The sequence below is a fragment of the Syzygium oleosum genome, unplaced genomic scaffold (assembly GCF_021117445.2).
Source record: "Syzygium oleosum isolate NSW1041296 unplaced genomic scaffold, Sole_v2.1 Sole_v2.02, whole genome shotgun sequence".
Classification (NCBI taxonomy): domain Eukaryota; kingdom Viridiplantae; phylum Streptophyta; class Magnoliopsida; order Myrtales; family Myrtaceae; genus Syzygium; species Syzygium oleosum.
Window position 1 is genome coordinate 10806355 of NW_026607486.1, and position 71689 is coordinate 10878043.

General features: G+C 39.6%; 4 protein-coding genes and 1 pseudogene across 5 annotated transcripts; 3 read left to right on the plus strand and 2 right to left on the minus strand.

Moving 5' to 3' along the window:
* Window positions 1-9867: 9867 nt before the first annotated feature.
* On the plus strand, window positions 9868-13110 carry LOC115681587 (uncharacterized). The gene is made up of 8 exons (XM_030605569.2): window positions 9868-10117; window positions 10677-10802; window positions 10904-10960; window positions 11122-11214; window positions 11938-12016; window positions 12175-12299; window positions 12436-12579; window positions 12705-13110. Exons 2-8 carry the CDS (start codon window positions 10677-10679, stop codon window positions 12939-12941), a joined length of 861 nt encoding a protein of 286 aa, XP_030461429.1. The 5' UTR covers window positions 9868-10117; the 3' UTR covers window positions 12942-13110.
* A 341-nt stretch (window positions 13111-13451) lies between these two features.
* LOC115681586 (pentatricopeptide repeat-containing protein At4g26680, mitochondrial) lies at window positions 13452-15429 on the minus strand. Its single transcript, XM_030605567.2, has one exon. The coding sequence runs from the start codon at window positions 15286-15288 to the stop codon at window positions 13726-13728; it is 1563 nt and encodes a 520-aa protein (XP_030461427.1). The 5' UTR covers window positions 15289-15429; the 3' UTR covers window positions 13452-13725.
* Window positions 15430-31354: 15925 nt separating this feature from the next.
* Window positions 31355-33849, plus strand: LOC115681544 (thaumatin-like protein 1). The gene is made up of 4 exons (XM_030605512.2): window positions 31355-31804; window positions 31955-32294; window positions 32438-32767; window positions 33307-33849. The coding sequence occupies exons 1-4, from the start codon at window positions 31717-31719 to the stop codon at window positions 33593-33595; spliced, it is 1047 nt and encodes a 348-aa protein (XP_030461372.1). The 5' UTR covers window positions 31355-31716; the 3' UTR covers window positions 33596-33849.
* A 1359-nt stretch (window positions 33850-35208) lies between these two features.
* Window positions 35209-39286, minus strand: LOC115681543 (endo-1,4-beta-xylanase 5-like). Of its 2 annotated transcripts, none has more exons than XM_030605510.2 (8): window positions 39045-39286; window positions 38830-38864; window positions 38450-38582; window positions 37642-37820; window positions 37433-37534; window positions 36990-37136; window positions 36218-36856; window positions 35209-35831 (listed from the first exon to the last, which is right to left on the minus strand). In XM_030605510.2, exons 1-8 carry the CDS (start codon window positions 39121-39123, stop codon window positions 35496-35498), a joined length of 1650 nt encoding a protein of 549 aa, XP_030461370.1. In that variant the 5' UTR covers window positions 39124-39286; the 3' UTR covers window positions 35209-35495. The 2 variants fall into 2 exon arrangements, with proteins under 2 accessions (XP_030461370.1, XP_056164565.1); XM_056308590.1 differs by having other exon boundaries at window positions 35209-35834.
* Window positions 39287-49491: 10205 nt separating this feature from the next.
* Window positions 49492-53880, plus strand: LOC115681525 (proteasome subunit alpha type-7-like; annotated as a pseudogene).
* The last annotated feature ends 17809 nt before the right edge of the window (window positions 53881-71689 follow it).

Sequence of the window (71689 nt, forward strand, 5' to 3'; positions counted from 1 at the left end):
CCTTGCCACCTTGCTTCCGGAAAAAAGAGCGAAAAACATAGTAAGAACGATGACTCAAAATGGAGAAAGATAGTTGAAAACAAATTTCAAGAAGGTAGACATTTCTAGTATTTGTGATAAATGATAGAGCCCAGGAAGGCGGTTGCAGGCTTTCAAGATCATGACTCCCTCGTTCTTCTTCTTTGTGGATCTTGTTCTTCTACTTGCGATGAAAATGTTGCGATTGCTTCTACCGAGTATCGCCCCAAGTCTTTCTCCATTTGAGTCGTCGTTCTCACTCTGTTATTTTTTCATTTCTTTTCTCCAAATGCAGAGATGGCAACGGAGGGGCCATGCCGGCTTTGCTTGAGCCCGGTGAAGGACGCCGGTGTTGACACCTGATTTTTAGCTCATTTTTTCCATATTTTCAAAAATCTCAAAATTAGTACTAGGAATCTTGGCCAAGCCTATGTCGTGCCGTGCTTCTTGTTTTGGATTTTTGGGATTTGCGCGCTAAGGAGGTATTTCCGTGTAAGGGTCTCTCCCAGACCATACCTCACGTGACAGCGGATGGTAATTTCCTATTTGGTCTAAGTTTTTGATTTTGGAGTCGCCACTAGTCATTATTGGTAGGTAGACTAGAAACCTAATCGGGGTATGGGAGAAATACCACGATTCTACGAACTAGAGATTCTGAGTACAGGGACTTGGTTACGTTAATGATCCCAAATCGAGATCCCTAACACCCTTTCGGTACCTAAGAACGATACGGTGTCTAACGTGTCATGCAAGTTTCTGAGGTTTACCCACTAATTCTATCCATTCTAATTGCAGGAAAATCATTCAAGAATTAAATGCACAATCAATATCAATCAAATCAATCAATCCTAAATGGTCTCTAAAAATGAAAATCAATCAAAACATCCAACCTAATGAAGCTCTAGAAGCTTATCCATTTCATGATTTGCATTTTTTAGGATTTTAGGGTTTTTTAGATGTTATAACCCCTAAATTTGAGATTTTCTAAAAATTTCACTTGGGCACTTCTAAAAATTCAAATTTCACTTTCTAAGGTTGGCCACAGTGTTTTTGAATCATTCTGTGAATTTTTGAAATTTTTGATTTTTTTTTCTTTTTTTATTGGAAATTGAATTTATGAGAATTTCATTAACCGAGAATTGATTTTTATGATTTTCTGAAAATTTTCATGAATTTTCCAATTTTCGAATTTTTTTTTGAATTTTTCTAAATTTTTACATTTTTTATTTGTATTTTTTGAATTTTCTAAATTTTTATGAATTTTCTGATAATTTTTGAATTTTTATGAATTTTCTAATTTTTATTTTTCTGTGAATTTTCTGTTTTTCTGAATTTTTTCCAATTTTCCAAAATTTGTATGAATTTTTTTATTTTTATGAATTTTTAGTGATTTTTTCAATTTTTTTATATTTATTTTTTTAGATTTATTTTTTTTTTAAATCTCCCGCCGGGAAAATGAACCGGACCGGCCCGGTTCAACCCAGTTCGGCTTGGCCGAACCGGGCATCGCCGGTGCCGGCGCCGGTCGTCTTCTCTGGTGAGAAACAACGTCAAAACGGCGCCGTTTCTGGCTTGTTTCTCTTTGGCATTTTGCCGAACATCTGGTGGGCGTGATTCTGGGCTGGACATTCTCGAGGCTGTCGGTTTGAACTCACCGTCGATGAGCTTCCGGCGACCTTTTTGATTGATTTTTGGTTCTGTGTCAAGTTCAGATTACCATCTTCCATTATCCACCCATTGATTCGTCACCGGACCTTCACCGGCCGACGAAAAGCCGATCCGAATAACCTAGCCTACAAACTATCCTAAGCAAGATTTTCCAGAACACTAATCCTAACACTAACCGCCCTAACCGTCTAAATCGGTTCTAACGATTATCAAAACATCAAACAAGTGATCAAGGAAGACTGACTTGAGTGGCCTAAGGCCACGGCGACACTCCGGCTGGGACCTCCGAGCTCCGGCGAAGTGGTTTTCATGCATGGTCGACTCGGTTTGTGCAAGTTTTACACCCCAAATGCAATGAAACAACACACATAATGATTAGAAACTCTTAACAAACTCAGATTCGCAAAGAAATTACATGATTAGCAAAGTTTTAGTTCAAAGTCATTTTTTTGAATTCTGGAAAAATAATGTTGAAGACCGAACTTTACCTGTTTTGAAAGTGAACCAAATGATTCTTCCGAGCTGATCTGTGGCTGTGGGGATGTTCTACAACACCTGGACTATCGAACAGTGGTCTCCACTTCGCCGGAGAGTCCCTGGATTGATCGACCGAAGCACCGTTTAAGGCCTTCACAGTAGGCTCAGTTGCAGGTTTGCCGGTGAGGAAACTCATCGGCGAGACCTATTTGATGGCGCTTTCCTAGTCGGAAAGGCGTCGATCGCTAGGCCTCAGGGAGTCTCATCTCACTCTCTCACTAGTTTTCTCTCTTTTGCGTCTGTTTCTCTCTCTTCTCTCTCTCGGTCATTTCGTCGAACACCTTCCTCTTTTTGTTCAATTTTTTCTTCCCTTTTTGTTCATTGATTTTTCCGGCCCAAAGTTTGTTCCCACGATTTCCGATCGGTTGGAACGAATATCTGGTGCCAGCCAGAGATTCTCCAGCTAGCCATCTTAATTTTCACGTGCTCATTTGCTCAAGGTAAGTCGACAAAGTCCCGGGCACGAGCTGGAATTTTTTTGGGTTTTATTGCGTTCTGGGCAGGTCGGGCGAAGAAGACGAGTCGTCAGGTTGACCCGGTCGACCCGGCAGGCCCAGTTTTGATTAAAAACTCAAATTGAGCTCAATTTCAATCGATTTTTTCAAATTAAATCCCAAAATTGAATTCACCAGATTTTCCCCAATTTTTGTTAAAATCATGTCCGAGATTTTTAAATTTTTGTATTCGGGTTATCAAGGTTTTATTCAATTCGATGTCTTAATGACCTGATTAGGCAAAATTGGTGCCAAAATTGAATTACCCACATATAATTAACCCTAGAAATGATGGTCTCATGGTTTGACAATTTCATATTTGGTACGATTCCCAATTTGGGCTCAAAATTCTTAATTTTCAATTGAATTTTGGGGTTTTCTGATTTCTTTGACAAATTATGCAATTGGACCGATCATTATGTAATTCAAGGTCCCAGAATCATTTGTTGTGAAGACACTATGACTTGAAAAGATTTAATTGCATTTTTAGTTCAATTCGGGTTTGATTTTGCCCAATTTTGGGAAAAACACATACCCGGTTGAGATTTTTCAAAATTGATGATGTATTAATGAAATTGGATTTTAAAGAAGACTAATGAATATTTTTATGGAATTTTATGATTCCATTTTCTATTTTTCTTGATTTTCTCACTTATTTTGACTAAAAGATATTAAGAAAAAATACAGGAAATTGCTAAAAATTTATTTTTGGTTTAGAAGTAGGATTCTAGGCTTGGCCAAGATTCCTAGTCCTAATTTTGAGATTTTTGAAAATATGAAAAAAAAAATGCGCTAAAAATCAGGTGTCAATAGCCTAGAAACCTACTTCTAAACCAAAAATAAATTTTTTAGCATTTTCCTGCATTTTTCTTTAATTTATTTTAATCAAAATAAGTGAGAAAATCAAGAAAAATAGCAAATGGAATCAGAAAATTCCATAAAAATAGTCATTAGTCTTCTTTTAAATCCAATGTCATTAATGCATCATCAATTTTGAAAAATTTCAATCGGGTATGTGTTTTTCCCAAAATTGGGCAAAATCAAACCCGAATTGAACCAAAAATGCAATTAAATCTTTTCTAGTCATTTTTAAGTCATAGTGTCTTCACAACAAATAATTTCGGGACCTTGAATTACATGATGGTTGGTCCAATTGCATAATTTGTCAAAGAAATCAGAAAAACCCCAAAATTCAATTAAAAATTAGAAATTTTGAGTCCAAATTGGGAATCGTGCCCAATACGAAATTGTTGAATCATGAGACCATCATTTCTAGGGTTAATCTGATGTGGGTAATTCAATTTTGGCACCAATTTTGCCTAATCAGGTCATTAGGACATCGAATTGAACAAAACCCCAATAACCCGATTACAAAAAGTTAAAAATCTAGAACATTATTTTGTCAAAAACTGGGGAAAATTACATATTTGGGTTCAAAATGTGGTAAGGAATTCAATTTTGGGGTTTAATTTTGAAAATTGGGTCAAAATTGAGCTTAATTTGCGAATTTAGACCAACCCGGGTCTGCCGGGTCGACCCGACCCGACCCGGGTCGGTCTTCTTCCTTACCCGAACTACCTAGAGCATGCCAAACCCAGAAAAAAATCCTCTCAAACCCAGAACTTCATGAATCTTCCCCGGTCAATCTAGCACGTGTAAATTGACTTGGCCAGCCGGAGATTCTCCAGTTGGCTCTCCAGCTGGCACCAGAGAATCAACCTAACTGATTCTAAGTCGGTTCTAACTAATTTGGACGGGAAAATTAATTAAAAAAAAAACAAGAAAAAACTGAAGGTGATGAGGAGAAGGTGTTCGACGAATGGCCAAAGAGAGAGAGAGAAAAATCCAGAGAGAGATTGAGAGAAAAAGAAGAAGAGGAATACGAGTAGAGGTTCATGTAACATCCTGAATTTTGACCCGTTACCGGGATCAATGAAGTGTATGTTAATACTCGTTTGATTTTAGTAAGTCGCGCTCTAAACACAATTTTGGACTTCGGGTATCGACAGGCGATTTTGGGCGAAATCTGTATAAAGTTAGGTGCGGAATTGTATGATTTGGTAGTGGAAATTTTATGGCGGGCCTTGGGATTTAATTCGGGCATTAATTATTGGAAATTAGAAAATAACAGTGGCTGTGATCTATTGTTCATGGGGTCGTGATGGGCCGATCGGGACGCAAGTTGGGTTTTTAGAACCGGTATTTTATGGCGAGAAAGTTCCGTGAAGGATCGGAATTAATCCGACGCCGTTTGGTGGGAGAAAAATGAGAATTTACGGTTTTACCCCTCAAAATTTCCGGATTGATTTTTGAGGGCTTAAAGAATGATTTTTTTAAGGATCCGACACCATATTATGCTGGCCATGCATATATAGGACCGGTATGGGCAAAAATTGGAATTTCGGTTCGGGATCGAAAAATTACAAAAATGCCCCTAGGGCCATTTTGGCTAATTCTGAATTTTAATCAATTTAGGGGGTTAACCAAGGTTAAATGGAATTAAACCAGGTCTGGTCAGCCATGGTTAAAGACAAATGACCAATGGGTCCCTAAATTATTGGATTAGATCAAATATGGGCCATTAGATTAGGGGCAAAGTTGTCCAATTGGCTTAGATGTTAACACTTGGATCCCACTCACACCAATTTGACCCATATTTGACCTCTCTTTCTCTCCCATTTCTGATCAGCCGAGACATTTCCCCCCCATTTCCCCTTCTTTCTCGCCATTTCTTCCTTGGACGTTATCACCGCCGGGAGGCCACCCACGCCGGACCGCCGTGCCGGAGCCGCCACCGCCGAGCCAGCCACCGCCTCAGCCACCGTCAACCTCCCTCTCCTCTGGTCAGCCACCCACAGCAGCCGTTTCAACCCAAACAGAGAAGACCAGCCACTAATCGTCACTACCGTCGCCGCCGTGACCGCCGGCTTGCCCCCGGAACGCTGCCGTCGACTTTTACCGCGTGCCGGTGATCGACCGCTCGTTCCCGTCGTCCCGAGTTAATATTAGGCGAGTATAAATCCCTAAACCCTTAATTAGTCTAATTGTACTTTTAGAGGGTAATTATGAAGTTAATTAAGCTTAATCATGGCCTAATCGTGTCTAATGTTGTGTGGGGTGATTAGGGGACCTAATTAGTGCTTAATGATGTGGTTTAAAGGTGGATTAGGGCCTAAATAGCCTGCTGCCCTGGTACTGTTCACCAGTACCGAAAATGCTTAAATTGCCTAAGTGTTGCACCAATTGGATTCATGGATTAAAGGTTTGAAATTAGGCAATTTAGGGGCTTAATTGGGCTTAGTTAAGGCTTAATTAAATGTATTTGGTGGTTGGATGGTTAGGGTAGGTGATTAGGCCATAATGAGATTGTTTAAGTGTGGTTTAGTGAGATTGTTAGGGCTTAATTGGGCTTAGTTAAGGCTTAATTAAATTTTATTTGCTGATCACTCGTGTGCGGCTATCCTTGGCTCGTGTTTATTTTGTCTGGGTGATATATATTTATTTATATATCGTGCTTTCGCTTGTGGCTTGATCTCTGTGTTGGGTTTTGGGTCGGCGACGTGTCATGGGAGGGTCGCACTATTATTTCGACCTATAAGCGGGATGCTCATGCTTCGTGGAGTACGGGGCGTGATAGTTCAAGGCTGAGCGATCGGCGTCACCTTGATCGGGCAGGCGCCGGCAAATCGGCCGGCAAGAGTGACCTCCTCTTTCCTTCTCCGGTGAGCAAGCTGACCGTGAAGCTTTGAAACCTAGCTCCGGCCGGCGTATTCAGGCGTTCCCCGGCAAAACCAACGCTATTATATTGAAGTCCAAGTGACGAAGAACAGCTCCATAGGTTCCGATTAGCTCGGGAGCATCATTTCAGTTCCCAACGAATCAGGTAAAGTTGGATACTTATTACTGTTTTTCCAGAATTCCCGAAAATATGTTTGATTTTAAAATGGATGTTCATGCAATTTCTTTTGAGATTTCGAGTTTGTGGAAGTTTGGAATATGCTTCTGATCATGATCGTGTTGATTGATTGCATTTTGGGCTATGAAATCAACAAAATCGAGTCGGTCAACCATTGAAACCTCATCGCCGGAACTCGGATACCCTCGCCGGAGCATCCTTGTGGCCATAGGTCATCCAACTTAGCCTTTCTTAACCTTGATTGATGATTTTATGTTCAGTTTGATCGATCTAGACGGCTAGGACGATTAGGATCAAGATTTGTATTCTGGAAAAACTTGTCAAAAACAGTTTGCAAGTTAAGGTTTTTAGACCAATTTCTCACCGGCCGGCGAACGTCCGGCGGCACTATGATTAGGCTAGATCCATATTAGAACATATGAGCTTGGTAATGGATCAAAAGAAATGGCAAAACATTCGTCGGAAGGTCGCCGGAGATGGGTTCAAATCGGCGGCCTCGAAAACGCTTAATACAGAATCATGCACACCACATGTTCAACAAAATGCCTCAATGAAAAGAGCCAAAAACGACATCGTTTTGGCAATTGAGCTCGCCGGAGAGGACAACCGGCGACCGGCGCCGGCGAGGCCCGGTTCAGTCAAGCTGAACCGGGTTGAACTGGGCCGGTCCGGTTCACCACTTCGGCGGGAAATTTAAATAAAAATCCAAATAAAAAAATCTAAAAATTGAAAAAAAAATTGAAAAATAATAAAAATCTAAAAAATTCAGAAAATTTTGGAAAACATAAAAAATTTCAGAAAAATAGGAAATTCATAAAGGATAAAAATTTTCAGAAAATTCATAAAATTTTCAGAAAATTCATAAAAATTTAGAAAATTTAGAAAATACAAATAAAAAATGTGAAAAATTTAGAAAATCAATAAAAAATTAAAAAAATTGGAAAATTCATAAAATTTTCAGAAAATCATAAAAATCAATTCTCGGTTAATGAAATTCTTAGAAATTCAATTTTCGAAAAAAAAATCAAAAATTTCAAAAATTCACAGAATAGTTAAAAAACACTGTGGCCAACCTTAGAAAGTGAAATTTGAATTTTCGGAAGTGCACAAGTGGCATTTTTAGAAAATCTCAAATTCAGGGGTTATAACCCCTAAAAAACCCTAAAAAGACACAAATCATGAAATGAACAAGCCTTTAGGGCTTCATTAAGGTTTGGATGTTTTGGTTGATTTTCATTTTCAGAGACCATTTAGGATTGATTGATTTGATTAATATTGATTGCTCATTTAATTCTTGATTGATTTTCCCCCCGATTAGAATGGATAGAATTAGTAGGTAAGCCTCGGAAACTTGCATAACACGTTAGGCATCGCATCGTTCTTAGGTACCGAAAGGGCGTTAGGGATCTCAATTTGGGATCATTAGCGTAACCAAGTCCCCGTACTCAGAATCTCTGGTTCGTAGAATCGTGGTATTTCTCCCGTACCCCGATTAGGTTTCTAGTCAACTTACCAATAATGACTAGTGGCGACTCCAAAATAAAAAACTTAGATCAAATAGGAAATTACCATCTGCTGTCACGTGAGGTATGGTCTGGGAGAAACCTTTATACGGAAATACCTCTTTAGCGCTCAAATCCCGAAAGTCCCAAAAAAAAAGCGCAGCGCGACAGCCGGCTCCTTGCCGGTGCATGGTAGCTGGGGCGACTGTGGCCATGACGACACCTCAACTACAGATACCCCACTCCTTCTCTCTTTCTTTTTATTTTTTCTAAATTTTCATTTTTTTTAAGAAATTCTGAAAATATTTTTGGATTAATACCACGAAAAATCCCAAAATAGATATGGCAAAATGGGTCTATAACATATATTTTAACTCATATTTAATGGTGTAGGTCATAAAGGGTTGCTTTAAATTTAGAAACAAGCCTAAATAAGAAGTCATTTTTAATTTATTTTTACTTTCTTATTTTTATTTTCTTAAAATTTCTGAATTTTTTTTTATAATTTTATAATTTCTTTTTTTCTTTTCTTTTTTCTCTTCTTTATTTTTCTTTTTCTTCTTCCTCGGTCGGTAGCCGACAACTGGCCGAAGAAGAAGGAAAAATAAAAAAGAAAGAAACAAATATTAAAAAATTGATTTTTTAAAAAAAGAAAAGAAAGAAAAATAAAAATTATTAAAAAGAGTGCACGAAAAAAAAAACCAAATCATATTTTCCATACCAAACGGTGAAAAATATTTTCCAGTTCATTTTCAAATTTTAGCCAAACACCATAAAATATTGTCACATTTTCTGCGAAACAAACAAAGCCTCAATTTTTTTAAAAAAAATTATAAAAATTGTCAACTAGATTTGTATTGCATGAGCGTATTTTAGCAATGCAATTTTTTAAAAAAAAATCATAAGAAATAAGCTTTTGTAGATTTGGTTAAGTATGCAAGTGTTTTAGCAATATAGATCGAGTCGAGTATGAATTGAGAAATTTACATTGCAATAAATGGGTCATAAACAGGTTAAATGGGTCAATTTGAGTCGAACCATTTATATCGCGACCTAAACCCAATCCGCCCATTTGACAAGTCTACTTAAACCGATACACCTATAACAAATTTATCTCAAACTAATTTTAGATCACTAGCCAATAGGCATGCGACAATTCTGATAAACGGATTGGGAGGTGGGGACGCTAGTATTACAAGTATGGGGTTCAACTCCCGCGCCCTGCAAGTGGTAGAGCAAAAGTCATAGAGTAAGAAGAGTTAGAGATAGGACAGACAAAAAAAATGGATCACTTAAAATCCCAAACTAATAAACCTATGATAAATTTAGCCCAAAGTGATATGGATTTTTACGTGGAATTGACAGTGTCAGCTAACAAATGGTAAATATGTCATAAATGTATCATTAGGGGTTTTTGGTGACAAAAAAATTAATTTGAGATAAATTTATCATAATTATATCAGTTTAGAGTTTTTCGTGATATTAACCCAATATTTTTTGGTAAAGTAATTAGCTAAATGCCTCGTAAGATGCAACATAATGTGATACATCAGCATTCAACAATCACCTCTGCATTTCCGTGTATAATTTCAATTGAAGGACCAACTTGAAAAGAAGTATATATCATTTGAGGATCCAATTGCACAAACAAAAAAAAGGGGAGGGACCTAATTGATATTTACAAAAATCCAGGGACTAATTTAAATAAGATAGTCTTATGCTAACGTCCCCAGCCTCCCCCCTCTGGTTTCTCAGTTTCTCTTACTCTCCTCTCGCTCGCACAGCGCCGTCGCACTCTCTCGCCGCCGGAACCCTCGCCGCCGCCGCCGTCGCCGTCGGACCTCTTTCGGTCCGGCTTCCGCTCGCGCCTGCGCAACCCAGCTCCGCCTCTCTCGTTTCTTCTTTACAGCTCGCCGACCCCGAGCCGCCGCCAGCCTTTGCAGTGCCCACGCCTAGCTCGCCGATTCGCCGTCGAGACCAAGGTGTGAATGTGTGATAGCTATTGTATTTGTTAATAATGCCCTCAATTTCAGTGATCATTTTAGTTAGGTTGGTAGTGCAAAAGTTCGAATTTTTTCACAAATTTCGGTAGTTGTAAGAGCGCATAGAACCTATGTGGAACTTGTCATTGCTCAGAAAAGCACGTTGGCATGATCTTGTGGGATATTGCTTCTCTGTCTGACTGCGAGAGGGTGTACGTGGTGAATAGCTTTCGAGGTGGGATCGAGCCGTTGGCTTCGATGTTGGTTTATCATGTGCTCGTATTCAGCTCTTTTCTTGATTTTTGAGTTGGTTGCGGCAATTTCGTCATCTTCATGGAAACTGATGGGCTTGTTTGAATGGATAAGATGATTATGTCCGGCTTGGTGACGGTAAAACTGCTGATGCGCCTGATGGTGAGAGCTGTTGCATGCTGCGCAGATTTGTCTGCATTCTTTATCTAAGAATAAGTGGTTATGGTTAGAGAATTTGCATCACATGTCTTACTCCTTGTGCTCCAGTATTAAGACAATAATCATAGTTCTTTTTTGCATATGCAAGATGACCGGTTTATCTCTTGGAGAAAAGCAATTCATACAAGGGGGCATCGCTCAAGACCTCCGCTCTGATGGTCGTAAACGATTGACTTACCGACCCATATATGTCGAAACTGGCGTCATTCCTCAGGTTTTTTATAGTTGCTGATTTGCAGTACATAGAAATGGCACTTTTGATGTCTTATGTGGTGAGATTTATCCAATGCAATTATCGTTTTGCACATATAACAGGCCAATGGCTCGGCCAGAGTTAGAATGGGCGGAACTGATGTCATTGCCAGTGTGAAGGTAGTTTAAAGCATGATTCTTTCTTTTTTCCTTTTTATAGGACTTAACTGTTTGGTGTTGAGGAGTTTTCTTTCTGTTTCTGCCTAATCTGGGCCCAGATCCTGGTGTTTGTGTTTTGTAGTGTGGTACTCATTATTCCCTCCTGATGTTTTCAAACGCAGGCCGAAATTGGAAGACCAAGTCCGCTACAACCCAACAAAGGGAAGGTTTCCATATATGTTGATTGCAGCCCAACTGCCGCTCCAATGTTTGAGGTCCTATACTTTTAATTCTGCTGCTTCCCGACTTATCTATGCTGGTAATTTTAGTTTGCTTAGATCTGCTAGTTCTAATTTTTCTCCCCTTCATGTTTCTTTTGAATGTCCCTGACTATGAAGTTAGCAGAATAAGTGGACTGATAGTGTTTAAAATTGAAAGGGTGGGTTTGAAGCCAAATACTGACATTTTGAAACTTTATTCGTATAAGCTGCACCATGTCTGGTAGAGTATAATTCCAGTACCCAATTAGAGAATAGATATGTATATTAGTTTTAAATTAACTGATACGTGGCTGATTGCTGCCTTCAAACTGAACGTTGACTTGGTTCGTATGGAGTTGCTTGATGCTTCTAGACGGTATCTGGTCTCTAAATTAGCTTTCAATTTTCTCCCCTTGAGCAAGATCAACAGAAACCAAAAAAAATACTGACTTTTTGAAACTTTGTTCTTATGAGCCGCATTATGTTTGCTACAATATGCTTCCGGTACACAATCAGAGAATAAGTATCCATATCAGTTTTAAATTAACTGATAGCTGGCCGATTGCCTTCAAAATGAACTTTGACTTGGTTATTATGGAGTTGCTCAACAGAAACCTAAATTTTCCTCTGTGGACACTCGGTTGAAAATTGGACATTTCACTGTTACTCTCCTTCACCATATTGTTCTTAACTTCTGATAGTTACATCAATTTAACGCAGCAGTGCAATTTTATGCAGGGTAGAGGGGGTGAGGAGTTGTCAACGGAACTCTCAGTTGCTCTTCAGCGATGTCTTTTGGGTGGGAAAAGTGGAGCAGGTTTGAAGTATTTTGTACAGTGTTTGAAATGCTCTATACATTCTTTCTCTGAATTTTCTTACTGAAAACATGTTCTTTTTTTCTTTTGTCCACATGCAATCAAATGTGTATTAGTGCCTGTCTTTAAATCACAAGCTGTGACTGTTTATATTTCACAGGTGCTGGAATTGATTTGTCATCTCTGATAGTTGTGGAAGGAAAAGTCTGTTGGGATCTGTATATCGATGGTCTTGTCGTCAGTTCAGATGGCAATCTCCTAGATGCTCTTGGTGCTTCCATCAAGGTATACCTTTCTCGAGCATTCTGTTCTGTCAAACTTACTCTTAGACGGGTTGGGCTCGATATGTATTGTTCCTTCAACATTGTAATTAATTTTGTCCTGATCTGACATCCCTTCCATTGCTCCTTCTGGATTGGAGGCTGCCCTGAGCAACACAGGCATCCCCAGAGTGCACGTCACTGCCGAAGCATCCGGTGAAGATCAACCTGAACTTGACATCAGTGACGAAGAATTTTTACAATTCGACACATCTGGGGTTCCTGTCATTGTTACATTAACGAAGGTATAAAAGCTTCAGTATTTCCCTTACCAAAAAAAAAATTTCCTTACCAAAAAAAGCTTCAGTATTTCTCCACTTCCAGAGTTGTTTACCGTCGCTATCGAATTCTCATCTTCTTCCTTGTCCAGGTGGGCAGGCATTACATTGTAGATGCGACTTCGGAGGAAGAATCGCAGATGAGCTCTGCCGTTTCTGTTTCTATCAACTGGAAAGGGTTAATATGTGGTCTTAGCAAGCGGGGAGGTGCGGGTCTGGATCCAAGTGTTATACTGGATATGATATCTGTGGCTAAGCATGTAAGCGAACAACTAATCGATCGGTTAGATTCTGAGATATCCGCCGCTGAAGCCATTGAAGAAGAATGATGCTCTTGTACAAGTCTTAAAGTTCTTTCTGGTAATTTGGGCAATGGCTAATCGATCGGTTAGATTCCGAGATATCCGCGCTATGCTGCACATTCCTTCTTTTACTAATTTAATCCACAGTTACCTGTAGCACAAGTCAGTGTCATATGTGGCTGGGAAATGTCTTCAATTTGTTGTCCTCACTAGCTACTCAGATTGAAAAAAGGGTTATGATTCGATAAATATTTTGGGGAGAATGAGGTATTGTACAAGTAATAGGATTCAAAGGTCCTGTTGGGGTGGTACTTTTTTCTCCCATTGGTTGTCCGTCTAAGTTATTTTTTGGCCATCCGGTTCCACAGTTGATGCTTCTTGGTGCACCCTCTTTCTTTGGTTTAAATTTTAAGGTTGCCAAGCAAACTAAATGCCAGATCAAGAATGCACAATTTCTTCTTAGACTGGGTTATGTTATTCTCCATTCGGATTGCTTAGCTTGCGACTGTCGATGAAACCCGATGAGCTGGGTCGGAATATCTAATAAAATTTCAATACGAGACGAGGGAAGGGATGAGCTCTCAGTGGAAGCATTGAATGCAACAGAAACAGAGTATCATGCCTTTAAGTTTACAAAGCGAAAAGGCTTAATTTTCCTCTGGCCACGGAGAAAGACACTAATCATTTGTTTTTGAACTGTAATGTTGATCTGTCTGCTGTCAACAAGAAAAACGAATCGAAAAAATTTACATATGAAGAACCAATCAAAAGAATCGTCCCAAGTCAACTGCTTCTATCGAGTTTCAATCACTCAAGTTCCGAAGATAAGCCCTCTATCAAAACCTACTGGAATTAGAGTCCTAGCTTGTAACTCACTGCACAGTTTTATCGCCAACTGATCTTTCCCACACTGGCGAAGTTCATGGCACACCTCGGACAACATAACTGAATCGGGAAGCATCGACCTATCGACCATTTCCATGAGGACCTGGACTGCTCCGTCGAGATCATCGCATTTCGCAAAAGCACACATCAACATAGTAAGAGTTTCACTATTGGGATGACGCCCGCTCCTGATCATACTTTTATACAGCTGAAATGCGCCGTCGGGGTTATTCCTGACACACTGCCCTCTAATGAGAGCGGAAAAGGTCGAATTGTTCGGAACTAAGCCCTTGCTATCGAGATCTTTAACCAGATAAGCAGCCTTCTTTGTCTTACCATTCTTGCAGAGTCCCAATATCAATGCATTATATGTCAATATATCGGCCCTCACTTCGTACTTCGACATTTCTTCAAAAAGCCTCCCTCCCATTTCGCTGTCACCGACTTCGCTATATCCGTGTATCAGAGTATTGAAAGTCACGGTATTGGGAGCCACATTCGAAGCTTTCATTTGGCTGAATATCTTGTTCGCTTCGTGCAACTTCCCTTCCTTGCAAAAGCCACTGATAAGGGCATTGAATGTAATCACATTAGGGTGAAAACCATTCTTCTCCATCATCTCTTTAAGCTCCATGGCTGAGCTGAGAAGACCCTTACTGCAATGCCCAGCGATCAACGTGTTGTAAGACGCCACCGTCGGACAACAACCCTTACTCTCGATCTCGCGAAACAAATCGACCGCCTTCTCAAGCTCTCCCGCCTTGCAGAAAGCAGACATGACCATGTTAAGGGTGAAAACATTCGGAGAGATCCTGCAGCGCCGCATCTCCCGATAGAACGAGAAGACTACGTCGACCCTGTTCATGCTAAGCAATGCACTCAGGTAAGCATTGCAGGACTCCACCGTGGGCAAGAACCCGTACTCCTTCATCATACGAAAAGTCTCAGTGGCATTCCGGAACTTCTTCAGATGCGCGAACGTCTTGAACAGGGAGTCGAAAACCCGGGGCGAGGAATCGCACGCCCGATAAGAGCAGAGCACCGCATCAAACAGCTGGCGCGCAAGATCGACCGGGCCGGCCGCCGCGACGAGAGCCCGAACCATCGACTCCGCGGACTTGAATTTCCCGTTTTTCGCGAGAACGTGAAGCGCGATGGAGTGGGTCTCGAGGGTGTGGGCGCTCGGGCACCGGAGCTTCACCCAGTTGAAGAACTCGAGCGACAGGACGTGGTCCTTCCGGATCTTGAGCAAGACGTGCGTCGTCCGGAAAGGGGTCAACCCGGCGCGCAGCCGGTCGAGCTCGTCCCAGTCGGCGTGCACGAGGTGGCTGAGGGCGACGTTGACGAAGTCGAGGTCCCGCCCGGTGGGCTCGGGGATCGTCCGGTGGGGCACCGGAATCGGGTCCCGACGGGGGCCGGGGTTCGTCGGCAGGGGCTTCTCAGGGGCGGAGCAGAGGAGGGTCGGAAGCCGACGAAGTGGGGATTTCATCGTTGTCGGCGTCGAAGGTGGCGGAGGAATTCAACCATGAATGGATCCAAGAATCACAGGAACTTGGAGCTCCTTGCGGACACGCTGAATGACAAGACAACTACAGTATGTTCGGAAGTGGGCTATGCAAAACTCTAGTAAGCTTCGGATATGTTTTCTTTTCTTTATTTTTTTTGGAAATGATGACACAGATGGCCCTGAATTTTGGTATAACTTGCCATATGCCCCTGAACTTTTAATTTTTTCAATGTGATTTTTGGACTTTAATGCAATGTGCAATATAGTCTCATGAACTTTTAATTTGTTCAAAAGTTATCCATAAACTTTTGGTATATATTCAATATAGTCCATCTATTAATTCAATATTAGAAACAACACTAAACATTTTCATATAGTCCAAGAACTAAATTGAGCATATATCAAAAGTCCAACGACCACATTGCATATTGAGCTAAAGTTCATGGACCATATTAAACAAATTAAAAGTTCATGGACCATATTATGCATTGAGCCAAAGTTTAGGGATCATTTGTATCAATTTTCTTTTTTTTTTTTTTGGCAGAGAAGCTTAGTATGTGTCGGAAAAGAGAAAAAGAAAGCATTTTCGTTGAATCCAAATTTGCAGGGCCCATGTAGAATCCACAAGATCGACGCTTATGATAGATCGGATCTAGGGGATTTGTGTCCATATAAGAGTTTCTCCATGTTTTTGGGTCTAAAACCAATCCAAATTTGTAGGAAGCTACAGTTCCTTTTCTGTAAACCATCCATAAATAGCCAGTGATTATCAGAAGGCAGATTGCATCATACAGTGTGGTTAAGTTCAAAGACAAGGACCTCCCTCGTTTACAAGGACATTTTTAACTTGTTTCTACGTATATGATGAGGTGACCTTGTTTGTAGTCTAATCGAATTAGGACTCGCACAGCTTATGCAGGTATGACATTCGAATGTGAAGTTCGACATGCTCAGTACGCATCACGGCAACTTCTTGCAAAACACTCTGGGTTTGTTCATGCGGTCGAATTAACATGGTAAGCTTTTTATAAGACTACTGGTCTACTAGCACTGTCCATATTGATGGCATTGGAGCAAAGAGCGGTTGTGCTGTTACTGTGTATAAAGCATCTACAAATCGTCTGCATCATGCCATATATGCAGTCAAATTCTGTACAAATGCAAATGCATATTGAGGTAATTCGTGCTACAAATCAGCTGATCAGAACCGGACATGAAGTGCAACAATTAGACATACACCCATTGAATCAGAAAACGAGTAACTCCACAAATAGATAGCTTTAAGTTATCTGAAAAAGGGAGGTTCTATCAAAAAGAAAGATGGAATAGAACATTGGCAATATGAGAGGGTCATGAACTGATGATCTAACGACATTACCAAGGAAGTTCACCCATGCACTGTGACTTCGGCCTCGATGATGCAGCAACATCAACTAGGCAGTCTCGAACTGTTTTTAGTGGCAAGGAGGAGGATTCGCCCTCATAAAAGTTTGATTTGCTGAACCAACGTGAAAAGTGAAAATTTTGCTTTTAATTCCAACCCAGGAGATCGAACCAATGAGCAAAGAAGCATGTCACGTGCTTGAGTTCCATTTTCCAGTTACCTTTCTCCACTTTCCTGTGGTAAAAATCTGCTAAAGAAGGAAAGGATTCAACTGATCGGATCAGCGGTTACCTTCTGTCTGCTGATGCACAGCATCATCTTGGCCTTTTAATTGGAAGGTGTAGCTTGCATTAATTTTCCTCTTAGGATCTTGTTCATCCAGATCTGCTAAACGAAGAAACAACGAAAGGTTTTTGTTTCTGTTTCTCGCGGACCAACCCCTTGGACATAGCTCCAGTATTTTCTATATAATAGATGGAGGATACCAGAAAGAAAGCTAACAGACCTTTAACAATAAGGACCAAACTTAAGACAGCGAAGAAATTGGAGCCTACCATTTCACATCGCTGACAACGAATACTTCAGAGCGGCAAGCTTCAACCATAATTGAGAAACCGGATACCTTCCATTTGTGTGTATATGGAACACTCTCACCATCAAGTATCGACCATTTGCCAACACCCGAACTCTTGATAACAATACCTCCGCTCCAAATGCGCTGGAGTCACCAACAAGATATCCGTCTGATGGATCGGTGAAGATCTCTAGCAGCATAAATCTTGGAAGACCACGTACTTTCTTGTTCACGCGAAACCTCCTAGGTCTCCCTCTAACGTTAACAATCGACATCTTGCTCAATGAAAGGTACAAATCGCGTTCTTCTTTCTATTTCTTTAGCGAAATGTCACCTTCTTTTGTCAGGTATACATCTCACGTCTGATCATATACGAAAGAACCTAAAACTCACATCTATCTCTGAGCCGACTTCTAGAGAACTAGTCTCGAAAGCTGACAAATATATCGAAACGTGATCTCCTCCATTTCTGCTGATATCTCCATTAGGATAGAGAACCATGCTCCTGCACGATCCAAGAAAACTCGCAAACCATAAGGAGAAGCCTTTGAAGATACGAACATCAATCAAAAAGGAGAAACCTTTGTATCATATGCGATTTAGTATTATTGACATTCAAGCAACATTGCTATTTCTAGCGGAGTTTCACATAGAGAAAAGAATCGGTAAAAGCTTGGCAAGATAAGACACCCTCTAAACTCATGGTTGCGGCTTAATGTGTAACATACACGGGACCGATCCCCCAATCTGGAGCCCAATGTTGAGAAGAATAAAAGCTAAACTACCTGGTAGCTAGTGAATTTGTGAATCACTAATACGCGATGTTATCAATATTACCTTGTTTCCGAAAATGTCGGTACTGAATAGGAAAACAACTTGATACAAAGTTCTATGCTTTTACCACTTTTGCCCTCCCGCTTCGAACTCACTCGTTCTGTACTTTTCCATATTGATCTTTACAAACGAAGAAAATGAATTGGAACAGATAATGCGCAGGCGGTATAGTTCTGCAATCCGTAGTAATCATCCCTGCCTAATAAGAACAGTAAAAACAAAAGAAACAGCAAAGAGAGTAATCAACTTAAGTCGTTCCATATGCACGTGTATATAAAGTCACAATCTTCTTATGTGATTTTCTAATATATCATGAGCGATATGAAAAGAAAACCGCGAGGAAGAAATGTTTAAGCAAAATACCGTCATCTTTGTAGCCATTTCACTGTTTGAACTCGAAGTTTTCATCAAGGGCCTTCGACTTGCTATGCACCTCAATGCTCGAACATTGATCAATGGTCGTGGAAAAGAATCATACAGTAATTTTCATACTGTAAATGAAGAGTACTTCAGGAGAAGTTTCCAGTTTGAAAGCAATTGACAAGAATGAAGAAACTTCACTATCACTGCCATCTGATTTATATCCTCAACACTAGGAAGAAGACTTTCCAACTTCCACATATTGGACCGTGTGAACTGTTTTTTTTTTTAAATGAATTTGTCTCTGAGATGTTATCTGTATACTTTGACATAATAAGCAAAATTATTGGCTAATGAAAAAATGAATTAGTTAATGTAAAGATAAATTATGAGTTATGAGTTTATTAGTGCATAACATTAATGAGATGCGAATACAAGTCTACTGTAATACGGAGATGGATATATAGGTTTCGAGACATGGAAAAAAATTCAAAAAATTTCTTGGAAAATTCAAAAGGAAAAAAAACATGGGAGAGGATCATAGAATTGCTGTGTCTGACCACCGTGAGCCACCTCTATGGTGGTAAGGCCAGCGACCACCTCGGTGGAGTCGCATCTGCACGGTGACCATCATAACAGTGAATCGCTTGTCAAGGAGGACCACAAGTGACCCACTGCAATGGTGGTCTCATCTGTTGTGGCGGTGGACGACCACCATGACTACCTGCGACGATAGAGATGAAAACAGGTGAGGGAGAGAGAAATCTCCGGCGACAACTACAATGGGGGTCACATGAGAGGTGCAACCACCGTGCGCAATAGTGCTTGTTAAATCCTTAGTGCTTTTGCCCTATTTTTTGTTCTTTTATTTTTTTTTATCCAGGTTGGGATATTATATCCCGCTAATAGCATCCAGCTAAATCATGTGTGATTTTATATAGGCTCATTGCTATATAAGTGTATTTCCAGATACTAGATAAGATCATTTTGATTTTCTCCCACCTAATGTTTAGATAACCAAACCGCCGGATAAGAAGACAAACCATGCAAAAAGACAAGGTTCAATAATTGTATAGACTAAAAGTACATCTCATAGCACATAAAGCAATAAAACTTTTATAAAATGATCTTTTCTTTCAAAGGAAAATTTTGAAAAAGAGAGAATATGTGAGACGAAAGGGAAAATTTCAAATCAATATCCAAAGTTGAATTATTTTCTCAAAAAGGGGTTCAAAATGGATAAGGTGTCGAATAAGGCGCAAGCATGCGATTGATGTCTCGAATAGAAGCGAAGTGTCCAATTAGTTTCAAATAAGGGCTGAGTTCGCCGCCGATCAAATGCTCATCGGCCGGCAAGCACGTCACTGTTTCGGCGATCGGAACAAAAGCAATTTCGTCTTTTACTTTTTAATTTTCTTTTGTTTCTTTTTTCCTTTTTCTGTTTTTTTCTTTTCCTTTTCCTTTTCTTCTTCTTTTTTTATTCCTCTTTTCCCTGCGCCGGCCACAGCCGGGGCCAGCAGAGGTTGCTAGCCTCGAGCGGAGGCTACCCTCGCCAACATCGGGCGAGGGCCGCCCTCGCCTGACCCTGGGTTACCCTCGCCCGACGTCGGCGAGGGCAGCCTTCGCCCGACTTCGGCGAGGGCAGCCTTCGCCCGAGGTCGGCAACCTCTGCCGGCCCAGCTATGGCCAACGAAGGGAAAAGAGGAAAAAAAAAAAAAGAAGAAGAAAAGGAAAAGGAAAGAAAAAAACAAAAAAAGGAAAAAATAAACTAAAAAAAATTAAAAAGTAAAAGAAGAAATTGCCCTTGTTCCGATCGCCGAAATAGTGACGTGCTTGCCAACCGATGAGCATTTGACCGACCGGCGAACTCAGGCCCTTACTTGAGATTAATTGGGCACTTTGGGCCCCTATTTGAAACTGATTGGGCACTTCATGCCCTTATTTGGCATTATGTCCACTTTGAACCCCTTTTTGAGAAAATGACCGCACTTTGGGTACTGATTTGAAATTTTCCCGAGACGGACCTTAGCAAGTCCTAAAAAAGCTTTATCACGATTCTCATTCGAACCTTTAAATATAGGAAGTTTAAACACTTTGGGGGAATTGAGGATGCTATTAAAATAATGAACACATCCGTGAAACGCGTCTCACAAGTTAGGATAGGTTGCGTATGAGCAAAAACTCCCTTTCTTTGATGAGGTTACGACTTAACTAAACACCAAGAATCCAAAAGAAAATGATGGAAAAAGTGGGGGTGTTAGGTAACTTACCAATAACTAGCCACGCATATTCAACTACTAAAGTATCCCAAGCTCCGTTTGTTTCGCGAAAAATGAAACAATCGTTTGTGTTGCTCATAAAAATGAATGAACGAAAAATATTTTCATGGTCTACGAAAATATTCAGGCATAAATTATTGTCATTAATAAAAAAATATTCTATTAACTAATTATTTCAAATAATATAAGTAATTGTTTTTTTAATATTATTTTTTGCAAAATGAACGGAACCGAACATGGACGGTCCCCCATGCAATGCAAGCTCTCCCAGGCCCGAGGTCAAAGTCAAACTTCACGACACTAACAATTGGGTCCTCGTGCAGGAACAAAGGGGAAATCCAAATGGCAGAGATTTTCCTGCTGTTTTATCAGCTCGTGCTCCTCCGCCACACAAAGGTTAATAGTACAAAAAAATCTCAAATTGTATCTATTATAACACAATTACTTCGAATTTTTATTGTATCACTAGAAATCTTAAACTTACTCGTCCTGATACATATATCCTAAATTTTTTTCGTGTCATAAAAAATCATAAACTTACAGCGGTGTAACAAATATACCCATGATGAACTAAAATATAATGTTTAAATATTACACATGTATAAGTTTAGGTTTACTCGTGACACAAAAAAATTAGGGTATTTGCATCACGATAAGCAGGTTTACGATTTTGTGACATAAAAAAAATTTGAGGTATTTATATTACAGTGGGCATAATTTAGAATTTTTTGTGGTATTTGCCCTATTATTAACACCAAGGCTTATTTGGTGTGACTTCATCTTCACTTTTTTACCTCTTAAAAATTCATGATTTGACTTTTGTTTAATACCAAACCTATAAAAACCTTTATACCGATCATCACAACTTTTTCATTATTTTTTTTAAAGGTAATACAAAAAAATTTATTTGCAACAGAAATTCATAATAAATGGTCTTTAAGATAAGAATAAATCAAGCGAATGCAATCGATCTGTCTATCTATACTTACATAAGTTTCTTTTTTTTACTTCTTTCTTGTTCTTCCAAAATTTGAAGATAAAACAAATGTTCTCAACCTTAAAGTTTATGAAAAAAATATAAATAATTCCACCATACGTAGATATTTTTTTTTTCAAAGATTTTAGTCATTTCTCATTAAAAAAAACTCAATTTTCAAAAGTCATAATAGCTAGAATATTTAATGTGGAAAATGTGGATTATGTATTGAACGGGGATCATAGTTATTAGAATCCGTTTGTTTTCGATTTATATGAGATTATTCTAGTCAATTCGAGGTCTCAACCATACGTATCTATTAGGTGAATTGCTCATTTTGAGTAAAAGTTAGTGCATTTTTATGCGATGCTTGAAAGTTGAGGCCGAAATTGTTCCTAAAGTAAAAGTTGGTACCTTTTCATGTGTCGTTTGAAAGTTGAGACCAAAAAATCCTAATTTCTTACTTCGTAGAAAGGGTTGTAGAATTCAGAGAAAGTGTTGAAGAAGTCCTAAACCTTTTCCATTTGTGCCAATTTAGTCTTAAACCTTTTTCGAGTACCAATTTAGTCTTAAACCTTTTGTCTTTGTGTCAATTCAGTCCTTCCGGCTAATTTTGGCCTGATTTTGGTGACGTGGATGCTGGTCAGCCTATGTGGCGCCGCCGGCGCTGATGTTGATAATTTTTAATATTTTGTCGATTTTATAATTATTTTTTCTGATTTTTTTCTTTTGCCCTTCTTTTCTTCTTTTTTCTTATTTCTTCAACCTTTTTCTGGTGACCGGCCATGGCAAGGTTGGCTGGCCTCGCCTTGGAGAGGCCTCCGCTGGCCGCCACAGGCAAGGCCCGGCTGACCCTCACCTGGCCGGGGCTCACCTAGGTTGCGCCAGGCGAGGGCAGCTCGCCCAACCATGGCAAGCCATTGCCAGTAGCCACCAGCCATGGGAGGAAGAAAACCAAAAAAGAAAACAAAAAAAAAGGAAAAATAATCAGAAAAATAATTTTAAAAAATCGAAAAAATATCAAAATATTATTTAAAAATGTTAACATTATCACCGGCAGGCCTACGTAGCACCGCTGGTGTCCACATCATCAAAATTCGGCCAAGATTAGCCGGAAGGACTGAATTGGTACTATATTAAAAGGTTTAGGACTGAATTGGTACCCAAAAAAGGTTTATGACTAAATTGACACCAATGCAATAGGTTTAGAACTTTTTTGACACTTTTTCCTAAAATTGTGTCGACCACCACAAGCCACCTCTATGGTGGTAAGCTTGATGACCGCCTTTATGGTGTCGCGTCAGTTGAGACCATTGCTATAGTCGAGGATTCAACAGATCTCGACTTGCAATTGCACAAGTGACCACCCTATGAGCATAGACGACCACCGTCACGGTGAATCGCCTATCAAGGAGGACCACAAGTGACCCACTGCAACGGTGGTCTCTTCTGTTGTGGCAGCGGACGACCACTATGACTACCCACAACGATAGAGATAGAAACGAGGGCAAAGAGAAATCTCGGGCAAGAACCACAATAGGATCGCACCAGAGGTGCAGCCACCGTCCGGTAGCTCCTGTTGGCAATGCTAGGGCATTTGCCCTTTTTTCTAGTATTTTATTTTTATTCTATCTAGGTAGGGATAATATCATCATACCCCTACTACCCAGCTAAATCACCCTAATTTTATCTAGACTTATCACCCTCAACAAGTATATCCCCAATCGCCGTATAGGGATAATTTTTATTCTATCCGGCCTTATGTTCGGGCAATCAAACACGCCCTAATAGGAAAGATGCGGAGTGCTTGCTGTGCAACTAATTGTATTGACTAATCTACATTTCGCAAATCATTAAGAGTTTATTAATTTTTTCTTTCGAAGGGAAATTCTGAGAAAGAGAGAATATGTGAGAGGTTTAAAATGATTTAAAAATTGGAGGTGTCATGCAACTTGCCAAACACTAGCAGCCCCTATTCAACTGCTAAAGTATTCAAACAAAAAAACAAACTACTAAAGTATCCTTAAACATGCACATGTAAATAAATTTGCCCACCGACCAAAAAAAAAATAAATTTGCCCCAAAAGATGTTTCGTAGAGAAAAATAAGATTGGTCATTATAGACCTGTCAAACGAGTGAGTCAATTCGGTTAAAAAATGCTCCAACTTAAATTGATTCATTTTCATGCAATTCAAATCTAGTAATCAATATTCAACCCAATTAATATTGCTAAAATACTTTTATATTTGACTTAATTTAGGAAAATTTATACATAAACTAAAGCGAAAGCATGAAACGAGAGAGCGTGAGATTGAATAAAGAAGAGAGAGAGTAACGAGGCTGCCCTCCGAGGAGAAGGGTGTGGATGGTATCCTCAAACATACATGCGCGATGGCTGGTTGGTCCCCAATGCAATGCAATATACAAGCTCCCCCAAGCCCGGGGTCAAACTCAAACTTCACAGCACTGGCTTGGTCCTCGTGCAGAAACAAAAGGGGAAATCCAATTCACAGAGATTCTTTTACTTTTTGTCAGCTCGTGCTCCTCCCTTTTCCCCCTTTCTCTTGATTCCGTGGGGATGGCGAAGAGCATCCCAAGGTAATGGAATGGAAGGGGGAAAACTTTAGCAAGGATAATCTCTTTATATTATTTACCTCAAGGTTTACAAGGGCCCAGTTCCCCAATAAAGTCCTTAACTTTAGGTTGAGTCATAATTTTATCTCGAAAAAAGTACTAAACATTAAGTTTAGTCTCAAATTTACCTTGGACTTTGTTTTTTGTCTGAAAAAAATCATTGATTTTAACTCTAGTTCTAAATTTGTCCCGAACTTTTTTTCTCTAAAAAGTAATCTTCAACTGTCAATGTATTCTCAAATCCGCCTCTGTTAACCATCCGTCCAAAAATCGCCATTGATTGTTTGATGGAGCATTTTCATGTTTGTAACAAATCCACATCAGCAATGTGACGTGGAAAAATATCTCCAAAACAAAACCGTTCTTTGTTGTGAAACTTAGGGAAATTAGTAACGGCTAATGGTGATTTTTGGATGAAGTGCTCACAGGGGTAGATTTGGGCCTAGCATTAAATTTTGTGGTTTTTTAAAACAAAAACAATGTTTGGGATATTCGGGACTAAATCTAAAGTTGGAATTTTTTTTAGACAAAAAATGCTAGGCAAATTTGGTATGAACCTAAAGTTGTTGTTTGTTTTAGAAAATAAACGGGTCGGGGCAAAATTGGGACTGAATCTAAAGTTGAGGGTTTTTTAGGGGACTAGGTTGGTTTTTTAATTTTTTTTTTGGTCGAAATAGTTGGCTGGTTTATATGACCTTTTTTTGGGGGGTTGAATATTTGGTGTAACTTCGTCTTCAATTTGTTTAACCGTTTTAAAATTCATGATTGACTTTTATTTAATACCAAACCTCTCAAACCTATAAAAATTCATACCTATTATCACAAATTTTTCATAATTTTTTAAAGGTAATAAAAAAAATTTATTCGAGACAAAATCTATAATAAACAATCCTTTGGTTAAGATGAAAATAAATCAAGCGGATCCGACTGATCTGTTTATCCACACTTAAAATAGTTTCTATTTAACTTTTTTCTTTTTCTTCCATAATTGAAGATAAAAAAAAATGTTTTAAGTCCTAAAGTTCATGGAAAATTTATAATTGATTATAAGTTACGTAAATATATTTTTTTCCAAAAATTTTAGACATTTCTCACAAAAAAAGATAAAATTTCGAAAGTTGTAATAGCTAGAATATTTACTATGAAAAATGTGGATTATTTATTGGACAGGGACCATAGTTGCTAGAATTGGTTTATTTTAGATTTATATGAGACGATTTGAGTCATTTCAAGGTATAAGCGATGGCGATTGCTCATTTTCTGAATTGCAAGCAAATCTATCAATATATCAACGAATTTAGATTTTTTCAGTAAAAAAATACTATCACTCTGAAACAATTTTGGCTCAAACTTTCAATGTCTTAAAAAGCACCAATATTTAACATAAGAATAATTTTGGCCTCAACTTTCAGGCATCACATATAAAGGTACCAACTATTACCGGGAAGACAATTTTAGCCATCGTTAGAATTTGTCAAAACGTGTGTACGTGCCATCTAAGGTGGCACGCGAATGTTGACATGGCAAACAGTAAGTGCCAGCGAATGTTACTTCCATTACAATTAAAACGATGTCATCTCCAATTTATAATAAAAGTGACAATGTTTCCGAGCCAAATATTATGGCTTCAAATCAGATGGAGAGAAGGGGTATACAAATTAGGGCGCTTGGGGTTCTTCACAAAATTAGAGCACATCCACCAATATATCATAATTTGTTACTTCAATATGATTTTGTGAAGAAACATAACCTTGTGCCCCAATTTGCATATCTCTCTCGATGCTCGAAGATGAAGCTTGCTCTTCTTGTTTAGTGAGAACAATGTAATTCATGAGGCTCAAAGTTATCTTCAAATGGAAAAAGACATAATATTTTTCTTCCCCCTCCCCAGAGAATACCCTCAAATTTTAACGTCTCAGAGTTCAAATGGAGCAGTTTAAAAACCTACTCATGTCCATATGTTTATCATTATGTGAATGTTGATTGTGTATGGAAGACACTCATCTTGCCATGTCAGCATCCGTTTGCCATCTCAGGTGCAACCTAATCACATTTTGCCAGAAAAATTTGGTGGCCAAAATTGGCCCTTGGGTAAAAAGTATATGTTCATTTTTGTGACACTTGAAAAATTAGGCAAAAAATTATTTTCCTGATGAGAATTGATTCCTTCTTTGAAAGCCATGCAAATTCATGATTCAATATATGTTTTTCGATTCAGGAGATTCAATTCTTTTTACGTATGCTTATAGATATCAAATGACATAACTTTTGTCATTCCAATATTTTATTAGTCATCAAAAAATCGAAGTGACATTTATATCTATAACATAAAATTCTCATTTTAAGTATTTTATTAAATATTATAATTTAATTCGATTCTCAATTCACAAATTGAAGATCACGATTCTAAACATGGATCTCGATTTATTAGTTGTTATGAGCATAATGACATCAATAGTTACTCTACTTTTTCTTGGAAAGCAAAATCATCCCTTTACTTTTCTTTGAACCAAAATGGCCGTTGTGCCTTTTAAAAAGCTCCAATTTTCATCCTATATTTCTAATGATTGTTTCTGACATGGACAATGGGCAAGCTAAGTTGGTGACCAATAAGCTTATGTAGATTCATTGAGTAGAAAAAATTTCAAAATTAAATAAATAAAATAAAGTGCATAAAATAATAGACGAAACAGAAAATTAAAAAAAGAAAAAAAGTAAAAGAAAAGCCTAACACCGCCGACACTAATGATGTGGCTTGCTGCTAAACGACTATGCTGTCTCGAGTTTGAGCATCGATGGCCACAAACTTGAAGCTCGATCGGTCACGGGAGCTAGCGCGAAGATCTTGGAACCATAACTACAAGCTCAAAGTTCAAGCTGTGGCCATGAGTGAGAAGAGATAAAGTAGCCATCAACTGTAAAGTTTGTAGCTTGAGCGGCCATGACGATGAGTTAGAAGAGATGGCATGACCATGGTCGCAAACTCGAACCTCAAGCAGCCATGGCTGCCAGCTCAAAGCTTGAGCTATCATAAGAGAAAATTTCAAATAAAGGTATGATGTGTCATCGTTTTCTCAAATAATGATCTGAAGCAGATATTGTCTCAAATAAGGGCAATAAGGGCCTGAAGTGCCTTTATTTTCTCAAATAAATGCCTGAAGTAGTCATATTAGTCTCAAAAAACGATCTGGCCTTGCTAGCTGAAGGTCATTTTCATTCTTTACTTTTTTTTCTTTTTTCCTTTTTCTGTTTTTTTCTTTTCCTTTTCTTTTTCTTTTCTTTTTTTTCTTTTCCCCCTTTCCGCCGCCGGCCATGCGGTGGTCACCGGACTTAGGCAAGGGCTGCACTCGTCGGCGTCGGGCAAGGGCGGCTCTTGCCCGAATTGACGAACTAGCGAGGAACGCCCTCGCCAGCCTAGGCAAGGGCGGCCCTCGCCCAATGCCGACGAGGGTTGCCCTCGCCCGCCTAGGTGAGGGCAACCCTTGCATGAGGCTGACGGAGGTCGCCAGCGATGGTTGGGGAAGGGAAGAGGGAAAAAGAGAAAAAGGAAAAAGGGAAAAGAAAGTAAAAAAAAAATTAAAAAATTAAAAAATATACTTAAATTTTTTTTGACTAATATACCCTTTCTCCAATGACCGGAATAGACACTGGCCGGCCACTTTCCTTATTTGAGATGATTTGGCCACTTCAAGCCTTTATTCGAGATGATTTTAGATATTACAGATTTTTATTTGAGACAAAATTTAATTTATGTCCTTATTCAAAAAAAATGAGGAGACTTCAATCCTTGTTTTGAAACATTCTCCCGTCATAATGGTCGCGTGGGATGGAGCCCACGTCAGATAAAAAGAAGTTCACGGGAGTAAATTTATTCAATGCCGTTAAGTTTGTGTCGGTAAAATCCGTCGCGTGAAATTTTGGTTAAAAAGTAAAGTAAAGGGACGATGATGATTTTGGGGTCAAAATTAAGGAGGTACGATTTTAGAATTTCCAAGAAATATAGGGACCTGCAGCGAAAATTATTATTCCATTCTCTCCTCTTAATGACTAGAGAGAGAGAGAGAGAGAGTGGGGCGGGGGGCGCAGCTGAAGGGACGTCCGGATGTCGGGGGGTCGCGTCGCCTGAAAAGAAGAGTGGTGGGGCCCCCGCAGTTCTGGAAAGTCTCGTCTCTTTTTTGACGTTTCCTCGTGCAATCTGCGAACCTGTCCCCCCCCCCCCTCTGATGCGAAACGAAAGAGGGGGCAAAATATGGTTTGTTAAAAAAAAAAATATTAATACCACGAAAATTTTTAAACTAATCTATCTATGGTAAATTTATATAAAATTAATTTTTTAATCATAAAAAATCATAAATTGGTACGCCTATGGCAAATTTATCTATCGTTAATTTCTATTAAATTTTACCTTCAAATTACTGAGTTTGATAATATGTGGCTATTGACGGGTATACCAATTTAGGGTTTTACCCCTATGTTTGTCACAAATATGTCAATTTATGATTTTTCGTGGTATTAATCCATTATGACGGCGGGTAAATTTGTCACATGTGTACTAGTTTTGATTTTTTGGTGATAAAAAGATTAGTTCAGAGTAAAATTATCACAGGTGCACTAATTTGGGATTTTTCATGCTATTAACCCATGCAATAATGAAATAACTTCTAAAATATGAAAGCAAATTCTTTACGGAATATTTTGCTATCGCCAATGTCTTCGTTTCGCAAAAAATATATATTATTAAAATTATTTTCTAAAAATAGTCACTCATATTTCTTACGAAAATGAATAAGGAACAACGATATTTATCGTTTCACGAAAATATTTAAACATAAATTGTTATCGATAATGAAAATATATTCCATCGACTAACTATTTCAAACAATATAAACTATATTTTACAAAAAATATATTTTTTAAATTATTCATTTTTCATAAAATAAACGAAGATCACGTCACTTCATCCATATGTAGGTATGCATAGCGTCACTCCACATGCCACGTGCCTCGTCTGTGTTTTTGAAAACATGGATGCTTGTATGCATGATGGTATACCAACATGTTTGCATTATCCTAAATAGTATACCTGTGCCGCTTGATCATGTGGAGATTTATGATGCATGAATATAATTTTTAGAAACATTAGAGTCATGTTTCTATTTGGCTTATTCAGACTTAGGTATTGCCTCCTTCTGACCATATATTATAATATTATATTTGTTTATAAAAGTCTAAAGTAGCTTTCGTCCCAAATGCTTATGATGTTTCAAAGTATGTTCGACAACATGACCTTAGCGGGGCCTCACTCCACAATCCGACGGTTCGTACATTTGGTTTGCTTAGAGAAATAATGAAATATTGCATAATGACAACTATAAAAGCTCGAAACCTTCCATCGCCAAAAAGGACCTCGAGTCCAAATCAATCAATATGTCTGATTGCATCCATATTTACTCAAAAGTTTAATTTCACGAATTATGTGTCAATTAGGAATACTTTGCAAGTTCTCTTTTAACACAACTCACATGTGTATAAAATTTTTTTATATAATTATATAAACATAAATGGTTAATACCACGAAAAACCCTTTATGTCACAGTGAGCATAGTTTAAGATTTTTTGTGATATGAATCCCTTGTAAAATTATAATGAGAGAAAATTTCAAAAGGGTTGGAAAATTATGCAAAAGAACCAAAGAAAAAAATCAATAATAATAACACAACAGATGCTGCCAAAAGGGAGTTTGGGTGTTTCTATTTTTTTGAAAGTCTGGGTGCTTGGATTGACCGGAAATGGGCCACATTATAATGCCAAAGTGCTATGTAGCCCCACGAAATATTTTTTGGTGATCTCGAATGCGTACGAGCTTAATTTATCAAAAACCCCGATATTAGTGGATTCCACGTGAGATCCACGTGATCTAAGGATTTGAATGCTATGAGATCATCTGTAGCTAGTGTACCCAAGAATGTCTTGTAGCCTATAGGTGGCATAACGTTGGGCTTTGCTTGACTTATCCTTGTGATTGTGAAGCCACATGCTCGACCAGGTCGAACTGTGCCTAGCTAAAATATGGCCTGGCTCGAGTTGGCATTACTGTAGCATTGACTTGGTGCCCTAACGAGGCGTGACACAAGTCAAAGTAGTCGGTTGCTATTTTAATATTTTTGGTGATCACTTCCAAAGAAAGCTTCCAATTGACCATCCGAATTCGGCATATCAAGTGTCGTACCAAAATTCTTGGTGATCACTTCCAAAGAAAGCTTCATATGAATAGAGTTGATCTATGGTAGTGAAAATGCTTTTTTCTTTATTTTAGTTTGGGATAATGACATAAATAATCCATATACTTTGAGCCAATGTGCAATGTAATCTTTAAACTTTAATTTGGGTTAAAGTTTAGGGACTATATTGAACAAATTAAAAGTTCAGGGACCACATTGCACATTGGCCCAAAGTTTAGGGACTGTTTATGTCATTTTCCTTATAATAGTCAAATTTAAGCAAGTACAGCTTCAATTTAAGATGAATTTTCTTTGTAGGGTTAATACCACGAAAAAACCCAAACTGGTACACTTGTGACAATTTACCATTCGTTAGTTTCCGTTAAATTTTACCATCAAATTGCTAAGTTACATGACACGTAACAGTTGACGGGTGTATCAGTTTTGGGTTTTACCCCTCTGTTTATCACAATTTTACAAATTTGTGATTTTTCCCAGTATTAATTAAATTCACAAGTGTACCAGTTTGGGATTTTTGGTGGTCAATAAATTAGTTTAGAGTAAATTTATCACAGGTGTATCAGTTTGGAGGTTTTTATGATTAAAAAATTAATTCGAGATAAATCTATCTTTAATGTACCGATTTGAATTTTTTCGTGATATTAAAGTCTTTTTTTATAAAGAGCCAAGTGCAATTAAGGACAAATAGAGGGGCCCAAATGAAAGCCCCCCAAAAAGAAGGACACTCCCACTCACTCGGGTACACACCTCTCGACGAGCGAGCAGCGCAGCTCCTGTTCAGCCGGTACCACACCTCCCTCGTTCCCTGCGCTGTGCTCGCTCGTCCAGACGGACAACCTCGCCGCCTTCACATTTCGATCCAACGCCGTTTCGTCTTCGCTTTCCGTCCCCGCCAGGTCTGGTCTTGTCTCTCGCCCATTCACTGCGAATGTGAGCCCCCTCCCAGGCTCCCACACTGCCCATTCCTCTCTCTCTCTCTCTCTCTGTTTCTCTCTGCTCCACATTTTCACCTTCTGAACATCCCGCATTTCGCTGCAGAGCAACCCACTCGAGCCCCTGCTTAGCTCGGCCTCATAAGCCTCTGCTGCTGAGAAGGGCAAAGCTAGCAAGAACCTCACTTCCTCACATGGATCTTGGGCTGCTTCCTCTCCGTCGTCGCTTGGGGTCCTCCCCTGCTTACGCTCTCGCCCTCTGTCTTCTCATCGTCTCCAAAGGTAACACTGACGGCATTGTCTCTGGGTTCCTCTCACATTCCACCTCTTGTCTACCCACAGAACTTCCCGAGAACAAAAGCTTTGTCTTTTCTTGTTTTAACTGAAGTGTTTTTGGTTTTTGGGATGTTGGTTGTGGCTGTTGTTGTTCAGGTGTGTCCGGTGCCACGTTCACGTTCGTGAACAAGTGCGAGTACACGGTGTGGCCGGGCATCCTGGCCAATGCCGGTAGCCCGAGCCTGGACAGCACCGGGTTCGAGCTCCCGTCCGACACCTCCCGCACCTTCCAGGCCCCGACGGGCTGGTCCGGCCGCTTCTGGGGCCGCACCGGCTGCAGCTTTGACGGCTCCCTCTCCGGGACCTGCCTCACCGGAGACTGCGGCTCCGGCCAGCTCGAGTGCAACGGCCTCGGCGCCGCCCCTCCGGCCACCCTCGCCGAGTTCACCCTCGGCTCCGGCGGCCAGGACTTCTACGACGTCAGCCTCGTCGACGGGTAAACTCCCCCCCAAAAATCAAAACCCTCGAAATATTACTTATTTTCCTTACTTTGATAGTGACCCTCGTACTGTTTCTTCACATGGGTCGTATTAACGTGCAAAAGATGAGATCTTTCCTTTTCTTTTTGTCTTCTTCCAGGTACAACTTGCCGATGTTGATAGAAGGGAGCGGTGGCTCGGGGGCGTGCGCCTCCACGGGCTGCTCGGCGGATCTGAACCGGCAGTGCCCGGCGGAGCTGAGGGTCGGGGAGGGCGACGCCTGCAAGAGCGCGTGCGAGGCGTTCGGGTCCCCCGAGTACTGCTGCAGCGGCGCGTACAACTCCCCCGTCACCTGCCGCCCCACCGTCTACTCGGAGATGTTCAAGTCCGCCTGCCCCCGGTCATACAGCTACGCCTACGACGACGCCACCAGCACCTTCACCTGCACCGGAGCCGACTACACGGTGACCTTTTGTCCCTCTTCCACAAGGTCGGGTGACATTTTTCTCTATCCTCAAATTTTTCTCAGTTAATCTGTTTTGTTTCCATTAGTGTCGGGTAAACCTGTTTTTACTGTCTAATTTCATTAGTGCATTAGGAGTTATCCTATGTTTGCTTGAATTTATGAAGCAATGGAGCAAAATGAGGGAACCTGCAGACCCGTTTGACAGAAATTATGTGAGTGGTGATTATTGTAGCGATTGATGTTAATCAATGCGCCAAAAGGATAGAGGTGTGGAACCGTGTGCATTGTGGTGGTCCCGTGGGAAACTGGCGAGGACCAAGGCCAAAGATTCTCTTTTTCATATTTTTCTAAAAGAAATTTACATTCTGTGCTCATTAAAATTTTCTGCAATCATTTGTTTATTCCGCCTTTAGGTGTGAGTCCGCAATTCACTCAGGTGCAGTTAAGCTTCCCCCACCACCAAAGAATCTGACTCACTAATTTAAATCTAGTGATGATGTGTGTTTCATGATTCATTTGGCTTAATAAGATTTTTTCTTTGTTATATTTTTTCTGATGTGCAGCCAGAAAACGGCTAGAGATTCAACACCAATGACAGCAACAACCACCACTACTCCAGCGCAGGAGTCCGGGTCTGAGTTCGGGTCCGGGACTGGGACCGGGACAGGGACAGGGTACTCGGGGACTGGGTCGATGTCGGGGTCGGGGCAAGCTGTTCTGGCCGATGGGTCGTGGATGGCCGGGTTGGCCATGGGAGATTCTTCGAGGACTGCCTCTCCATGTGCTCTGCAATCTTCTGCAGCAATTTGCCTTTGCTTTCTCTTCCTCATGATCTCCTCTTTTCACTTGTAGCTCTCTCTCTCTCTCTGGTTTTGCTCTATTTGATTTTCTTCTATCTTCTGGGTTTTGTGAGGTAATGTCATAGGAGTCCTATCCGCATCCACATTGTAAAACCACCACCCCCCGCATGACATTTGCCTCGTAACGTTTCGGCTGGGTGTGAAGAAAGTTCTCATTTTGTGGCTATTTTGGGATATGTTTCGCTAATGTATCATGGTCCAGTCATGAAAGAGAATGAAATCATTGTTGGCTTCTTTCTTTCTTTTTGGATGCTCTTGTAATCTCGTGGGTCACGACTCTTGTCAGTCTATCATGTAGTATGGATTAGTCCGTGAAGAAAGGTTTCGAGCTGAGAGCTTTTTTGTCTTGTGATCGAAGCGTCTCTCTGTCTCAATGTGAATGCATAGCAGAGGATTGTGGGCCGATAAACGTTTTCATGCATTCGGAGGAATAGCTTTGATTGCAAGTCTTCAGCTTTGCTTTTTATTTCGGCCTGTCTGCTGTATGCTGCCTGCTGTATAAGATGGAATACTTTCTTTTAGAAGTTGGGTATTTTCATTGTCGTTCATGTATAAATTTTGGTGTGATGTTGAAAAAAGAAGAACGCTTGTCTTTTTCTGGGACCTAGCCAAGAATGCAGATCACGTTCTGTTTCAAAACATGGCATTACAAAGTTTAAAGCATTGTTCTTTGCCATGGCCGATGATTTTATTCTATGGTCGCAGTGATGTCTGATTCTTTTGGTCGAAAATGTCGCAAAAAAGTGGTTTCTTGAGTCCATGATGGGACCCGCCCAACTTAGACGATGGGGGAAAAAAGCACTTTTCCACCGAAATGAAGCTGGCTTCCAGTTATTTAATATCAATATATTTAATGCATACAAGAAAAGAAAGAACTCATGTCAATTTGACAAATGAAGAGAGGGCAGAAGAAAATTTTGGCTGGTCCATGTTCATTCTCATTTGAAGGGTTAATGTGACAGGCTTAGTGACCTTTTCTTTGTGTGGGTTTGTTCTCCAAAATGAACTTGACTGGCTTTTTGGTGTCGGGATTGATTCGAGTTCTTTCACCTGGCTCGTGGAAACCGACGGTCGAATTTGCGACGATCGAGTCCTTTTACATGGGCTTATCGTCGTCTCACGCGGCAAATCTGCTGGATTGAGATTTGCAAGGACATGGGAATGTTGCAGGAGGTGGGGAGTTGGTTGACCGAAGCACTTTGTCGACCTCATCAGCATAAAGACACAAGCTTTTGATAATCACTTGCTAGAATGAGATTTATAGAGATCTTGTCCAAAACAGGGTAACAGATCTGGCTTTAGAGAATAAATCACCAAAAATCGTGCACCGACCATTCTGCATCTTGCAGGAAAACCTTCCATAGCTTCCAATCATGGAATGTGATCTATACGAGTACCTTGGTCTTTTTAATTTGCCTAGGTTGTCTTTTGAAGTGTGAGAGTTACGAACGATTTTGCTGATTGTTAAGAGTTAAATCCCTTATCAGAATGCAGAAGGCAATGACAAGTCCATTACATAATTTTAGCCGGCGAACGCATGGTGTAAGTGTCTAACAATAAAGCCGAACGGAGAAGTTTGGGATATTTGTAACACCTCTCTGCATATTGTGAGAAAGGATCTAATTCAGAAGCAGAGGCATGACTAGTTCTCTTGTCAATTGGAATTAAATGCTAATACAATCCTTCAGAGATCAGCATGAAAATTGCGGGAGAGAATCAAGAACAATGACAGGTTCAAAAGCTTGAAGATCCAGATCAAAGCCAAAAGAAAACCAAAATGAGAAAAAAATGGTTTTGATTCTAGTCTGTACCTTGTAGGCTACTGCAGTATCGACTCTAGGGACTTTGATAACTGACTTTAACTATGCATATGCCTTCAGATTCTTTATGGGTCACAAAAGAATGGTCACATGCCTTGTTTCAACACCTTGAGATAGTGCAAATGTTGAATTCGCAGTTTGATCTTCAAGCTTGACGCTTACTTCGTATTCGCCGAGGAATCCCTCAAAACTGTATGACCCGTGCTCGTCGGTCGTCCCGATGACCTCCTTGGTCCTCCATTCCGCCAGAAGATTGTCCACCACGTCGCCAGCAGGAAGGTTTTGGAAGTTGGTGTCCGTCAAGCACATTTGGTAGCACCCGTCAGGATGGAGGGCAGTCCAAAGCATGATACCGTTCAAGGAAGGATGCGAAAAACCTTCTCTTAATACTTCTTCCAGATAAATAGCCTGCTTTAATTGCAAGCCACACAATCAGTTATGTTCAAGCAAGAAATCACCCTTCAATATGTGCAGATATGTGCATTAGACACATTATTGTTAAACAAGGATTATGTGTTCGGTTATGTTTCATTTGCCTGTTCATCAATCTGGAATAGTCCGAGCATCATACGAAGACAGTTCAAGAGCTGCTACGAGAATTTCAATTGAAATCAAGAAAAAGAAACATGCTATTGTGACTGCCTATGTCTTTGGACACTGTGAGCATCGAATCAGCACATGAAGAGCGAGGCCACAAAGTCTATTTAAATGCTCAGCTACAAACAGGTGGTCTTCGACTATCAGTTTTTGTGCCATTTAAAGCTACATTTTGTTGGCCAACTATGCTTGCATACCTGTGCCTCCTTACCGAGGGTGCAGCTAATGTCGATCTCGGTGAGCCATATAGGAAGCTTGAGTGCGCCCAATTTGTCTAGGATAGCTCTCATCAGAGGCAGATTCGGCACTGTGAAGTGACCCTCCAAGCCAATTCCGTCCATTGAAACACCACCGCGCTTGAGCTCTCTCAACGTCGAGATGTAGCTGTCCACAGTGGAGTTGGCATCGCTGCAGGTCTCCACCACATTGAACTCGTTCATGAACAGGGTCGCCAACGGATCCGACTCATGTGCCGTTTGGAAGAAATGCAGCGTCGCATTGGGCCCGAGCCGTTGCTCATAGAAATCGAAGTGGAGCATCTCGTTGCTAACATCCCAATGTACGAATTCTTCCCTGTATTGGCTCATCAGGCTTTGGATCCTGGTGTTGACAGCAGACTCGAGTTGGGCCCCTACGAGATTCCGGACCCACTCCGGTGTGTATTTTGGGTCCTCCCAGAAGATGTTGTGGCCTCTGGTGACAATCCGGTTCACTCGGATGAACTCCAGCATTTCATCTGCGATAGTGTAGTTGATCTGTCCGGGGTGCGGCTCGGTTGCGTACCATTTGAGTTCATTCTCAAATACTGCTGCATTGAATCGCTCGACAAACCATTTCTGTAGAAAGAAAATCTCGACAAACATGCGTTGACTGCTTAGAATAGCCTCCCTTATAATGATTCTCATTAAACTTGATCGCAATTCGCATCACAGGAGTTCAGTTAATGTCTTAAAATGAAAGGAATCTAACCTGATAAGCCCCATTCCCAAGAATGGTCTTGGCTATGGCAGATCCAAATGGGAAATCTTTGGAGACTTGCTTCAGGTTAACTTCCACTCCTTGTAACCTGTCTCCGTTATTATTCGATACATGGATCATCACGGCACGCTTCCTTACCTGAAACTCTCCAGAATATCTCTCTTTGAAGAAACTAGTCATGAAAATTAAATGAACCAAGTTCACACGGAAAACACTGTTCCGCGGCATATCTTTAGTGATATAACACCTTATTACTTATTTTGAGGGAGACCGAGTTGTAAGCAACGAGTTTTATAGCGTTTCATACTTCTGCTGATCGACAAAATACAGGGAAAGAAGCTAGGAAACCAGAAACTCACGCCATCATCAGACCATCCATATATTCTTAATGACATAAAAAAAGTTGCTTCAAAGAGGAGAAGTACGGTGCTCACTTTGTTTATCACGTCTTGTTGATTCCTCCACCATTGCTGATCAGTGAATGGTTGGAGTGAAGCACTAGCGATCGCTATGGTGATATCTCTGCTATCTGAGCTCTTAAAATCAACCCCACCGGAAAAAAACAAAAAAAGAACAAACAAAAGTGATGCAATAAGAACAGAATTGCTGTCCCTTGGGAAAACACATCTTTGTAAATGGTCACCTGAAAGGACAGTGTAGAGGAGTTTGATGGCGAATCCAAAGTGAATCCGCCCTTGAGAAACGACCAGCAACCACACTTCGCTGCGACGGTGCCTATGCAATTGTATACTTCATGTTCTGTCCTCAAACTGGCCGTGACAAGAGCTGAATCTGAATCCGGACTCTGTATCTTCACCCAACCTGCGAGAAATTTTTCATTAACGTGGCCCAAAGCCGAGAACATTCTAACAACAGATCCAATCGGAAGGATAAAAAGTTTGCGCACACATCATGAATTGGAAAATAATTGTCTAAGGCATATTCAAATAATCGAATCAATGACAATTCATAGTGGCAGTCCTGTGTGAACAGACTCACACTGTTCACACTTGATCAACTCTACCGAAGTTTCTTGCAAGACTTAGAGTTGCACTTACTCCATCCTTGCCATATGCCAGTACTGCACTTGTGTAACTTGAATTTTTACAAATAAATTATCGAGTTCTAGTTGGACGCGCCAAAAAGAAAACACGATACGCGAAATGCGACGAATGCGATGATGACATACTAATGTAGCGTAGTCAATAAATTGAATATTAGCATGAACGTCTGTAGAGATGAATTTGAAGAGTAGAGGATTTAATGTTGATGCTAACGATCAAACAGTTTCTGCTGGTGTAGGTGCCAATGTACCACCGCCCATTTAATGACCAGTTCATTTTCTAAAGGAAGAGAATTAAGTCATCAAACCAACTCCTAACTAACCCTTAAAGAATGCAAAAAAGGAAAAATTTAATTAGATGGAAGAAGATAGAGAATCAGAAACAAACAAGAGAAGGAGTATTTAGTTGATGTGGTGAGATTGCGCAACAGGAGAGCTGGAGAAGAAGAAGCAGATTGTGGAAGCAGATGAGGCTCGAGGATGCCTCCATTGTAGAGTGGCTTTTCTGGCTCCTCCTTGCACTGCCCATTCAACAACCAATACAGAGTTACACTTGCCATTTTACATTATTATGCATGATATATAAAGAAAAAATGTTGAGAAACTTGCTCGAAACGTCTTGTGAGAAACGAAACTGTAAATTTAGGACATCAATGTCATTTCGTCTTTTGCAGAAGATTACTCATAAGGTAGAATTCTTTCGGAATGCCATGTGCTAAACTTGCTTGAAATGACTAATCCATACGGGATTGTCAATGTATAATCTACCTTGGTGTAAGCAGTGTGATCATATTGGGGGTCATCTGCACCAAAAGAGAGACCTTTCAAGGTCAAATGGCATTACAAGGACAAACCCAAAAGACAAAACAAGCCACATAAGAGAGAGAGAGAGAGAGAGAGAGAGAGAGAGAGAGAGAGAGAGAGAGAGAGAGAGAGAGAGAGAGAGAGAGAGAGAGAGAGAGAGAGAGAGAGAGAGAGAGAACCGAGTGAAGCAGCAATCCAAGGAGAGCACAAGAGGAGGAAGAAAACCAAGAAACTGATGACAGCAGAAGCATCCTTCATCTTCTATTTTTCTTTCCTTTCTCTGGTGCAAGGTGACTGAATAAGCAGAGAGAGAGAGAGAGAGAGAGAGAGAGAGAGAGAGAGAGAGAGACTCCTTTTGAGCAGAGTAGAAGATGAACGAGACGGTTCAGCTGATCAGGGTCATGGCATTTCCATTGATACTGACGAAGAGAAACGAAAAGCAAGCTTCCAAAAGGGAAAATGACACAAATAGTCCTTAAACTTTAACTAAATATATAATAAGGTCCATAAATTTGTATAATGTGGTCTATGAATTTTAGCCCGGGTAATGACATATTTGGTCTCTGAACTTTGGCTCAATGTGCAATTTGGTACTTAGACTTTTAATTTGTTCAATGTAGTCCTTGAACTTTAGCCTAATATTCAATGTGGTCCCTGAACTTTTATTTATTCAATGTAATCCTTGAACTTTTGGTACATGTTCAATTTAGTCCCCGAACTATATGAAAATGTACAATATAGTCCCTGAACTTAAATTAATGGAATGACTATATTGAACATTTTTATAAAGTTTAGGGACTATATTGAACATGTGCCAAAGGTTCAGGGACCACATTGAACATTGGGTTAAAGTTCAGGGACTACATTGAACAAATTAAAAGTTCAATGACCAAATTGTACATCGAGTCAAAGTTCAAGGACTGTTTATGTCATTTTCCCTTTTAGCCCAATGTGTAATATCATCCTTGAACTTATAATTCGTTCAATATGGTTCCTGAATTTTTTGGTACACGTTCAATGTAGTCCTTGAACTATATAAAAAAGTCCAATATCATCCATAAACTTGAATTTAATGGAAGGACCACATTGGATATTTTCATATAATTTAGGAACTGGATTGAACATTTGCGAAAAGTTTAAGGACCATATTAAACAAATTAAAAGTTCGATGATGACATTGAACGTTGAGCCAAAGTTCAGGGTTCACGTCGAACAAATTGAAAGTTTATGGATGATGTTGCATATTTGACCAAAGTCTAGGGATCATTTGTGCAATTATCTTTTTCCGAGACAAAGCATAACGACAGACAGAGCGCACGGGGAGAGCGGGTCGAGTGAATGTTGGTGACTTGAGTTTTGGTGTGGGGTTGGGGTGGTGGAATCACGAGGGAATAGTGAGAGAATTGGATCTTGTCCCGTGCCTCTTCTTCGCGTTCACATGCAGGCGGAGAGTTAGAGGGAGATTCATGTGAACAAACGTTCTCAGATTCGGTTCAGTGACTGACAACAAGCCTCCTCTAACAACACTCGTTCCTTTCCCCTTGTTTCTCTGTGTGGCATTTCCACCTTTCTAACGATGCTTCTCGGGCCTAAAACTAGAAGTCAATCTGGTACAAAATTCGATCTCGACTCGACTCATTCGAGCTCGATTGAGTATAAAAACTTATGCTCAAGCTCAACTCGACTCGGTTACAATAAATTTATAAAGTAAATCGAGCTTGATTTAAAGAAGACTCGAACATTGTGGATATTGTGATATTTCGAGGATATTTATGCCTATTTCTATTACTATTTGTAACGACTGGGTCCAACGAGGGTGGGGAGTGATCGTCGGGACCAGAGGGTCTGGACAAGGAGCGGCTCTTAGCAGACTTCTAGGATGGTGAAGGGGGCAGGAATGAACCGAACTGTGCAATGAACAGGGAGAGAGCGATTCTGGAATATATATGTGAAAACTGGAATTAACTCACGGAGGCGTCTTTTAAAGTAACGACTAGTTTTGTTTTGGAACTCCAAAGTTAAGCGAGCCCAGGTCAGAGCACTATTAGGATGCGTGACCTCCTGCGAAAGTGCCTGCCTGTACGCCAATGGACAAAACCGCGAGGCTCGTATGGGACGGGCCAAAACGGACAATACCTAGAGTGAGTTAATCCAGAGATGTCACACTATTAAACATTTATGAAAAATTAATAGAATTTCGTTCCGGCTCAATTAGGCTCGCAAGCCTATCGAGCTGAGTTTTAAGCTAGACATTAACGAGCTCGAGCTCGGCATACTCAGCTCGACTTCAAATCAGGCGAGTCGATCTCGATTAAATCATCGAATCAAGTTAGAGCTAGCCACGAGCAGCTCGACTCGGTTTTGGTCCTACTAGGATAGGACGACAGTGATGTCAAGTTAGATAATATTTCCTCTCTCCCTCTCATGCAGCTCTTTCATTTTTTTTATAGCACACTCGACTTATCTTGGGATGTACACAAACTGTTCAGGCCTTGTGCTTCGAAAAAGGCTCTACCTGTAGAGTCATTGACATTGCCCCGATTCCCAAAGTTATTTTGAGGGGGCGATCTAATATGTGAATACTGCATTGCTGTGTTCAAATCAAGCGCTTAACTATTCGATCAACCATTGAGGTCAATACAGCACGGAGATTCCAGGATAGAATAAATCATGTCCGGATTTGTCTGATCCTGAGTGGTATCTATTGTCTTGACTGGTTTATACTTTACACGTACTTTTGATTCGATTCTGTTCGCGATGCTCGCCATACATCTTCAGATGAGGTCACTATTACTATATGTTAAGCAATTTATTCAATTTACATAATGTTTGGTACAGGTTTGGGTTTAGTTGGTGTGTGTTCGGAAACTTGAAATAGACTACCGTATTACTAAAATTTCCTTATACTTTTCACGATACACTGACAAGCCCTCGGCGGCCACAATGAGGGCCACGAGTCCTTGCCCAGTACCGACGAGGGTCGTCGGCCCTCACTCCAAAAAACAAAAAAAAACCATAAAAATTCAAAAAATTATTAAAATATGTGTCAGCGCCGACCATACCACATAGGACGGTCAGTGTTCACGTTAGTAATTTTCGGCTAAAATTAGCCGGATAAACTCAATTGGCAAAATGAGAAAATGTTTAGGACTCAAATAATACAATTGAAATGTTTAGGACTGAATTGGCAGAAATGTAACAGGTTTAAGACTTTTTTGGTAATTTTTCCCTATATTTCATGCAAAATTACCTATTTCAAGATCAACGTCGAAAAATTTTGAGGATCGATGTATTGTTATATATGCTTAATAGTTTACCTTAATGTTGGCTAGTCGGAAGATCGCCTACGTTTAGATACCGTCACCACTCAAAATATATCATGAAAAGTTTTGAAAAACAAATGTGCTATACCACCATGACGGAGATATTTCTATTTTGGTGCACTAAATATAGATAGCACGAGACAATCGATTTCTATGCAAACAATGAGGTGATGCCTCACCTTGATCAAGGGGTGATCATCTGGTAGCTCTTCTTGCCAATTTGTTAGATTGCATGTAAAGGTGAGCGCGTTCAAAGGTCTCGTGAACGCGAACGTTGTGGTAAACTGAAAAGGCAGGCATTATCTTTGGAGCACCTAACTTTTTGTTCGAGTCTCTAATCTCTATCCATCGAGTTGGATTGCCAATAGTAGCTATTGCTGGGTATGCAACTTCGGTTATCCTAGCAAAACCTTCCAAATCGAAACCCCCAAAATTGCATGACTCGAACAACAAGCAACCTCTTGTATGTAATTGTTTGGATCTTTACGGTTGTGGTGATTGGTTTAGCTAGTGTTCAATGAGTTATCAATCTTTCATAAGGTTATGGGTTTGATTCACTATGTGAATAGACCTTTGAACGGGATAGCTAGGGTATATCTCGTGTGGATAGACTTCCTAACTACTAACATTTTAGTGAGGTTGCGGCGATGGATTCGCCAACCTCGAACCTTCGATTCTCAAGTGGTGTAGAGTATGTATGACTCAATATGAACATTCCGTAGCGAGTCTGGGACACTTATGGTATCGAACAAAAGAGGTGAGATCTTTATTTCACAATTCTAGTCTTCATTTAGTGAGGCTGAACTACTTTGATGACTATACATAAATTTTGCACCAAACTTACGTCATATATCCTTCATTGGATAAGTGGCCTGCAACTTTAATGGACAGACTTTTGTCCTTGAGCGCAGAAATTACTCCTTCTCTAGTCTCCCTCAGCGAAATGAAGTCTACCTAATCCTCTACCGAAAATAATTTCCGTTTGACGAAGTGATATCGCCAGGTACGGAAATAGGGGTCCACCCAAGACTAATAGTAATAGGTGTCCGATATGCATGGCATGTCTCCCTAAAGTTGTCATTATGAATGTATTGATTGATTCAATTGTAAGATCGGAAATTATAAGATAGGGAAGAGATAGAGGAATCTACGACCATGGTGAGATCTCTTGATGCTTGATAGGATATTTAAATATTAAATTACACATTCATTCAGTAGATTAAGTTTTTAGAATAATCGGTAGTGGTCCCACAAAATCTTACTTGGTTAGAAAGTTCTGAGTTTAAATCTTTCCAGACCTATTTGCGTTCTCAATTAAATATGTCCGCGCTTAGTACTAGGCAAAAAGATATAATAACTTAAACTTTTAGAACAGTCGGCAGCGTGCTTGCTTTTTCTTTTGCAATACAAATTGGAGAAACGACCATCCTCACGGAAGATTGTTCAAATTTATCAATAAGTTTGTGAAACTTCGGTATACTTAAACACGTTCTAGTGCCAAGATACACCATAAATCACGCAAGTTGTGCATGAACGCCTTGAATAACAAAGCCACCGTTGCCTAAAGTTCTAGGACAGATGGTTGCGTAGTCGGTTTTAGAGTCTGTATGTTTGAAGGAAAACTATATTCGGGGAATTGTTTTCCAACTTTCCGGTGTTTGCACGATGGAAAACTAACCAATTTGCGAAAAACTTATCCATAGACCGAAAACAACAAGCTTAGATTGGAGAAAAATGACTTCTTCTTTTGGTAAGAAAGAAATCACTTTTCCTAAACCGCCAAATGAATGAAAACTAACCATTTTTCTTGAAAATGATTTCTATGAAAATATTTTTCTTTATCATGAAATTTTCAGTTCAACAAAACGCACCCTTAGGGTGTGTGTGTTTGAGTGAAATCATTTTCTGCGAATTAATTTTTTGGACTTTCACTCGTTTTGTTTGCTGAAATTGATCAGTAAACGGAAAATTATTTTTGGTCAAAGAAAATACACATGCTTAAAGTTAGGGAAAATAAATTCCTTAACTTGAAAAGGTGAAAACATTTTCCTAAAAAAATGATTTTCCGAAAAAGCAGTTTTCTTTATCTTGAAGTTTTCTTTGAAACAAGCGCACCCTTAGATCGATTTTAACATGGGTGGTGGACTTGGCTACTTACAATTATCTGTTCGTAGCCCCCACCCGATTTAGGCAAGAGGTCGAGGAACGCAAGCGAGCTTTTTGTTGCCCTGGTTGAGGCTTTTCCCTTTCAAGTTTCAAGGCTTCGTCCGGCACGCGCGCATGGCATATTCATTTCAAGAGCGATGGACCATGGAACGTGAAGATTGTGACTCATCACGCAACAGCACATGCTATGGTAGTTGTTGTAGCTGAATTTACACAATGCTAGTCTCTACGCTCTTATTTTTATCTTGTGCATTGGCACAGGACACCTCTCAGAACTCCCTCACGCATGCCATGAGTGTTTGCAGAATCATAATGGCAACATTTGAAACTTTTGTTGAAGCAAAGCCCAACTCCAATACCTTCGTAACAAGGAGATCCGAGCCAGAGCCCATAATCTGAGCTTATTAACATATCTTAATATGATCTTTCTTCACCTTAAAAACTTGCAACCGTGGTGATCCGTTAATTTATTTTTTGTTGATTCCTGTTAGCGATATACATTGAAGGGCTCAAATATCAACCATTAGTTTTGATATCATTGTTGAAGGAATCGCGGCAGAATTCCAATACCTTCGTAATAGGGAGATCCTCGCAGGAGCCCATGACTTGAGCCTAAGGAGGTCGATGGTGCTGGTAGTGACTGGAATGTTCATTCCACTTCATCGGTTCCGGTTCATTCCGTAGCGGATATTTATTACTTTTGGTAGAGGATTAGGTAGAGACTTCACTTACTGGAGGGAGACTAGAATATATGAGGTAAGATTGGGTGCAAAATTTATATATAATTATCAAAATAATTTAATCTCATTACATGAAGCCTCGAATTGCGAAACAAATATTTTAACTAATTAAAAGGGTGAGGAGGAGCGACCAGTGCCATCGACCTCGTCTAGGGATTACCATAAGTGTCCCAAACCCACTACGGAATGAACCGGGAACCAATGAAGTGGAATGAAGAGATTTCCTAATTACTAGCATCCTAATAGGACTTTGGTTCGACAAAAAAATAAAATAAAATTGGACCTTGGGGGTGGGTTCAACAACCTCGGATCTTTGGTTCCAAGCGGTGCGTAGTAGTTATAGCTCAATCTGAACATTTTGTAGCGGATCTGGGACGCTTATGATAATGCCCAGAGGAGGGTGTTGGCGCCGATCGCTCCTCCCCACCTTTTTAATTAGTAGAAAAGAAAAAAACATACTCAGATCTTGTTTCACAATTCCAGTCTCCATTTAATGAGATTAAATTATTTTGATAACTATATATAAATTTTGCACCCACTCTTACCTCATACATCCTTCATTGGATAAATTAATATCCTGCACATAAATTACACTTACTCTAGTCTCCATCTAGTAAGTGAAGTCCCACATGCATGGCGTCATTTAATCAGATGTCCCACTAAATTTAGGATGATAATCTCGTTATCATTGATAGATTGATTGTTTGATTGTATTGTAAGATCAAAAGTTTGAAGAACACCGAACAGATAGATAGATCACATGATGACTCTGTTGAGACCTCTTGATGCTTTTGTTTGTCATTTTCTTTAATTCGAGAGTAGTGCCAGATCCTTTTAAGGCTATGCCTTGCACACGGCGCATGGCATTCGATCCGAGAGCTAGGGACCATGGAATTTGACGATAGCGACTCATCAGGCAACAGCACATGCCACGACTCTATGGTAGTTGTTCTAGCTAAATCTCCTCCGCGGCTGGTCTCAAGGCTCTTATTTCATGCGGTGCATTGGCACAGGACAAGTCTCACAACTCCCTGACCTACGTCTTGAGTGTTTTGCAGAATCCTAATGGTGCATTTGAAACTTCTGTTGAAGCAAAGTGCATCAGAAGTTAAATACCTTTGGTCCCAATAAAGTGTCCCTAATGTGAAGAATCGGTGGTCAAACCTATAAGGATTTGCTAGACCAACTATGGTAACGCAAGTGGCCAAGTGTCGAAGATGATTAGCCGGTAAGATGCAGTCCGTTGATAAGTGAGTCCAGCTCTAACACAACATGATTGTTAATAGTGTGATCGAGTGTTGGAGCGAAAGAAATTGGTAATTACTAGCAGTCTCGGATGCAGTTACGAAAGATGGCAACCATTGAAGAAGAGAAGGCAATGTGGTTGCAGCAGAGTCGATAATTTCAAGTTCAACTATTTGTAGATAAGTTGTGCTGGATCGTGGAAGCCATGTGTAGCTTGTGTAGTTTTCTCATTATATGCTTTTGACTTTTATATTGTAGTTATAAATAATTGAATTGTAATATGTGCACAGAACTGCTAATCAACCCAGGAACATCAGTCGTTTGATTTTATTTCCAGTTTATCTCTTACGGGGGAACGTAAGATATCAAAGTGGTTGCTGGCTGCATACGGGCAGTATAAATTGCCAAGGCAGACCATCATCATTGCTCGCACTACACAAGTCAAGCCTAGCCGCCCTCCCGTTCATTCTAGGAAAGGGCAAGGAGAAAGTTCCTTTCAGAGACGCGGGCGTAGCAGCTAGATGGACATTCTTGTATCTTTTACATGGCCGACAACAATTGTTCCCAGTCTCAGTACTTTTAATTTTCTCGTCGTTTACATTTCTTGTCCAAGAATCAACAAAACACCCTTTGCGACTTTTGTCGGTTTGTATTTGATCGATTTGTATCTCGAAAGGTATTTCATCGTCCTTTTCGGCGAAACACCTACGTAATAAGGAAACCCAAGCGAGACTGTAAAACTTGAGACCATTAGCATATTTAACTTTAATCTACCTTCACTTGAAAACTTGCAGATTCATGAGATTTTTTGTCTACTCCACATATCAATACACATTGGAGGGCTCGCATATCAATCATCGGCGTTGATATCAATGTTAAAAGAACACACGGTAGCACTCCAATACCTCCATAGTGAAGAGATCCACGAGGGAGCCCAGAATTTGAGCTTGTTGATTAACGTTCTAAGCCGTCAATTTAGGGGTCAATTAGCCAATTAAGTTTTTGTTCCTTTTTACTCCAAACGATCAATGTGGTATTTTCATTTGTTTCACGCCCTTACACGTGTACGACAAAACTTAGTAAGTAAAATATCTAATATGACGTTCTGGAGATTCGATTTGAACATCATGATGAGCCCTTCCTTACAAGTCGCTGATCGACTTAATTAAGGTTCATATTTGTTGCCTCATCACATAAGTTCATATAATTAAAGTGTATATTAATCCTATACTTTACGAATCACATAATTAGACTGAAGAAGCAAAGCACTTGTCATCATCTCCCGCAGCTGTCTCTCATGACAACCTAACACGCCATTGGATGCATATTACCTTGTTGACTTAAGAAAATGACCAATTCTTTGTTGAAAATGACCAACTCTTTGTTGATATCCGCGAGTAGCAAGCTCTATCAATGAGAGCAAAGTTTTGTCAATATGGAAGTCATCAATGAATAAAACAATCAGCAAGCTATAAGCTCATCGACAGTGCATGATGTTGATACAACATGATGGTAAGATTAGTGCAGAGGTTATCGAAGAAATTCTTCACCAATTGCCAACTTGCAGGAAATTGATTGATGAAACAGTTAACAACTTGAAGGAAATCGACCAATAAAGCAATTGACAATAAACAATAGCAAAATTTTGCTAAGTGATAAAGCAGTGTCAGTTATGAACAAAACAAAGGTTTGCCAACACATCAGTCGAAGACGAAAAAGGTGGATTGACATGAACTCATGATTGCTAGGTTGTTATGCCTATAAACTCGGAATTTTGACTAAATGTGCAATTTGGTACATGAACTTTTAATTTGTTCAATGTAGTCCATGAACTTTAACCCAATATTCAATGTGGTCCTTGAACGTTAACCCAATGTTCAATGTGGTCCCTGAACTTTTGGTACATGTTCAATATAGTTCCTGAACTTTATAAAAATATTCAATATAGCCCTTCAATTAATTCAAGTTCAGGGATTATATTGTACATTTTCATATAATTCATGGACTAAATTGGACATGTATCAAAAGTTTAGGGACCACATTGAACAAACTAAAAGTTCAGGGACCACATTGAATATTGGGTTAAAGTTCAGGGACCACATTGAACAAATAAAAAATTCAGGACTAAATTGCACGTTGAGCCAAAGTTCAAGAACTATTTATGTCATTATCTCTTTTTAATTCCTGTATCTTTTAGTATTCTTGCAACCTTTAATTACCAGTACTTGCACTTTACTTTACGGTTAATATCACAAAAAACCCCAAATTAGTACGCTTGTGACAAATTTACCCCAAACTAATTTTTGAAAAATCCCAAACTGATACACCTATAACAATTTTACCCTCTATCAGTTTCCGTTAAATTTTACTATCAAATTTTTGAGTTGGATAACACGTGACAGTTGATGAGTATAACAGTTTGGGGTTTTACCCTCCGTCTGTCACAAGTGTATCATTTTGTGGTTTGTTATGATACTAATCTAATTTAACGGAAGGTAAATTTGTAATAAATGTACCAATTAGAAGTTTTTGGTGGTAAAAAACTTAGTTTAGAGTAAATCTGTCATAGATGTACTAGTTTGGGATTTTTGATGGTCAAAAAATTAGTTTGAGGTAAATTTATCACAAGTTTATCAATTTGGAGTTCTTTGTGATATAGTTACCCTTTACTTTAACAGCCATACATTCCTGTTCATAGTCAACAAAGAACCATTTCCATAACATTCATTGATTCGATTCCTTAATTGAGATTTTCGCTTTTTGGTCAAACACAAGTCTACAAATCCCCTCATTAATGACATAATTGCCACCAAACACTAATTACCTACCCACCCTTTTCCATTTCTCCTTGTTATACCACAGCAGTTGTTAACACTTAAATTTTGGTTACTCCACTTAGTCATTAAGGATAACCTTGACCCCGGGACAGAAATATAATTTTGCATTCACACAGCCTTTAGATTGCATTTTAAGGACTAACCTTTGTTGAAGGGAGTCAGAGATGAAATTTATGATCGAGGAGGTGAGATGAAACCAAGACTCAAAATTCTAGCTTTCTTGGAGCTTGAACCCGAATCCGAAAGATAAGGCGGGCTCAGAATTAAATGTCTAACATTATGAGAGCTCGAAGCTAGCTCAATGAGCTCGGGAACATGCTTTTCAAGAACGTGGGAATTTCGGGGTCCTTGACAGTAACCGTTCGCAAGGGCAATGCCGCCTTTTGGCATCTGCAGCTCCAACTGCATTGTCCTCCGTTTCAAGAATATACCCACCGCCAAGCTCGAAGACTCCAGCTGCATTCACCTTTTGATTTGTCCCCTTGCTCACGTTCCCGAATTTCGCCAGACAAGTCTCTGTTTCCTATGCCGCCTCTAATTTCAAAGCTTGAAAAATGTGTGCATGTGAGTTGGTAAGTCTGATTAGGGGGTTTTGCATGGGATTGTAGTCTGCGCTAGCTACGTATGTCATTATTCGGTTATAGTGATTTGATCGTGCGTATAGTGATTGGGTCATGTATTGTTGGCCAGTGTGGAGTTGATACCAGCATTTTGATTGTTGTTTTCTTGCTAAAAATACTGAAGCTCTAGCGATTACGGCTAAATCAATGGTGATGAGGCAGAGAAAGTGCTCACCTATTTCACAAGTTGAACTCTCTTATCATACACATTTTTCATCCACAACACTCTCAATGTCCATGCTGACCCACCCCTCGAGAACATGATCCAATCCCTTAGCATGTTTTGTGTGGTTCTTCCTTTACTAAAGGCATCTGAATAATGGTCTTCCCATACTGGGCAACTACTACCTTGCATTCTTCAGTTACGACACCAAAAGGCTCCGATAATGTGGTTAACTTCAGTGTTGTGCTTTCAACACAAAACTAGCTGGACACGCAATCGACAATAGAACTCCAAAACTTAATTGGAACAGAAATAACCTGATGGCGATGCCAGGGTGAAGAGCAACAGTTACTCAGCAACGGATGTGGAATGCTGGCTTCTCATATGTGTACACTGAATGTTTTAATTCAGCAGTTTTGCTTACACAGAGCTTAATGATCCAATAAAAGGGATGGAGCTAATTTTTGCTGTCAGTTGCCATTGCACTTTCCGGACCGGGTTCATGATCATGTAGCATAAAGTGGGCCTAAGTTGACACCTTCATTGGTTCGATGATTCAGGGTACCCTGTGAAGGACCAAATGCGAATGCCCTACTATGAAGAGGATCTTGATCGTATTTCTGAATTTTGTGGTTTGCGATATGCATAACTTTTCTGAAAGCCAACCATGAATATTGCTTCTTGTGAGCTTAAGAATGCTTCATGAGATTGTAAATGGTTCCGTGTGGATTTTCCTTGTAGCCACATGGTTCTCTTCCATTTCGTGTTTTATTTCGCCAAGCCATGCTTTTTATTGTTTGGAAATGTTAGTTCTATTGTGCCGCATTGCTTCTAGTCATATCATTCTTTGGTGGTTAAGCGAAACTGTCAGTTCCATTGTCAAAGTGCAATGAAGTGATTTTTCTCACTCCATTTAAAATTCCTGAACCATAATTCTGTAAATGATCTGGAGCATCAGCAACTCATGCTCAAATCTTCCATTTATTTTTGTCTACAGAACAGTTAGGAAGATAGTGTCCTCGGATGATCACATTGCATTGGCCTATGCTGGGTTGATAGGAGATGCACGTGTCTTGATAAATAGGGCACGCATGGAATGTCAGGGTCATATACTTACAGTAGAGGTTCCCGTTATGGTTGAATACATAACAGCTAGATAGCAGGTCTACAGCAGAAGTATGCGCAAAGTTGTGGTGTCAGACCGTTTGGCCTGTCAAACTTGGTTGCAGGTTTTTATCTATACACTGGGGTCCCGTCTCTATATGAGACAAATCCATCAGGGACATTTTCAGCTTGGAAAGCCAACGCAACTGGTAGAAACTCAAACTCGACAAGGCAATATTTGGAGAAGAACTATCAAGAAACCTCCGGACAAGAGACTGTAAGCTGGAAATTCGTGTTTTACATGAAAGTTTTTTGTTTTCATTTACATTCTTCAATGAACTTAGTTTGTTGTCATTGTACTAGTAGTTCTCACGGTAATTGTATGCAATTTATATTGCCCTTTGAGATGATATGATGTTGCGTCCACTTACTTGGATGCTTGAATCAATTAAGCCATTTGCAAATCTATCAGCTAGGAGTTGGTCTAGAGAATGTTTTAGTGGTTAAATTGTTGTGACAAAATGATCATTTAGCTAATGTTGAATAGGTCTTGAGCAAACGTGTCTTCTGGTCAGTCTATATATTTGTTGTATCCATGAAGATTATATGAAACATTCAGGTTTGCCGCTTCTTTTTATGTGTACAAAATATGAACTTTTCTTAGTTGCATTTACTTTGCTGTATATGGTGATGGTGGATTAGAGGCTTCAACATTTACTTCTGATAAAGTTAATAAAGCTCCAGTTCTTGCTGTCGTTTCGGTACTGAATTATGTCCCTTCATCTGTTCTTCTTGCATTTAGCTACAGCGTATGTTCCCTTTGAGTTGACGATGTCTGCTGCTTCCCTTTTTCTATTTTAATAATATTAGCTGTCTCAGATTCAATTGCCTGGAGAAATGCTTCTCTCTTTTCTCTGCTACGAGGAGATGTGAACACCTAATGAGGATGAAGGACGGTTTTGTAAGGTTCAGTTCAGATCATGGAAGACTCTGTATCTTTTGATTTTAAGAAAAGCCCTATAAACCAGGAAAATGTTCTTCAAAGGGTTACACAATTGTCTTATGGTCCATAACACATACGGCAACGTTTGTTCCATTAGCCTCAACCAAAATTGATTCCTTTAGCTATATTACTCTAGCCCCTTGGATATATCAGGTTTGCTTTTGGGATGCCGGGCTCATTGTTCTATATTGGTTTAAGTTTGAGGTATCATATTCATATTCATGCATTTGGATGTCTTATGGAAGTGACTGTAACAATACATTTCCTTTAGTTTCTCACATGGGAAGGGTGCCAGGACTCTGCTATCTGAAGTCAGATGCACGCATCTTAGTGTCTCTTCTTTTCAAGCTTGTGTAGGTGCTTCCTGAATGCTTACGTGAAATATCAGTAGTTAGTTAGACAATACTGTCTCCTTTCTGGAATGATGCAATGTAATTGGCTAGTGTTGAAATTTTAAATGGTAATAAAATGATAAGTGGATTGATCTTCTTCTGGTACTTGGAGTAAGTGATGCTTGATTGCACCTTTTTTTTTTGCTTGAAGATGCTTTGGTTGCAGCTGGGTCGCAATAGATCATCCTAGGTCAAGTGTTCGAGCTTTTACGTCTTCCTGCCTTTTGCAGACGAAATGGTATCAAAATAGCATGATAACCTATGCCTAGTCATCTGAAGAGGTTGTAGGAAACACATTCTATGCATGGATGAATCTTTATGTTGACCCGATGAGATGCTGCTTCATGTATGAGTTCAGTCTAGAAGTCAAATGTCCAGTCTGCCCAATGATGTTAACATGATAGTAAATATTCAATGATAAATTGTTTCTAGGCAATAGTTGCCGTTTATCAGTACTGTATTTGCTACTAGTCATAGAGGTAAAGGCTCATGCTATTGTGACTTCTCAAATGCATCTGAACTTCTTAAACAATAAATAGAGCTCTCAGCGAGAGCAAGCTTCACTAGTTCATTGAAGTGGTTAGAACAATGAAAGTTTGCTCCGATCATTCCTTCCCTCACTTGCGATCTGTTCTTCTTGTGCAATGACGATAGCTCATGTTCTTGAGCACGATGTTTTGAATTGTCAATGTGAACAATTTGATTGGCTCTGAAATGATTTGACTTTTTATCGGGCAATTAAGTTGTAGAAAGTGGGGGGAAGAACATAGAGATTGCTGTTGTTACTAGAGAGCATGGGCTGCGGCAACTCGACGAAACTGATACTGGTGCTATTGTTGCTGAGATTAAAGCCAGGAAGGCAGTTGCTGAGGCTGCCAAGAAAGCACCAGAAAAGAAACATAGTTTTCTCATTTTTCTCCAACCATACGAATCGTACATCCATTCACTCTAAAATCTTTAGAACCTTGCCTTTTAGTTCTCAAAGCTGCTTCACGATTTCTTGGGTATAGCAGATGGCATGCCCTTTTGTTATTGGACGGGAATATTTGTGGAGTATATGTTCTTTTTCTGCAATTTCTAGCTCTGTGTTTATAACATTCTCAATTAGTTTTATTCCCACTAATTATACTTTGAGTTGTTTGCAGAATAAGCAAAGCAGGATCAAATGATTCTGTGGGGTTCAAATCCTGCTCATCAGCTCATAGTTCTATGACATATCTCCTGCTTAAAACTCGAACAAACTTTGTTAGCGGGGAATTTCTTGCTTGGGTTCAGGTCCATCTGTCCGAGAACTCCAAAGCAAAGGACGATGAGCAAACGGGCAAGGAGAAACTCCAGATGCAGTCGAAACGGGTGCAAATGTGCTTTTTGAGACCCCGCACAGATCACCATTGGATATTTGGTAGCACCCTTGGCAGATGATTATATAAGGTGGCTTCATAACGATGCGTGGCTGACACGATCGCATAGTTATATCTGTTGGAAGTGTGTTTGTAAAACAAATAAAAGTGGATTTTCTATGTCCCACGTAGAAAAGATGGAGTGAAGTAGGCTTGTTTATAAGTGTGGGCTTCTTTTTTGTGTGTTCAAAGGAGGGATATGAGTTATGGGCTAGACTCATAATATTCGCGTGCAGGGGCATACTTTGCGCGCTCGCGGATTAACTACGCTAATCCTCTATTTTGTTCTTATTTTTTTTTTTTATGTCATGCGGTTTCTTTATGACTGTTATTAGTCGGAAGGGTGTCTTTGTTCATTTTGGAATTTTTGGAAATTATGAAATTCGGAATTTGTAAAAAAAAATTATTATTATTATTTTAATTTTTTAATTCCGAATTTTCGTGTCTTTTCATATACCCTTTCGGCAGCATACCTTTTTCAATTATAAACTGTCGACCGAAGAGTTGTGTTTGTTTATTTTAACCGTTTACCGAAAGGTTGCCATTGTTCATTAAAATGTGTTTATATATACTCGTTGGTTTTTGACATGACAGAATGCTTTTATTTTCGAGATTTTCATTCCTAAAAAACACAGCCATCTTCTCGAATTGTTTCGTAGAGAGACCCTGTAGAAATACTAGAATTGCTATCTAGTATTCTCATCGAGACTTTGTTGTATCCTGGAAGAAATTTGCCGGTGACCATTAGCAACTTAGTGGGGCAACTAATTCCTTAAAAAAAGTGATATCATGCCTCAAAGTCTCACTTCATTATTCTACCCATTTTCAAAGTCAATTTTCCAACAATTTTAAGGAATTATTTTGTTCAACAATGGAGTTGGAGACAATCAAAATCATGAACCAAGACATGGTCAAACTGGACCGGTTCGATGGGAACAACTGTGCTCGCTGGAGGGACAAGATGATGTTCCTACTCACTGCCCTGAAGATATCCTACATTCTGGATCCAAAATTGGCGCCTATTGAAGATCCGAAGCCTATTATTGAGGGAGGACAGCCAAGTGCGGAAGCTGTTGAAAGGGTTAACAAGGAAAAGAGGAAACGTGAGGAGGACGAATTGCTATGTCATGGACATATTCTGAATACACTGTCTGATAGATTGTATGACTTATTCACTAAGATGAAGTTGACCAGAGAAATTTGGAACGCACTGGAATTCAAGTACAAAGTGGAGGAGCAAGGTACCAATAAGTATTTGATCGCAAAGTATTTTGATTTCAAGTTCATTGATACTAAGCCCTTGTTGGAACAAGTCCACGAATTACAAGTGCTTGTCAACAAAATTCGTGCCCTCAAAATTGAAATTCCAGAAGCCTTTCAAGTCGGAGCAATTATTGCAAAATTGCCCCCAACTTGGAAAGAATATGCAAAAAGGCTGATGCACAAGTCTGAGGACATTTCCCTGGAGCAAATAGAAAAACACCTTCGAATTGAGGAAGAGTTACGTTTACGTGATAATTCTGTTTTGTATGACTCCAAGGTAAATATTGTGGACCGAAAGCGAAAATTCAGCCAGAACTTCAAAATAAAGAATGGGCATAAATTTAAGAAGACACAAAAGAAGAAGAAGGGTTGTTGTTTTGTTTGTGGCAAGCAGGGACACTTTGCTAAGGAATGCATTCATCGCAAGAGCATGTCAAAGGACAAGAACATTCCACCGGTGAAGGCAGATGTGAATCTGGTTGAAGAAAACTATGTGGCCATGATTTCAACCATGTTCTCAAACATGAAAATTTCCGAATTTAATAATTTGATGGCAATGATTTCTAAAGTCAACTCTACTACTGTCCAGTCCGGTTGTTGGTTAGATTCTGGTGCCACAGTCCATGTGTGCAAGGACAAATACTTGTTCAAGCAATTTGAAGAGACTGTCGACACAAATGTTCAAGAGGTTCTGATGGCGAATAATGCTCTTGCAAAGGTTGCTGGCAAAGGCACGGTGGAAATAGACTTCACTTCTAGAAAGGAGATTACTCTTCTTAATGTGTTGTTCATACCGGAAATTAGGAAGAACCTAGTTTCTATTGATTTACTTTGTAAAAGGGGGTTTCGGGTTTTGTTTGAATCCGACAAGGTTATCTTGTCGAAGAATGGGCTGTTTGTTGGAAAGGGCTATGCCAATGATGCATGTATCAACTAAGTATCAATAATAAAATTTCTACTTCTGTTTACATTGTTGAGTCTTTATCTTTATGGCATAGTAGGTTGGCACATATAAATATTCGTTATTTAAAGAATATGAAAAAGTTAGACTTGATAAATTTCAATGGTGACATCGATAAATGCGAAATATGTGCTAAGTCTAAATTAACTAAGAAACCATTTCCTAGTGTCAAAAGAAATTCGAATTTATTGGAATTGGTGTATAGTGATATATGTGAATTCAATGACATGTTAACTCGAGGTGGTAAAAGGTATTTTATTACCTTTGTGGACGACTGCAATAGATATTTATATGTTTATCTCATGAGGACGAAAGATGAAGCTTTTACCATGTTCAAGAAATATAAGGCTGAAGTAGAAAATCAATTGGAAAGGAAAATCAAAGTTCTACGTTTAGATAGAGGTGGAGAGTATTTCTTGAATGAATTTGCTTCATTTTGTGAAGAACATGGTATCATTCATCAAGTTTCGACACCATACACTCCGCAACAAATTGGTTTGGCCAAAAGGAAAAATCGTTCCCTCGGAGAAATGGTTAATTGTATGATTTCGAATTCAAAGCTACCAATTAATCTTTGGGGAGAAGCATTGCTTACTGCATGTCATATTTATAATAGAATACCATCCAAGAGAAATGACATAAGTCCTTATGAAATATGGAAGGGTAGAAAACCAAACTTGTCATACTTTAAAGTGTGGGGGTGTTTGGCATACTATCGAGTACCGGACCCCAAGAGAACCAAACTTGGTCCTAGAGAAATCAAAAGTGTTTTCATTGGATATGCTGAAAACAGTAAAGCTTATAGGCTTCTTGACTTAGAGTTCAATGTCATTGTAGAATCAAGAGATGTTGAATTTTTTGAGAATAAATGTTCAACGGGTTGTGAAATTATTGAAAATAATTCAAAACCTGTAGAGACTCAAGTAGATTCTCATGAGAAGGAGACAAATGATTCTAAGGACATGACTGAACTGAGAAGAAGCACTAGAGCTAGGAAGTCAAAGGACTTAGGTCCAAACTTTATTACTAATGTTTTCCTTATCGAAGGAGACCGAGAAAATAACGTGATAAATAAATACCCTAGAGTATTAAATTTAGAAGACAATCCTAAATGTTTTAGTGATGCTATGTCTTCTAGAGATGCTTCTTTTTGGAAAGAAGCTGTAAATGATGAAATGGACTCAATTATGTCCAATAATACTTGGGTGTTAGTTGATTTACCGAAAGGATCCAAGCCTATTGGATGTAAATGGGTCTTTAGGAGGAAATACAATTCTGATGGTTCTATCCAAACTTTTAAGGCTAGATTGGTGGCCAAGGGGTATAGACAAAAGGAAGGAATAGATTATTTTGATACGTATGCTCCTGTAGCTCGTATAACTTCTATTCGAATCCTTTCTTCTCTAGCTTCCATTTATGATCTTTGTGTTTATCAAATGGACGTCAAGACTGCTTTCTTGAATGGAGACTTAAATGAGGAAATTTACATGGAACAACCGGAAGGCTTTGTTCTTCCTTGAAATGAAAAGAAAGTATGTAAATTGATTAAGTCTCTTTATGGACTTAAGCAAGCTCCTAAGCAGTAGCATGAGAAATTTGATTCAGTCATATTGTCTAATGGTTTCTCACACAATAGTGCTGATAAGTGCATATATTCTAAATTCACTAAAGACTATGGTGTTTTAGTGTGCTTATATGTTGATGATATGCTTATCTTTGGAACAAATATGACTGGAATTATTGAGACTAAGAAGTATCTAACTTCCATGTTTAAAATGAAATACTTGGGTGAAGTAGATACTATCTTAGGTATTAAAGTTAAAAAACATAGTGGGGGTTATTCTTTGAGCCAATGTGATTACATTGAAAAAATGTTAAGTAAATTTCAACATCTTGGTTTCAAGGACATAAGTACTCCATTTGATTCCAGTATTAAATTAAATTATAATACTGGTAGGGTTGTAGCACAACTTGAATATGCGAGTGATATAGGGTCTTTAATGTATGCGATGCATTGTACTAGACTTTATGTTGCTTATTTTGTGTGCAAGTTGAGTAGGTACACTAGTAATCGAAATATGTAACATTGGAAAGCTATTACTAGAATCTTTGGTTATCTTAAAAGAACAAAAAATTTAGGCTTGTTCTATAATAATTATCCAGCTGTATTAGAAGGATACACCGATGCTAGTTGGATTACAAGTGTGGGTGATAAACATTCCACTTCAGGATGGGTTTTCACTTTAGGTGGAGGTGCTGTTTCTTGGGAGAGCAAGAAACAGACATGTATAACTCACTCAACTATGGAGTCAGAATTTGTTGCTTTAGCGGCAACTGGGAAAGAGGTTGAGTGGATTAGGAATTTATTGTTGGATATCAAATTATGGCCTAGTCCTATGCCTCATATTTCTATCCATTGTGATAGTCAGGCTACTTTGGCAAGAGCTTATAGTAGCACCTATAATGGGAAGTCTAGGCATATTAGCCTAAGGCATGAGTTTGTGAGACAATTGATTAAAGATGGTACCATAACAATTGTTTACGTGAGGTCAAGTAATAATTTGGCTGATCCTTTGACAAAGGCATTACCAAGAGATATGGTAAAAATGACCTCACAAGAAATGGGGCTGAAACCCTTTAATTAAAATCACTAGTAATGGTAATCCGACATTTTTTTAGAACATCACTAGTTACAAGGTTTAATGGGTAAAAACAAGTTACTGAAAAGTGATTGTTTGATACCGACGCTAGCCCTGATATGAGAAGTCGGTATCGTCTGTTACAGTTTGAAGGTTGAATTGAATTCTTAATGAAGTATTGTACAAATATGTAATGTGTTAATAGTAACAGAAACACATGGTAGATACTTCACCTATATGAGCTTAGAAGTGGTGCCGCTTCTTACGAAAGTTAGGGTTGCTTTCTAGAGAGCTCATGAAATAGGATCAAGCACAAGGCCATTATACTGCTGAGTAATATAGAACTTCTCGCTAAAACAAGAGGTTAGTATATGTGCAGTATGTCTGATTCTATTATTTAAAAGTACAAGTTTAAAGCCGAGCTACTTATCACTTTGATAGAGTCTTGATGTACTTGTACTAAGTAAAGGTTTAACTCGAAAGAGACCTTTATGTATGTATATTTAATCTCATTGAGATTTTGGCTGTATATATATTTTTTTAAAAATTTTATTCTCATGTGAAATCTTTGTTTTACAAACAAAGGGGGGGATCGTTGGAAGTTTGTTTGTAAAACAAACAAAAGTGGATTTTCTATGTCCCACATAGAAAAGATGGAGTGAAGTAGGCTTGTTTACAAGTGTGGGCTTCTTTTTGTGTGTTCAAAAGAAGCATATGAGTTATGGGCTAGACCCATAATATCCGCGTGCGGGGGCGCACTTTGCACTCATGCGGATTAATTAGCCTAATCCTCTACTTTGTTCTTATTTTTTTTATGTGATGTGGTTTCTTTATGACCGTTATTAGTCGGAAGGGTGTCTTTGTTCATTTTGGAATTTTTGGAAATTATGAAATTCGGAATTCGTAAAAAAAAAATTATTATTTTAATTTTTTAATTCCGAATTTTCGTGTCTTTTCATATACCCTTTCGGCAGCATACCTTTTTCAATTATAAACTGTCGACCGAAGAGTTGTGTTTGTTTATTTTAACCGTTTACTGAAAGGTTGCCATTGTTCATTAAAATGTGTTTATATATACTCGTCGGTTTTTGGCATAACAGAATGCTTTTTATTTTCGAGATTTTCATTCCTAAAAAACACAGCCATCTTCTCGAATTGTTTCGTAGAGAGACCCTGAAGAAATACTAGAATTGCTATCTAGTATTCTCATCGAGACTTTGTTGTATTCTGTAGAAAATTTGCCGGTGACCATTAGCAACTTAGTGGAGCAAATAATTCCTTAAAGAAAAGTGATATCACGCCTCAAAGTCTCACTTCATTGTTCTACCCATTTTCCAAGTCAATTTTCCAACAATATCGAAGTAGGATCTACTGATGTCTCTTCCCTCTTTTCCTAAATTCATCCCTTTCGAAGTCATGTTGTAAGTCACTCTTGCACGAAGAAATCTTCTGAAATGGGCAAGGTGCAAGAAAGGGCCTTGAATTGTCAAAGTCATGGAGTAGCTCTAGTTGTAGTAATAGCAATGGAAAAATATGTTCCTGAAATTGAGGCGTTTTAATGAATGCGACTGGATAGTGCTGGCAGGAAGACCTACCAAAACCAATTTGGCCATGCCTCTACTTTGAGTATTGCCTACTGAGGAAGACCTCAATGAGATCAGGACTTGGCCACAAATTTGCTAGAACAAGTTGCCTAAAAAGTGATATTAGGCATGGATCTTAATCACGAGGCCGACCTAGACCCCCTACAAATATGAATCAGATAGTCGTGCCGAATAACAACTACTCTCGTACCTTGGCGATGATATCGGACGCATTGGCTTCATGCAAGCTAGTTTTGTATGGACAATAAATTGTCTAAAAAAGTCCTAAACATATTGCATTTTTGCCAATTTATCATAAATTTTTCAATTTTGCTAATTAAGTCATAAATCTTTCACATTTTGCCAATTGAGTCCATCTGACTGAAAATCGCTAACGTGGACGCTGGCTATTCAACATGGGTGCTGACTTGGACAATTTCAATATTTTTCTGAATTTTTATTAATATATTTTTCTAGAAATTGATTTTTTTATTTCTGTTTTTAGACGAGTTTCTGAGCAAAAAAACATATTTGATAAAGACACAAAATTTCTATTCCCGAAACAAAAATTTGTTTGATTACAACACAAAATTTCTCCCTCTCAGGTGGCCGGTGAGTGGATGGCGAGCGGCGGACAGTGGCAGCGAACGGCGGACGACAGATGGTAGGGAGAGCCGGTGGCGGACGGTGACACGGTCAGTGCGAAGGATGGCGGCTAGAGGTGGCCGGCAATGGGAGGAGGGCGACGACGGGAGGAGAGCGGGCGGCGGTGGGAGACGGTGGCTAGTGGACGGCGGGCGGCGGCCAACAGCAGGAGACAGCGAATGGCAGTAGGCGGCGGCTGGCAGGTGGGCGGCGGGTGGGCGACCGACTAGTAGCGAGGGTGAGCGATGAGAAGAATTTGAACTTCTCATTTCTGTTCCAGAAATAGAAAAGTAGAAAATTTTAACTTTTCATTTCTATTCCAAACCTATTTTTGAAATTAAAATTTGTTTCAGAAATAGAAAAATGAAATTGCGTTTCCAAACAGATTTATGATCCAAACCTGTTTCTGGAACAAAAAAATAGAAACAGAATAGTTATCATTCGCAGCTTTAAAGTCACACTCAGTGAAACATGAATGAGCTTTGTACTCAGCACATAGCCCCTGTGCTACCAGTTCTGGGGACCAACCTATCCTTCTTAGGGCATGAAATACCAAACAGGTAGCAACATCAAAGCTTAATCTTCCGGGAAAGGACCTCGACTGGACTAGGTTACGACCGCATTGAACAAGTTAGGGACGAAGTGGTACAGGCACGTAAATACGAGTCAGCAGCTCAGACGTCTATGCCTAGCATTATGAGTGAACGGTTTCCGATTAGGAAAAGTTTACACCCGAGGAACCCTATCTATATACTTAAGTTACCGCCTTTTCTTGCTGTATTACTGGATTAAGTATCGAAGGGCTAATCCGAGTCTGAAACTTGGATGCCTTAGCCATTTGTTTGTTCATGGCTTGCATTTTCCGATCAAAATTCTCAAATATCCGGTATTCCCTCGCATTAGATTTCCGCTCTATTAGCTTAGAAAATCATCTTTTCGTTGATCACGCTTCCAAATATTGAAAATCTTATTTTCAATCATTTACACTTCCACGGATGAAAAGGATATGCAAACTCTTATGTTTCAAAAACAAGTGATCGGACACAATAATAACAAATAGAATAAGGAAATAAATCACGCATTGAGTTTCCGTAGTTCGGTCGAAATGACCTACTTAACGTGAAGATCAGTATATGATTTCACTATAAATCAAGCGATAAAATAAAAATTACAACTACATAACTCAAATATCAATGCTCCATTAGCTCGCGGTATTTAATCCTGACGAAACAATTACTCAATCCTGCAGAGAAATATGCAAAATCTCAATGAAGGATTTTATGACTAAGACACTCAAACTTTTGGATGAAGTCCGCGAAAAAGCGCTCTTAATTGGATGCTAAACAAAACCCACGAAGAAGGCACTCTGCATATCAACGGCTTGAAGACAGATTTTGCCTCTTGAATTATATTCATATAAAAGCCATGAAACCCCAATGAAGCCAACTTCACCAAGACTCCTACTCCAATAAGGAGTAGTATTATCTCTTGCTTCGCATACTCGGAGTCGTACACCAAGTCCAATTCGGACTTTGTACAATATGCATCAAGCTCCCGCGATGAGGGCCGAATTTCGAATTTCTTTTACAGGCACAAACTCGAAACATAATTTCATAAATCTTCATTTTGACTCGACGTTTAAGAGAAATTACGATCACTTGTTCGACATGAACTTATTGCTACCTCCCACATCATCCATGGGCTCCTCAACCACCACAAAGAAGAATTACCAAAAAAATCCTAAACTTATTGCAATTATGTCAATTCAATCCATCCATCTAATTTTGGGGGCTGGCGTTGACATGGTACGACTGGCACTGACGTGGATAATTTTTAATAATCTTTTAATATTTATTTGATTTTTTAATTATTTTTTTCTTCCATCTACCTTCTTCCTGTAGCTGGCAAGATTGACCTCATCCGCCCCTGGTGAGGCTCACCTCGCCATCGCTAGGCGAGGTGGGCCTCACCCAACCACTGGCGAGGCTCGCCCTCGTTGGATCTGGCAGGGGCTTGCCTTTGCCAATGGCGAGCGAGGCCGACCTTGCTGGTCAGAGGAAAAATGAAGGAGGAAAAAAGAAAAAGAAAAAGAAGAAAAAATAATTAAAATTGTCCACGTTAGCGCCGGCCGCGCCACGTTAGCGCCGGTCATGCCATGTCAGTGCCTGTTGGCCAAAATTGGCCGGATGGACTAAATTAGCACAAATGTAAAATGTTTAGGATTCATTTGGCAAAAAAAAAAGTTTAGGACTGAACTAATATAATTTTAATAGGTTTTGGACTTTTTTGATAATTCTCCCACCACCACAGACATATTATAAATCCAAGTCGTGCTTAAACATGGCCACATATGTGGATCTCATTAGAGCGCTAACTCCATCCACGCCTTCAACCATTCCACAAAGATTCCCAGACCCAACCTCTATCGTAAATAACGCAAAATCACTGTTCCATCCATATCTTTCAAGAGGCCAACTTGCACCTTGTCTTAGTGGTTACAACATTTATTGTCTTTACAGTCTCCACCTTGACACAAGCATTGTTTATGTCGCTTACCATGTGCTATTACCCTCATATCTTAGGAGTTTTTTTTATTGCAACTCTACCTTGAGTTGGACACCTTTCATATTCGTATGAACAATGCCATAACCACTCCTATCCGAAAGTACGAGAGGCTTCTCAAATGTAACTTCTTTACTAACAATATGTGAATTTAATTCTAGGCAACACATATGATGGATGCAGAATTCTATCACACTTATGCCACAATTCAAGAGGTTTCATGGCATAACCTCTTGAATAATAGAGAAAGTATGTGCCTCCAAACACATATTCCGCAATTCTGATTCTCGAATAGATGCATTCGACATCTCAAAGGCGAATGCCGCTGTCATTGCTTTGACCTCTTACAGGTCATCGTGCTTGATTCTTCTCATTATTACCTAGGCATTTCGAACGACCTTCAAAACTCCACGTTTTGAAGTGCGAAATGTCCATTATTAAGAAACCTTGTTGTATGAGAAAATAAGTTTATTCTATAGAATTATGGATGATGCATCTAGTGGATAGTATTCAAACATTCGGTCACAAAGTATGGCAAAATATAGATCATTATATGGCTCATTTTTCGAATAATTTCCCTTGGGATCAAGTGTGAAAATCTGACAATGGCTATCTTATTTCTTGACATATGAATCTATCCGTTTACGTGTACACGTGAGTCCATGTGTACACCACGTTCGTATGTATGTACACATGCATATGTCGAGAGAGACATTTGGATTTCAGAAAACTTTGGTGAGGACATTAAATGATGTTGGGAAGGTAGGGAGACTCTTGGATATTGTGAAGAGGATGAGATGGGTGGAAGACAATGTAGGGAAGGCCTTAGTAAATGAATTCTTCCTGACCTTTTGTGAAAGGGACAATCGCGTAGTTGTCCAAATACAATGACCTTTTGGGATCCATCACTATCCCAAACGAAAAGCATCATGCATGCATGTTACTTATGGCCCACACAAACATCTTATCTTCTATTTCTTTCCTTTTTCCCTTAGGTGTCGTTAACTGATGCCTACGAGACACTTCATAAATATATTTAACTGACACAAGTTTTATTTGATTTAGTGATGGTGTAGAAAAAATCATCACGCAATTAGGATTCAGACGCTGACGCGTTCATCCCATTCGTAAGGGCAAAAGGACACTATAAGTGCCATAACTTGTGTACGGCGCTCACTTTGGTGCCATAACTTTTTTTCGGATCACTTTGGTGCCAAGTCGGAGGAAAAACGATCACTTAAGTGTCATAACTTTTTTTTGGATCACTTCAGTGCTAAAATTTTTGAAAAACGATCACTTAAGTGCTAAAATTTTTGAAAAACGATCATTTAAGTACTAAAATTTTTTAAAAACGATCACTTAAGTGCCAATCTCCGGCGAGCTACGTCAGCTTCAGAAATTAATAAAAAAAATGCCACGTCAGATTTCCGGCGAAAAATTGTGTACGGCACCGGAGTTGGCACTTAAGTGATCGTTTTTCAAAAATTTTAGCACTTAAGTGATCGTTTTTCAAAAATTTTAGCACTAAAGTGATCCAAAAAAAAGTTATGGCACTAAAGTGAGTGCCGTACACAAGTTATGGCACTTGTAGTGTTCTTTTGCCCATTCGTAAGTGAAAACTTCCATTTTGTTATTGCTTGTGTAAAAAGTAATATTTTACACTGGCAGTATGCCAATTACCTTACATAAGATCCTAACTTAGACAAATTCAATTTTTGGAACATCGATTATGCATAACATGAGAATAATGGGTGCTTTAGAAGCTGCAAAATTTCCTTAAATGATAGCTTTTAAAAACATTTTTTTTCTTTTTAAGTTATGGTATTAAATGGTTTTATTTGAACACTGGGACGTAAAACATGGTATTCCCCGAGGAGAGGGTAGAAAATCTCTCTCTTCAATTAGGGGGTTAGGCGTGCGGGCACCGGCACTTTAAAATAAGGAACGCAGTCCTGTTAGTCCGCTAGGTATATATGCCTAGACAGGCGGGGGCGGCCCCAGTCGGCAGCAATATCCCTGTTGTGGTGAGGTATCCTCGGTAACCATCACTAGGGATCCACGGCAGGTCCCCGTTTTTCTTTTTAAGTTGTAATATTCACCTAATCTTCATGAAGTTTTGCTAACACCAACCGTTCCGAATGACTGTTTACGATCATTCATTCGGTTAATCTAGACAGACAAATGTTTTTACATAAATTGTGTGCAAAATGACAGATCCATCTGGACCTCATCTCTGAATTCCCCATCCTCCCATTTTTGTCACATTCTTCTCCCATGGTTATCCCCCCCTCCCTCAAGCATTATTGAGCCAACAGATCTCACCAAACTCTCTCTAGCCTTTTCCGACCACCCTCACTTTTGCTATCTTGCGCACCGTGCGTAGTTTGCACATTACCTGTCGAGTAGGGAAGATAAAGAAGAGATGTCACTTTAAACTGACCATTGCTCATGACAGACATCGGCCGTACTTTTTATTCGGTTCCCTGGTCGATTACAGTCCACAGCCGCACTTGGTCAATTCCCAGCCGTCGTCAACGGCGATCAGTGTACACGTGAATAATTTTCGATCAAAATTAATCGTTTGAATTTAATTGACAAAACATGAAAAGATTTAGGGCTTAATTAGCACGATTAAAAGGTTTAGGAGTGAGTTGATAAAAATGTAATAGGTTTATGATTTTTTGACAATTTTCCGTAAATATATATGGATAAAAAATGATTTGTTTCTAAAAGGATTACCAACAATATATAACCAATGAATCTTGAATGTTCTTGGGTATAAAACCCTTGATTTTTTTAAAGGTAAGATAATGACTTCTTTAACGTGTAGCTTCTAAATAAAGGGCAATTTTTTTTTCCATTGCGAGGCATAATACATTGATTCCTAAACCCTTAATTTCAATGAGAAAGAGCTTTCGCAATGATACACCCACTTTGAATATCTGAAAACTTCCCCTAGGGTTAGCGTGATTGGTTTGGAAGCTAGGGATCTCCATATCAGAATCGAAGATCATCTGTTCAAATTCTCTAAATTGCATGCAAATTTATTGATACCTAAATTTTGGCGACTCAGTTAGTCGTCCATTGCATAAAAAATTAGGGATTGATCGCGATCCCTAAACAAAAATATTAATTAAATTGCATATAGTTATTAGGAGTATTTATCATATAGTTTAGTCATTGCATTTGCATCAGACCAGCAATGGATGGATTTAAATGAATGGTTCTAAGTTTAAGGGAATTAATTGGACTAAGCCCAAATATATACATAATTCGGCCAAGTCCATTAATTTTCTCACACATGACGTATCCACCATTGTTTCATTCCAAGGAAAATTTCTTTTGGAAGTCAGTGCTGAGAGAGGTGGCTAGATATTAAACGATTTATTAGCGAAAAGAGGAGTAGTTTAAAGGGGAACCTTTTCTTGGCCACGTGTGAATTGAGAGGGGGAATGAAGGATCCATGCTAAAAAGTATATTGTTTAATATATAATGAATGGAAACATGGGCTTTACTTCCTCAGCAAGAGTTGGTCAACCAGGGAAAGAAATATTTGATCGAGGAAGGAAATATGTGAAGAGGTCGGTTCCTATGCAGTATAAATAGGCCATTGCATGGCTGAAGAAAGGGGAAAAGAAAGGGGAAGAGGCCGCACATTGAATACATGCCACAATTCCGAGAGAGCACCTTACAGAGAGAAGGAAAAAAGAAAATCCGGAGAGGGTTTTTGGAGAAGACGGTCACAAAAAGACAAGGGAGAGACCACCCGCCTGGGTGTCGCTGCTGGAAAGGGCACTCTTCCTCTCGTAAAAGATTGAGTGTTCGAATCCCGGGCGCCGCAGGGTGACTTAACCGGTGCACGTGTGTGGTGGCTAGCACGTGTCGCCCCCAAGGTTTACCTCCCGGCTGTCGGCCGTGCGGGGGTTCCCTGGGTTACCAAAAAAAAAAAAAAGACAAGGGAGAGGGTTTGAAGCTCGAAGCTTGGAGGAGACGGACGTTGACAATTGAGAAAAAGGGAGACTTCTCTCTGGAACCATAAAAAAAGACAGAGGAGCTATCCACAAGCTAGCACTCGAAAGAACGCACGCCCACTTTAGTGAGAATCGAGGAAGAAAAAGGGTGGTGGTTTCTGTTCTTGCAGTTCTCGTTCGTGCCTTGTGCTTCCGCTTCCACGCGTCTCCACACCCTACTGCTCTACGGCCTCCCCAACGTCCGAATTGCATTGGTTCAAACCATTGTTGTTTTGGTGTTTCTTATTTGCAGGATATCTAATGTCGACTCACCTAGTTCAGTTCACCCACGAAGACCGTCATCGCCCATAGCCAGCCGAGTACCGCAAACTGTCTCTCCACGACGTGAAAGTTTTTGTATTTGCAGGTTTTTCCCGAGGCTGTTCATTGTTGATCATCGGACGAGTAATCATCAAAGACAACTAGACGCCGATGATCTTCTTCACTGACTGGTCCAAGCCGAGAAGTCCACACCATCACATCAGCCTCCGTCGAGCAGCCCGCCGGCCGAGCCGCTCATGATCCACCGTCTTGATTTGCGATTCCGATCCCGAGGCGATTCAAATTTGGAAATAATCCGCAAAATTAGGTAAAATTCTCATCCAATATTCTTAGAATATTTAATTTCCTAATTTTTCGGTGTTTGAATATTTCGTGATATCTTTGGTGGATTGTTAGATATCTTAGGGATAATATGTGTGATATTCGCAATATTTAAAATACCCCAAATTAAGAGTTTTTCCTAATTTAGCAACGTATTTGGACGACTATCTGACATTAACCCTAAGGTACGATACGCGGCAGTACGGAAGATTGATAACATATCTTATTTGCTTTCCAAATTCAAACGGTCAGCTTTCCATCGATATCCACGACCCTGTGGATATGATCGCTAGCCCCAGTCGTTTTCAAATTTGAACATGATTAATGGATTTTGCGGATCGCGTGGGTGGTTGACGTGTGATTGCTATCTTTGTTTAATTTTTTTTTGGTAAGGATCTTTGTTTAATTTTATTTCCCCTTAAAAAAAAGAAAATCCTAAAATATTAGTTAGAATTTAAATTAGAAACTTTGCATATTTAGGGAATCCTGAATATGTCTAGAAGATAGGATAATTGCTTATTTTAAATTGGGATTTAGGGTAGTTTATTTCCTAGTTTAAATTAGGGATTGTTCTAGTCTTAATATATTATTTAGGATATTTAATTATTACGAATTTTCATAAAAAAATACCCCAAAAAAAGAGTCACTTTAGGATATATTAAATTATCTTTCCTAGAATAGATTGCATCTTAATTTAGGCAATTTTTAATTCCGAATTTATTTGCAAAAATACAAAAAAATACCTTCCTGTCATTAGAATTAGGTAATTTAATCGCATGTCATATAGTTCGCATGCTAAGTTTAATTAATCGCATGTCATAATTTAGACGTCATGGCACGTAGGTTAGTCTTCATTTAAATAAAGAGAAAACCCTAAAGAACAAATTGACTGAAGTGCTTGTTAATTAGAAATCATAATAGGACTATCTGTGTGATTCTCTAGCTAATAATGTTGATGCTTACATTACTAAAAGGTACGTTGTTCTCCTAAGATAGTAATTTATTTACTGCTTTCTTTATTGGGTGTTAAATTGGTGGATTGCGCACCTGCATGGTTACCTCACATGTTAGCAACTAGGTAATAAAATGGATCCAGATTGCCTGCTTAAACATTTTCATGAAAATAAAAGGTATCGAAAGGGCGTTAGAATAATCTAGCGTAACCAAGTCCTCGAACTCAGAATCTCTGGTTCGTAGAAATAAAACATATTTTCCTATGTTTTATTTGGGTTTCTAATCGACCCACCGCAAATAGATTAATGGCGACTCCAGCATGAAAACATTTGTATGTTAAGAACTTAAACCCTAAGTCGCGAATTGGTAAGGCTTGGGAGGCCCGAATTAGGTTTAGACTTAATAATCCATTAGCCGAATCCCTAGGTGGTCCACACCCGCAGGAGGAGAGGTCACGACAGTTTGGCGACTCCGTTGGGGATTTGAAAATTCTTAGTGGACTTAGGCCATTTTTCTTTAAAAAAAAATCTTTTTGTTTGATAGTGAGGATTTCAGGTACGTCCTTAACGTTTAAGGTGTTAAATGTTTTTGTAGAATGGGAGGTATAAGGGGAGACATGATTGTTAACCCTTATTTTGCAGGGAGGAGTAAGATGTATGGTTTATTTTATGCACGAAGTGCTGTTTGATATAACCTGCTATGCATGTCTTGCATTTACACTATACCGCACTAACCACCCACTGCCGGACCTAGGTGGCACAGGTTTATGATGGTACTGAGACAGTGCACACCCCGACTACATCCGAGTGGTATGAGTCGCCCTCCTCGATCCCGAAAGTTCTTTTATGGTGTCATTGAGTTACCACCACGGTTGCAACCCTATGACCTGGGTCAGCTCCTTGACTGAGTCGGAGTCAGGGGAACCCCGGCCAAACCACCACCATGCCTGGTTTAGCCCGGTAATCCTCGCGTCTCCATTTGTTTAGATAGAAATCGAGTTTCACATTTCATGCGCGTGTCTATGTGGTTGCCATGGTACTACTGGATGAAGTAAGTCTTCTGAACTCTCCTTCTTGCAATTTACTTAGTTATTGCAATTTTCGGGTTGGTCCATGATAGGTTTAAGTCGGTTATAAATTTGAAGGTAATAATCATCGAGTCCTTTGAAAACAAAAAAAGAGAAAGAAAGCTTTTAAGAGAATTATTTTCCTAAATGTGTCATAGGTAATTATTTTTTAAGAAGTTTGCCGTCTTTTTTTTTACAAAGAAAAGAAAAAAGAAAAATGGTGTGGGGAAAGAAAAAATAAGGCTTTAGACAATTTGTTTTCGGTTCATAGTTTCTAGGGAGTCTCAATTTTTGCTTTTCCTAATTTTATGATTAGGGATTTCAGTGTTTCTATTTCCTAGGTCATGTCTAGGGTGTTGTTTATATTTTTCTGCCTAGATCACTTTTTCATAAAGTCTCATTCATATACGAATATTTTCATGAATAAACAAAAAAGAGACTAGAAAGCGTGTCATGGACCAACCTTGTCTTGACCATGAGCTTATTTGGTTCGTTTCTCTTGAATCAGGTGACTACGGATCATCCACAGTTGTTGATGTGTCGCTCAAGCCTCACCAAGGGGCAACCCCGCCGAGTTCCTTTGTTGTTGCTCTTCCTCCATCGTGAGCTCACCGCCCGGCACAAACTGCAGCTCCGTCCACCACTTGCTGTTCTCTCGACAACTGCGGCTTCTCTGCATAAATGTCGTTCGTGTCTTTGTTTCTCGGAGTGCCATACGTCAGCCAGCCGCTAAGCCGAGACGCCCTTAGCTATGAGCCACCGCGAGGAAGTTGATACTCGAGCTAAGTGATTATGGATCACCGCCCTGGCCACAACCAAAAACAAGTGATCAGGGTGAAGTGCTGAGCCGCCTTGCTAATATCGAGAAGGACCTGAATCAGACCTCCATCATTCTCCAACAACTCTCAAGGCAAGCGGCGCATCTGTTGGACTGCTTGAAACAACTCACCATGACCCGTCCCCTTCCTTAGGGGCCAAGGGTGATGATTCAAATCAAGCCTTTCAGCACCAATCCGAATGACAAAGCAATCGTACCCGGCAATGCTATTGAGTCCCATGATACTATGGAGTTGAGCACCCTGTGTCCAAAGTTCATGAAGCACGAACAAGGTACTCGGGGTCCAACCATCCCATCGTCACGCCCCCAGCAAAGCAAGGTACAACTACTCCCTGGGTGTCAAAACAACCCATTAAGATGCCCGTTCTCTAATCAACAACGAGGCACTAGGAGGCAGTTCACACTTCTCCCTGCACCCCTGTCTAAAGTCTTGCTTGCTCTCCAACAGAAGGGCTTGCTCTCCATTAAGCCGAAGCGGCCTAATCCTAAATGTTTCTACAACTACGATCCCTCCAAAAAGTGTGACTATTACTTGGGAGAAGTCGATAACTCCACTGATAACTGTTATGTTCTAAAGCATAAGGTCCAGGACCTCTTAGATGCTGGGGCATGTACATTCCATGTTTCGTGCCTCTGCCAAGGCCGAGACGATCTTCTCGTAATTCCAAACATTTGCACCATATTCCCAGGCCCTACAAGAATAACGC

Coding starts and splice junctions, on each gene's coding strand:
- LOC115681587 (XM_030605569.2), top strand. CDS start 10,677: ATGACCGGTTTATCTCTTGGAGAAAAGCAATTCATACAAGGGGGCATC. Junction 11,215..11,937: donor CTGCCGCTCCAATGTTTGAG/GTCCTATACTTT, acceptor AATTTTATGCAG/GGTAGAGGGGGTGAGGAGTT. Junction 12,580..12,704: donor TCATTGTTACATTAACGAAG/GTATAAAAGCTT, acceptor TTCCTTGTCCAG/GTGGGCAGGCATTACATTGT.
- LOC115681586 (XM_030605567.2), bottom strand. CDS start 15,288: ATGAAATCCCCACTTCGTCGGCTTCCGACCCTCCTCTGCTCCGCCCCT.
- LOC115681544 (XM_030605512.2), top strand. CDS start 31,717: ATGGATCTTGGGCTGCTTCCTCTCCGTCGTCGCTTGGGGTCCTCCCCT. Junction 31,805..31,954: donor TCTTCTCATCGTCTCCAAAG/GTAACACTGACG, acceptor GTTGTTGTTCAG/GTGTGTCCGGTGCCACGTTC. Junction 32,768..33,306: donor TTTTGTCCCTCTTCCACAAG/GTCGGGTGACAT, acceptor TCTGATGTGCAG/CCAGAAAACGGCTAGAGATT.
- LOC115681543 (XM_056308590.1), bottom strand. CDS start 39,123: ATGAAGGATGCTTCTGCTGTCATCAGTTTCTTGGTTTTCTTCCTCCTC. Junction 38,865..39,044: donor TTGGATTGCTGCTTCACTCG/GTTCTCTCTCTC, acceptor CTTTTGGTGCAG/ATGACCCCCAATATGATCAC. Junction 37,137..37,432: donor AACAAGACGTGATAAACAAA/GTGAGCACCGTA, acceptor GGAGAGTTTCAG/GTAAGGAAGCGTGCCGTGAT.